Below are 72,089 nucleotides of genomic sequence, written 5' to 3'. Positions count from 1 at the left end.
GTGGCGTAGTATCTATCCCTCGGAGACCCACCTCATTATCAAGTATTCCAGTTTTCTGCTGGAGGAAGAATTCGGGAATATGTTGCTCATATTCGTCTGTCAGCCTCGATTCCCGTCGGTAAGCGCACCTACAGCTTCCACGGTGGTTACGGCGCTACTCCTGAGCGTGCCGTTCACCTTGCCGCAATGGCAGGAGTCACCGGTCTTCGTCATCAAGAGAGCATGGTGCAAGAGAATTGTGCTTATCAATACTATCCCACCATCATCGAGAATCCTAGGCGTATCCAATTTCCCTCCGTCAACCCTCAAGATGACCCAGCCATGTCTCGTTACATGACGGCCAATCTTCTTATTTCTGAGTTAGTCCGAGACGCCATTCGAGCCAAGAGATTGCTTGGTGTCGCTATACCTCAGTCTCCGCCAGCTTCTCCAACTCCTCCGCCTCGTCCATCCAGAGTTCCAGAGTTAGCGGTTCCACTTGCTACTCCCTTAGCTTCCTCGTCAGTTCGCGAGCGTTTTCTCAAGCGTAGGATGTAATCCTTCGTGTAGTGCATGTGCATCTGATGTATTATCATGCTTGTGTGTGCCTGTGTGGAGCAGCTTTGTAGTTTGTTTGTTGTGTGCTTTGTTGCAATAAATCGTTTTCTCGTGCTTATTTGTTTTGAATCCTCAGTGTTACCCCCTTGTGGAAATTATTCCTCAGCCGACACCGGATCAAAAGAAGCCGTAAGCAGTACAGATATAAACCAAGAAATTCAGTTAAAAGCAATGAGGTTTTCAGCCGACATCATTGTATTGCAGACATCCGTCCGGATACAAACTGTATTAATCAGGCTTTCAGCAACAAGTACCTGTCAGAGATACACTTTATCACAGCAAAGCTTAAATCAGAAAGGGGACAAAATTGGATCAATAGTGCATTTCAAGTCAAAGGAATGGGCTACGCACAATGATTGAATCTGCCGTAAGGCAAAATTAAAACCTTGCGACACCCAGAGGTCATTCCAAATGCACGGTGAAATCAGTAAGGCACAATGATTTTTTACTGACCGAAAGAAGTATCGTGCAAGATATCGGAGTCCGGAGGGTACACGAGGTGCCCACGAGGCAGGGGGCGCGCCCAGGGGGTAGGGCGCGCCCTCCACCCTCGTGAACGCCTCGTGTCCTTCCCGGACTACTTCTTATTTTCCTATTTTCTTAAATATTCCAAAACGGAGAAAAATTGCTATTAGAACTGTTTTGGAGTCGGTTTACTTACCATACCACATATCTCTTCCTTTTCGGAGTCTGAAATGTTTTGGAAATTGTCCCTTATGTATTCCTCTAGGGTTATGGTTTTAATAACATTAGTTTCAACATTTATGGGATTACCTGAGATATAATGTTTGATTCTTTGATTGTTCACCACCCTCAGATTTGTGCCTTTGAAGTTGTTGATTTTTATGGCACCGAACGATAGACCTCCTCGATGACGTAAGGTACTTCCCATTTAGAGAGGAGTTTTCCTGTAAAAAATCTTAAACGAGAGTTGTATAACAATACATAATCACCTACATTAAACTCACGTTTTTGTATCCTTTTATCATGCCATCTTTTAACTTTTTCTTTAAACAGTTTGGCATTCTCATAAGCCTGGGTTCTCCATTCATCAAGTGAGCTAATCTCAAAAAGCCTCTTCTCACCGGCAAGTTTGAAATCATAATTGAGCTCTTTAATGGCCTAGTATGCCTTATGTTCTAGTTCAAGAGGTAAGTGACATGCTTTACCATAAACCATCTTATACGGAGACATACCCATAGGATTTTTATATGCAGTTCTATAAGCCCATAATGCATCATCAAGTTTCTTGGACCAATTCTTTCTAGATCTATTAACAGTCTTTTGCAAAATTAATTTAAGCTCTCTATTACTCAGTTCTACTTGACCACTAGACTGTGGATGATATGGAGATGCAATTCTATGATTAACATCATACTTAGCAAGGATTTTACGGAAAGCACCATGAATAAAATGTGAACCACCATCAGTCATTAAATATCTAGGGACTCCAAATCTCGGAAAAATAACTTCTTTAAGCATCTTAATAGAGGTGTTATGATCAGCACTACTAGTTGGAATAGCTTCTACCCACTTAGTAACGTAATCAACAACAACTAAAATAGGTGTATATCCATTAGAGGAAGGAAACGGTCCCATATAAGCAAAGCCCCAAACATCAAATGGTTCAATAACAAGTGAATAATTCATAGGCATTTATTGATGTCTACTAAAATTACCAATTCTTTCACATTCATCACAAGACAAAACAAACTTACGGGCTTCCTTGAAGAGAGTAGGCCAATAAAAACCGGATTGCAATACCTTATGTGCAGTTCTATCGCCAGCATGGTGTCCTCCATAAGCCTCAGAGTGACACTTGCATAGGATCTGTTCCAGTTCATGCTCAGGTACACAACGTCTAATAACACCATCTACTCCTTCTTTATAAAGGTGTGGGTCATCCAAAAAGTAATGTCTTAAATCATAGAAGAACTTTTTCTTTTCTTGGTATGTGAAACTAGGTGGTATAAATTTAGCAACAATATAATTAGCATAATCAGCATACCATGGAGCAGTACGAGAAGCATTTATGACAGCTAATTGTTCATCAGGAAAGCTATCATCAATAGGTAGTGGGTCATCAAGAACATTCTCTAACCTAGACAAGTTGTCTACAACGGGGTTCTCAACTCCCTTTCTATCAAGTATCAATAATATGCAAATCAAATTCTTGTAGCAAGAGAACCCATCTAATAAGTCTAGGTTTAGCATCTTTCTTTTCCATAAGATATTTAATAGCAGCATGATCAGTGTGAACAGTTACTTTAGAATCAACAATATAAGGTCTGAACTTATCACAAGCACATACATCTGCTAAAAATTCCTTCTCAGTAGTAGCATAATTTCTCTGGGCACTCTCCAGAGTCTTACTAGCATATTGGATAACATTTAATTTCTTATCAACTCTTTGTCCTAGAACAGTCCCTACAGCATAATCACTAGCATCACACATAATTTCAAAGGGTAAATTCCAATTAGGTGGCTGAACAATAGGTGCAGAAATCAAAGCTTTCTTAAGTACTTCAAATGCTTCTACACAATCCTCATCAAAGACAAAAGGAACATCTTTTTGTAAGAGATTAGTTAGAGGCCTGGAAATTTTAGAGAAGTCCTTAATGAACCTCCTATAAAAACCGGCATGACCAAGGAAACTTCTTATACCTTTGATGTCCTTAGGACACGACATCTTTTCAATAGCATCAACCTTAGCTTTATCAACTTCAATACCTCTTTCAGAAATTTTATGCCCCAAGACAATACCTTCATTAACCATAAAGTGGCACTTCTCCCAATTCAAGACAAGATTAGTTTCTTCACATCTCTGCAAAACTCGATCAAGGTTTCTTAAGCAATCACCAAAAGAAGTTCCATATACAGAAAAATCATCCATGAATACCTCAACAATCTTTTCAAAAAAGTCCGAGAATATAGTAGTCATACATCTTTGGAAGGTAGCAGGTGCATTGCATAAACCAAAAGGCATACGTCTATAAGAAAAGGTACCGAAAGGGCAGGTAAAAGTTGTCTTTTCTTGATCCTCTTTTGACACAGGTATTTGAGAGAAACCAGAATAACCATCTAGAAAGCAAAAATGTGTATGTTTGGATAATCTTTCTAGCATTTGATCAATAAAAGGTAAAGGGTAATGATCCTTTTTAGTAGCTTTATTTAATTTGCGAAAATCAATTACCATTCTATAACCTGTAACAATTCTTTGTGGGATCAGTTCATCTTTATCATTAGGAACAACAGTAATACCTCCCTTCTTAGGGACACAATGGACAGGACTTACCCATTGACTATCAGCAATGGGATAAATTATACCTGCCTCCAGAAGCTTTAGTATTTCTTTTCTTACCACTTCTTTCATCTTAGGATTTAACCATCGTTGGTGATCAACAACCGGTTTCGCGTCTTTCTCCAATTTTATTTTGTGCTGGCATAGAGTGGGACTAATGCCCTTAAGATCATCAAGAGTATATCCAATAGCAGCACGGTGCTTCTTCAGAGTTTTCAATAATTTCTTTTCTTCATGCTCTGAAAGGTTAGCACTAATAATAACAGGATATATCTCTTTCTCATCAAGATAAGCATATTTAAGAGTATCAGGTAAAGGTTTAAGCTCAAACACGGGGTTACCCTTGGGTGGAGGAGGATCCCCTAGGATTTCAACAGGCAAGTTGTGTTTCAAAATTGGTCCCTGTTTAAAGAATACTTCATCTATTTCCCTTCTTTCATTCATAAACATATCATTTTCATGGTCTAGCAAATATTGTTCTAAAGAATCACTAGGAGGCACGGCAATAGAAGCGAGACCAATAATTTCATCTTTACTAGGCAATTCTTTATCATGGGGTGTCTACGAAATTTAGCAAAATTAAACTCATGAGACATATCCCCCAAACCAATAGTAACTACATCCTTTTTGCAGTCTATCTTAGCATTAACAGTATTCAAGAAGGGTCTACCAAATATAATGGGACAAAAGTCATCTTGGGGGGAACCAAGAACAAGAAAATCAGCAGGATATTTAACTTTCCCACACAAGACTTCAACATCTCTAACAATCCCAACTGGTGAAATAGTGTCTCTATTGGCAAGCTTAATAGTAACATCAATTTCCTCTATCTCAGCAGGTTCAATATCATGCATAAGTTCTTTATATAAGGAATGAGGTATTGCACTTGCACTAGCACCCATATCACATAAGCCATGATAGCAATGATCTTCTATTTTAACAGAAATAACAGGCATGCCTACAACAGGTCTATGTTTATTTTTAGTATCGGGTCTAGCAATTCTAGCAGCTTCATCACAGAAGTAAATAACGTGCCCATCAATATTATCGGCCAAGAGATCTTTAAACCATAGCAACACTAGGTTCAACTTTAATTTGCTCAGAGGGAGTAGGTGTTCTAGTATTACTCTTACGAACTACAGTTGAAGCTTTAGCATGATCCTTTATTCTAATTGGGAAAGGTGGTTTCTCAATATAAGCAGTAGGAACAATAGAATCATTATAAGTGATAGTATTTTCTTAAACTTTAATAGGATCAACTACTTTTACTTCAATGGGAGGATTATATTTAAACCACTTCTTAGGGAGATTAACATTAGTAGCAAAGGATTCACAGAAAGAAGCTATTATCTTAGAGTCAAGTCCATGTTTAGTGCTAAATTCACGGATAGCATCCGTATCCATAAAAGGTTTAACACAATCAAACTTAGGTGTTATACCTTACTCTTTACCTTCGTCGAGATCCCAATCTTCAGAGTTGCATTTAATTCTTTCCAAGCAATCCCATTTGAATTCAATAGTCTTCATCATAAAAGAACCAGTACAAGAAGTATCGAGCATGGAGCGATTAATGAGGGAAAGCCGAGCATACAATTTTTGAATAATAATTTCTCTTGAGAGCTCATAATTGGGGCATGAATATAACATTGACTTAAGCCTCCCCCAAGATTGAGAGATGCTTTCTCCTTCACGAGGCCAAAAATTATATATATAATTATGATCACGATTAACAAGATGCATAAGATAAAACTTCTGATGAAATTCCAATTTCAATCGGTTGTAGTTCCATGATCCCATATCATCACATAGCCTAAACCATGTCAATGCCTTTCCCTTCAAATATAAAGGGAAGACCTTCTTCTTGATAACATCCTCGGGCATACCTGCAAGCTTAAATAATCCACAAACTTCATCCACATAGATTAGGTGCAAATCAGGATGTAATGTTCCATCTCATGTAAAAGGATTAGCTAGCAGTTTCTTTATCATACCTGAAGGAATTTCAAAGTAAACATTTTCAGTAGGTTCAGTAGGTTGAGGAGCAACTCTTTGCTCTACTGGTCGGGGTGAAGATACCACGAACAAGCCCCTCAAAGGATTATGTTCCATAGTAACAAGTGACAGTAAATTTTAGCACACTATATAAATTTTTCCTTACCAAATTCCACCTACCAAAGGCGCTTCACTCCCCGGCAACAGCGCCAGAAAAGAGTCTTGATGACCCACAAGTATAGGGGATCTATCGTAGTCCTTTTGATAAGTAAGAGTGTCAAACCCAACGAGGAGCAGAAGGAAATGATAAGCAGTTTTCAGTAAGGTATTCTCTGCAAGCACTGAAATTATCGGTAACAGATAGTTTTGTGATAAGGTAATTTGTAACAAGTAATAAGTAATAAAAGTAAATAAGGTGCAGTAAGATGGCCCAATCCTTTTTGTATCAAAGGACAAGCCTGGACAAACTCTTATATGAAGGAAAACGCTCCCGAGGACACATGGGAATTATCTTCAAGCTAGTTTTCATCATGTTCATATGATTCGCGTTCGATACTTTGATAATTTGATATGTGGGTGGACCGGTGCTTGGGTACTGTCCTTCCTTGGACAAGCATCCCACTTATGATTAACCCCTATTGCAAGCATCCGCAACTACAAAAGAAGTATTAAGGTAAACCTAACCATAGCATGAAACATATGAATCCAAATTAGCCCCTTACGAAGCAACTCATAAACTAGGGTTTAAGCTTCTGTCACTCTAGCAACCCATCATCTACTTATTACTCCCCAATGCCTTCCTCTAGGCCCAAACAATGGTGAAGTGTCATGTAGTCGACGTTCACATGACACCACTAGAGGAAAGACAACATACATCTCATCAAAATATCGAACGAATACCAAATTCACATGACTACTTATAGCAAGACTTCTCCCATGTCCTTAGGAACAAACGTAACTACTCACAAATCATATTCATGTTCCTAATCAAAGGGGTATTAATATGCATAAAGGATCTGAACATATGATCTTCCACCAAATAAACCAACTAGCATCAACTACAAGGAGTAATCAACACTACTAGCAACCCATAGGTACCAATCTGAGATTTTAGGACAAAGATTGGATACAAGAGATGAACTAGGGTTTGGGATGAGATGGTGTTGGTGAATATTATGATGGAGATTGACCCTCTCCCGATGAGAGGATTGATGGTGATGCCGATGGTGATGATTTCCCCTCCCGGAGGAAAGTTTCCCTAGTAGAACAGCTCCGCCGGAGCACTAGATTGGTTCCGCCTCATGGCGGCAGAGTTTCATCCCGTCATCTTGCTTATGATTTTTTTCCAGGACGAAAGACTCCATATAGCCAAAGTTGGGCATCAAAGGGCTGCCAGGGGGCCCACGAGGCAGGGGACGCGCCCAGGGGGGTAGGGCGCCCCCCCACCCTCATGGAAGGTGGGTGGCCCCCTCTGGTACTTCTTCGCCCAATATTATTTATATATTCTAAAACGTGCTCTCGTGAAGTTTTAGGACTTTTGGACTTGAGCAGAATAGGTCTTTAATATTTGCTCCTTTTCCGGCCCAGAATTCCAGTTGCCGGCATTCTCCCTCTTCGTGTAAACCTTGTAAAATAAGAGAGAATAGGCATAAGTATTGTGACACAATGTGTAATAACAGCCCATAATGCAATAAATATAAATATAAAAGAATGATGCAAAATGGACGTATCAGCCGCCGCCCGGAGCTCCCGCCTCGTTGGACCGTGTTGGTTTCGACCTCCCACCTCATGTGGATCCTTCGTCCCGAGCACCTCTTCCCCTCAAGAAAAGCCACTCGTAGACGTTGACTCGGCCCACCAAGAGTGTCCGAGACCGGTGGAGCCCCGTGTCGCTCGTGTTGGGATAGGATGGTGTGGAGGACTTTTGGGTCTCATGCACAGGGGCTAGGAAGTAGATTCGATTGTGTACAATTTTTTCCAGAGAAAGTACGTGTGTGTGCTTTGTTTTTGGTTTATTTCATCCTACGTGCAACGTTTGGTTTCCTTCCTATGTGTAGCGTTCAGTTTCCATTTTCTTCTATCAAGAGGGAGTGCCAAGAAATCTTCCTTGGTTTCCTATTTTGATCTGTTAGAAGAGATCTACTTTTAAATCTCAATCGTTTATTAACACAAAATCGGATAGAAAAGGATGACGTATGGAGAACTATGAAAGGCTCCTCCCTTTAATATTAGGTGTAGATATAGATTGTGGAAATCCAACTCGGTGCCCAGGCTCATCTGCTCCTGCTTAGAAAAATCAAAACAAATACTACAAAAAAGTCAAAAAATCCAAAAAAATGTATGGTAGATAATTTGATGCGTGAGATCCGCTCCAAATTTCAACTCATTTGGACATCTGAGAGTTCTCGACAAAAAAGATAAATCGGGTTAGAAAAGTGTCTGAACATTTAACTTTTTTACAGACCCTAAATTTTCTTTATTGCCGAGAGCTGCTCAGATGTCCAAATGAGTTAAAATTTGGAGGGGACCTCGCGCATCAAATTATCTACCACACAAAAAATGGATTTTTTTTGAATTTTTCTAGTATTTGTTTTGATTTTTTTCTAAGCGCGGGTGCAGATGAGCCCGGGAGCAGAAACTCCGTGTCAGATAGATTGGGACTTTAATACTTCCTCCATTCCCTTATACAAGGCCACTATGAAAAATACATTTTGCATCTATACAAGGCCACTAACAATAATCAAGGAAAAAATTAATGATGCTTTCTCGTACTAGTAACTTGTTTAATACTTGCATGCATGTAGTCATAATGACACTACACTACTTCCTTCCAAATCCTTCCTTGCATGTATGTAGGCATAATACTGATTCCGGATAACGAAAAGAAAAATTAGCTTGCAAAGCAGTCATTAAATTTTACCTTGGTACTGAAGGAAATATGCCCTAGAGGCAATAATAAAGTCGTTATTTATATTTCCTTATATCATGATAAATGTTTATTATTCATGCTAGAATTGTATTAACTAGAAACTTAGTACATGTGTGAATACATATACAAACAGAGTGTCACTAGTATGCCTCTACTTGACTAGCTCATAAATCAAAGATGGTTAAGTTTCCTAGCCATGGACAAAGAGTTGTAATTTGATAAGCAGGATCACATCATTGGAGAATGATGTGATTGACTTGACCCATCCGTTAGCTTAGCACGATGATCGTTACAGTTTCATTGCTACTGCTTTCTTCATGACTTATACATGTTCCTTAGACTATGAGATTATGCAACTCCCAAATACCGGAGAAACACTTTGTGTGCTATCAAACGTCACAACATAATTGGGTGATTATAAAGATGCTCTACAGGTGTCTCCGATGGTGTTTGTTGAGTTGGAATAGATCAAGATTAGGATTTGTCACTCCGTGTATCGGAGAGGTATCTCTGGGCCCTCTCGGTAATGCACATCACTCTAAGCCTTGCAAGCATTGTGACTAATGAGTTAGTTGCGGGATGATGCATTACGGAACGAGTAAAGAGACTTGACAGTAACGAGATTGAACTAGGTATGAGGATACCGACGATCGAATCCCGGGCAAGTAACATACCGATGACAAAGGGAACAACATATATCGTTATGCGGTTTGACCAATAAAGATCTTCGTAGAATATGTGGGAGCCAATATGAACATCCAGGTTCCGCTATTGGTTATTGACTTGAGGCGTGTCTCGGTTATGTCTACATAGTTCTTAAACCCGTAGGGTCCACATGCTTAACATTTGGTGACGATCGGTATTATGAGTTTATGTGTTTTGATGTACCGAAATTTGTTCAGAGTCTCGAATGAGATCGGGGACATGACGAGGAGTCTCAAAATGGTCGAGACATAAAGATCGATATATTGGAAGGCTATATTCAGACATCGTAAAGGTTCCGAGTGATTCGGGTATTTCTCGGAGTACTGGAGAGTTATGGGAATTTGTATTGGGCCTTAATGGGCCATACGGGAAAGGAGATAAAGGCCTCAAGGGTGGATGTGCCCCTTCCCCATGGACTAGTCCGAATTGGACCAGGGAAAGGAGGCGCCTCCTTCCTTCCTTCTCCTTCTCCCTTCCCTTTTTCCTATTCCATGTGGGAGGTGGAATCCTACTAGGACTAGGGAGTCCTAGTAGGACTCCACACTTTGGGCGCGCCCTATGATGGCCGGCCTCCTCCTCCATCCATCCTTTATATACGTGGCCAAGGGGCACCCCATAGACACACAAGTTGTTTTTTACAGCCGTGTGCGGTGCCCCCTCCACCATAATCCACGTCGGGCATATTTGTAGCCGTGCTTAGGTGAAGCCCTGTTCCGGTAGCATCATCATCACCGTCATCACGCCGTCGTGCTGATGAAGCTCTCCCTCGACACTTTGTTGGATCGTGAGTTTGTGGGACGTCACCGAGCCAAACGTGTGCAGATCGCGGAGGTGTTGTACTTTCCGTACTAGGATCGGTCGATCGTGAAGACGTACGACTACATTAACCGCGTTGTCATAATGCTTCTGCTTACGGTCTACGAGGGTACATAGAAAACACTCTCCCCTCTTGTTGTTATGCATCACCATGATCTTGCGTGTGCGTAGGTAATTTTTTGAAATTACTGCGTTCCCCAACAGTGGCATCCAAGCCAGGTCTATGCGTAGATGTTATATGCACGAGTAGAACACAAAGGAGTTGTGGGCATGGGTATGTACGTATTGCTTGCCGTCACTAGTTGATTCTTGATTCAGCAGTATTGTTGGATGTAGTGGCTCAGACCGACATTACGCGTACGCTTACGCGAGACTGGTTCTACCGACGTGCTTCACACATAGGTGGCTAGTGGGTGTATGTTTCTCCAACTTTAGTTGAATTGGATTCAATGAACAGGGTTCTTTCTGAACATCAAAAAGCAATCACTATACCGCGTTGTGGTTTTTGATGCGTAGGTAAGAACGGTTCTTGCTCAGCCCGTAGCAGCCACGTAAAACTTGCAACAACAAAGTAGAGGACGTCTAACTTGTTTTTGCAGGGTATGTTGTGATGTGATATGGTCAAGACGTGATGAGATATAAATTGTTGTATGAGATGATCATGTTTTGTTGAAGTTATCGGCAACTGGCAGGAGCCTTATGGTTATCTCTTTATTGCATAAGATGCAAGCGCCATATAATTGCTTTACTTTATCGCTATGCGATAGAAATAGTTGCAAAAGAAATAGTTGGTGAGACGACCATGTGACGACACATTGATAGAGATCAATATGATGGAGATCATGGTGTCATGCCGGTGACGATAGAGATCATGATGGTGTTTTGGAGATGGAGATCAAAGGCACAAGATGATGATGGCCATATCCTGTCACATATTTTGATTGCATGTGATGTTTATCCTTTATGTATCTTATTTTGCTTAGTTTGGCGGTAGCATTATAAGATGATCTCTCACTAAATTTCAAGGTATAAGGGTTCTCCTTGAGTATGCACCGTTGCGACAGTTCGTCGTGCCGAGGCACCACGTGATGATCGGGTGTGATAAGCTCTATGTTCACATACAACGGGTGCAAGCCAGTTTTGCACACGTGGAATACTCGGGTTAAACTTGATGAGCCTAGCATATGCAGATGTGGCCTCGGAACACTGGAGACCGAAAGGTCGAGCGTGAATCATATAGTAGATATGATCAACATAGTGATGTTCACCATTGAAAACTACTCCATCTCACGTGATGATCGGACATGGTTTAGTTGATTTGGATCACGTGATCATTTAGATGACTAGAGGGATGTCTATCTAAGTGGGAGTTCTTAAATAATATGATTAATTGAACTTTAATTTATCATGAACTTAGTCCTAATAGTATTTGCATATCTATGTTGTAGATCAATAGCTTGCGATGTAGCTCCCCGTTTATTTTTTGATATGTTCCTAGAGAAAAATAAGTTGAAAGATGATAGTAGCAATGATGCGGACTGGGTCCGTGATCTAAGGATTATCCTCATTGCTGCACAGAAGAATTATGTCCTTGATGCATCTCTAGGTGACAGACCTATTGCAGGAGCAGATGCACACGTTATGAACGTTTGACAAAGCTCGATATGATGACTACTTAATAGTTTAGTGCACCATGCTTTACGGTTTAGAACCGGGACTTCAAAAAAACGTTTTGAATGCCACGGAACATATAAGATGTTCTAAGAGTTGAAATTGGTATTTCATACTCATGCCCGTGTCGAGAGGTATGAGACCTCTGACAGTACTTTGCCTACAAGGTGGAGGAGAATAGCTCAACCAGTGAGCATGTGCTCAGATTGTCTGGGTACTACAATTGCTTGAATCAAGTGGGAGTTAATCTTCCAGATAATATAGTAATTGATAAAGTTCTCTAGTCACTATCACCAAGTTACTAGAACTTAGTGATGAACTATAATATGAAAGGGATGAAGAAGGTAATTCCCAAGCTCTTTGCGATGCTGAAATCGATGAAGGTAGAAATCAAGAAATAGCATCAAGTGTTTATGGTTAACAAGACCACTAGTTTCAAGAAAAGGGCAAAGGGAAAGAAAGAGGAACTTCAAAGAAGAAAGGCAAGCAAGTTGCCACTCCCATGAAGAAGCTCAAAGCTAGACCCAAGCCTGGAACTAAAGCATAAAGGGACAAAGGGAAGAAAGGGGAACTTCAAGAATAATGGCAAGCAAGTTGCTGCTCAAGTGAAAAAACCCAAGTCTGGACCTAAGCCTGAAACTGAGTGCTTCTACTGCAAAGGGACTGGTCACTGGAAGCGGAACTACCCAAGTAATTGGCAGATAAGAAGGATGGCAAAGTGAACATAGGTATATTTGATATAAATGTTATTGATGTGTACTTTACTAGTGTTTATAGCAACCCCTTGATATTTGATACTAGTTCAGTTACTAAGAATAGTAACTCGAAACGGGAGTTGCAGAATGAACAGAGACTAGTTAAGGGTGAAGTGACAATGTGTATTGGAAATGGTTCCAAAATTGATATGATCATCATCGCACACTCCCTATACTTTCGGGATTAGTGTTAAACCTAAAATAAATGTTATTTATTGTTTGCGTTGAGCATGAATATGATTGGATCATGTTTATTGCAATATAGTTATTCATGTAAGTTAGAGAATAATTGTTGTTTTGTTTACATGAATAAAACCTTCTATGGTCATACACCCAATGAAAATGGTTTGTTGGATCTTGATCGTGGTGATACACATTTTCATAATATTGAAGCCTGAAGATGCAAAGTTAATAATGATAGTGCAACTTATTTGTGGCATTGCCTTTTAGGTCATATTGGTGTAAAGCGCATGAAGAAAATCCATGCCGATGGGCTTTTGGAATCACTTGATTATGAATCAGTTGATGCTTGCGAACCATGCCTCATGGGCAAGATGACTAAGACTCTGTTGTCCGGAACAATGGAGCGAGCAATAGATTTGTTGGAAATCATACATACTGATGTATGTGGTCCAATGAATATTGAGGCTCGCGGCAGGTATCATTATTTTTCTGATCTTCACAGATGATTTGAGCAGATATGAGTATATCTAATTGATGAAACACAAGTCTGAAACATTTGAAAAGTTCAAAGAATTTCAGAGTGAAGTGGAGAATCATCGTAAGAAAAATAGAAGTTTCTACGATATGATTGCAGAAGTAAAATATTTGAGTTATGAGTTTGGCTTCAGTTAAAACAATGTGAAATAGTTTCACTACTCACGCCACCTGGAACACCACAGTGTAATGGTGTGTCCGAACGCCGTAACCGTACTTTATTAGATATGGTGTGATCTATGATGTCTCTTACCGATTTACCACTATCGTTTTGGGGTTATGCATTAGAGACAGCTACATTCACGTTAAATAGGGCACCATCTAAATCCGTTGAGACGACACCGTATGAACTATGGTTTGGCAAGAAACCTAAGCTATCGTTTCTTAAAGTTTGAGGTTGCAATGCTTATGTGAAAAAGTTTCAACCTGATAAGCTCAAACCCAAATCGGAGAAGTGTGTCTTCATGGGATACCCAAAAGAAAATGTTGGGTACACCTTCTATCATAGATCCGAAGGCAAGTTATTCATTGCTGAGAATGGATCCTTTCTAGAGAAGGAGTTTCTCTCGAAAAAAGTGAGTGGGAGGAAAGTAGAACTTGATGAGGTAACTGTACCTGCTCCCTTATTGGAAAGTAGTTCATCACAGAAATCTATTCCTGTGACTACTACACCAATTAGTGAGGAAGCTAATGATGATGATCATGTAACTTCAGATCAAGTTACTACCGAACCTCATAGGTAAACCAAAGTGAGATTCGCACCAGCATGGTACGGTAATCTTGTTCTGGAGGTCATGTTACTTGACCATGATGAACCTACGAACTATGAGGAAGCGATGATGAGCTCAGATTCCGCGAAATGGCTTGAGGCCATGAAATCCGAGATGAGATCCATGTATGAGAACAAAGTATGGACTTTGATTGACTTGCCCATTGATCGGCGAGCCATTGAGATTAAATGGATCTTCAAGAGGAATACGAACGCTGATAATAGTGTTACTATCTACAAAGCTAGAATTGTCGCAAAAGGTTTTCGACAAGTTCAAGGTGTTGACTACGATGAGAGTTTCTCACTCGTATCTATGTTTAAGTCTGTCCGAATCATGTTAGCAATTGCCGCATTTTATGAAATCTGGCAAATGGATAAACAAAATTGCATTCCTTAATGGATTTATTAAAGAAGAGTTGTATATGATGCAACCAGAAGGTTTTGTCAATCCTAAAGGTGCTAACAAAATATGCAAGCTCCAGCGATCCATCTATGGACTAGTGCAAGTATCTCGGAGTTGGAATCTTTGCTTTGATAAGTTGATCAAAGCATATAGTTTTATACAGACTTACGGTGAAGCCTGTATTTACAAGAAAGTAAGTGAGAGCACTACAACATTTCTGATAAGTATATGTCAATGACATATTGTTGATCGGAGATAATGTAGAATTATTCTGCAAAGCATAAAGGAGTGTTTGAAAGGAGTTTTTCAAAGAAAGGCCTCAGTGAAGCTGCTTACATATTGAGCATCAAGATCTATAGATATAGATCAAGACGCTTGATAAGTTTTTCAATGAGTACATACCTTGACAAGATTTTGAAGTAGTTCAAAATGGAACAAGTCAAAGAAAGAGTTCTTGCCTGTGTTACAAGGTGTGAAACTGAGTAAGACTCAAAGCCCGACCACGGCAGAAGATAGAAAGAGAATGAAAGTCATTCCCTATGCCTTGGCCATAGGTTCTATAAAATATGTTGTCGGTGTCAAAACCGGCGGATCTCGGGTAGGGGGTCCCGAACTGTGCGTCTAGGCCGGATGGTAACAGGAGGCAAGGGACACGAAGTTTTACCCAGGTTCGGGCCCTCTTGATGGAGGTAAAACCCTATGTCCTGCTTGATTAATATTGATGATATGGGTAGTACAAGAGTAGATCTACCACGAGATCGGAGAGGCTAAACCCTAGAAGCTAGCCTATGGTATGATTGTTGTTCTGTATGTTGTCCTACGGACTAAAACCCTCCGGTTTATATAGACACCAGAGAGGGTTAGGGTTACACAAAGTCGGTTACAATGGTAGGAGATCTATATATCCGTATCGCCAAGCTTGCCTTCCACGCCAAGGAAAGTCCCTTCCGGACACGGGACGAAGTTTTCAATCTTGTATCTTCATAGTCCAGGAGTCCGGCTGAAGGTATAGTCCGGCCATCTGGACACCCCCTAATCCAGGACTCCCTCAGTAGCCCCTAAACCAGGCTTCAATGATGATGAGTCCGGCGTGCAGATTGTCTTCGGCATTGCAAGGCGGGTTCCTCCTCCAAGTACTTCATAGAAGATTTTGAACACAAAGATAGTGTCCGGCTCTGCAAAATAAGTTTCCACATATTGTCATAGAAAGAATAATATTTACACAAATCTAATCTGCTGACGTATTCCGTAGTGCGACGCACCACGGCCAAGCCTTTATTCAAATCATTTTATTATCCCACCTCAGCGTGTCACGCGAGGCGGTTTCCTTGGCACGTCTTGTTAAAGCAGAGATCGTGTCCCCTTATTCCAGGATTCTCATCAATACGGGCATGGGTAACCCAACCGCGCCATTGATTACGGCGCTTGGAGATAAGCGAATTTTACCACGCTGGTGAGGACACGTAGTTGCGTCCACCCATATAAGGGGATAAGGATCCACCTTTTCACCTACGCCTTCTTCCTCCTTTGCCTATCCATTTTCGCGCACTCGAGCTCCAGCGCCAAAATCCGCACTCCCCACCTCAACCTTCTCCAGCCATGTCCGGAGCGGGAGGCAAGTGGATGGTCTCCTCCGTCACGGAGGGACACATCAAAAAACTGAGGAAGGCCGGATACTTGTCTAACGACATCGCGCACCGGCTTCCCGAAGAGGGGCAGCTCCTCCCCACCCCAAGGCCCCATGAGAGGGTAGTGTTCCTTCCCCACTTCCTCCGTGGACTGGGCTTTCCTATCCACCCATTCGTCCGGGGACTCATGTTCTACTACGGCCTGGATTTCCATGATCTAGCCTCGAACTTTATCCTCAACATCTCGGCGTTTATCATCGTGTGCGAGGCTTTCCTCTGCATCCGCCCCCATTTCGGCCTATGGGTCAAGACTTTTAATGTCAAGCCGAAGGTGGTGCGCGGCAACCAGTTGGAGTGCGGAGGCGCCATGGTGGGTAAGATGCCCAATGTCTTATGGCTCGAGGGATCCTTTGTGGAGACCCTGAAGGGGTGGCAATCGGGGTGGTTTTACATCACCGAGCTGCGCGACCCTGAGTGGGTCGCAGCCCCCGAGTTCCGGTCCGGACCCCCAACGCGGCTCACGTCCTGGAAAGAGACGGGCCTATCGTGGGGCAGCAAAGGAGAGGTGACTGGACTGCAAACATGCATCCAAACCCTGGTGGACAAGCAGCTCAAGCTTGTCAACGTAGTCCAGGTCATGCTCATCCACCGGATCCTCCCGTGTCAACAACGGGCCTTCAATCTGTGGGAGTTCAACCCGGCGCAGCATCGAACTCTGAGCAGGCTCTTCGACACGACATACAAACATGTATGGAAGGTGCTTTTCAAGGGTGCCGAGGCTCCCGCATATGCTACCGAGGATCGCGGATTCAGCGCGCAGCATCACACCAGCGCGGTAAGTTGTTTGTGCCTTTTACAGGGTATTAGTTTTTCATAGTTTAACTCTATGCGGGATCTAAGCTCCCTTACCTCTGACAGGTTTGGCAGGCGAAGTCCGGACAGATCCATTGTCTGGCTCCTTTGCCCGAAGACCCAGCCGATGCCCGCTTGGCAAAGTTGCTGGTTTCGGCACCCTATGTGGTGCCGGAGAAGAAGGCCACGAAGAGGGCCACGGGGACTCGAAAAAGTGCCCGGCACCAGGAGGTGTCGGGTTCATCATCCGACGGCTCCAAGGCACAGTCCTCCCGTGAAGACGAGGAGGAGGAAGAAGAGACCTCTTCCCCTCCAGCGGGGGGAGAGAAGAAAAGGAAGGCCGCCCTTACTGAGGAGGCCGAAGGGTCCAAGAAGGGGAAACCCTTCCTCTGGACTACTCCACCGACGCCGACGACGGCGGAGAGGAGTGGCCGCTCAGGGCCAAGCCCCTGGCGAAATTGTAAGTATCCAGATACGAGAGTAATTCATAACATTCCTTTATTGCATAGCTTTCCCTTATGTCGAATATGTTTATGCAGCCCACCCAAAGACCGGCTCGATGCGTCGTCGAGCGGTTCACTGGACTCATCGGATGTGAATTCGCTTCCGACGGCTTCCTCCCCCCGCCCACCGGACGACGCCGAAGTGTTGTCCCAATAGGTTCCAAGCCAGGAGGAGGTGGTCCTGGAGGCGCCGCAAGGCGACCTCCCGGACTCCAAGAGTAAAGGGAATAAAACCCCCCAGGGCTCCAAGTCCGGCTCTAGGCCGGACACCGCTCCGGAACCTTCAAAGGTTCCAGAGTCCGGCGGGCGACCTCCTTCCAAGAGGAGCAAGCCCACCGTGCTGGTGACCCCCGTCCAACCAGAGGCGCCAGACAATCTGTTGGAGGTGCTCAAAGGCGCCTCCATCGACGAGGAGCACCGCACTATTATGAGTGCGGTGGTCTAGAAGGTTCAGTCCGCCAAGAGCAGACTGACTGAAGCTTGTGCTAGCCTTTTAATAGGCTTTGAGGTAAGTAAAGAATGTGTAAATAATATTACTGCATAGACAGTATCCCCTGATGCTCTATTTGGCGTTTGGGAAGAAAAGCCGAATAGAGGATCAAATTAAATTCGCAGGAGTCTAACAAAAAAGAGTCAATATGCGTATGCAGGCTTCTCTGCTGGCGTCCGCCGTACTGACTGCGGAAGTGGACACGCTAAAGCAGAACCTCGAGCAGTCCGAGCAAGAGCTCGGGCGTGCCAAGAAGCAGCTCGAGGACAAGGAAGGTAAGAAATACCTTGTTTAAATATATATAAAAAAGGTGCAATTGCAAAAAATGACAGGACTATCGTGGCTATTGTAGGGGCCACGTCTGAGGTGGCGACCCTTAAGCAAGCGCTGGTCGAGGCCGAGAAGAGGGCGGCCACGGAGCGCACCGAGCGGGAGAAGTATGAGGCCTAGGTTGGCAAGGTGCATCAAGAGCTCCATGTTCTCATGAAAAAACATGAGAGTTTGGAGCTTGACTCAAAGACGCGAGCGTCCGAGCTCGCGACGGCTATTGAAAATGCCAAGTCTGCCAAGGCCGAATCCCAGAAGACCCTCCAGAAGTTGGATGCGGTGAAAAAGATAGCAGCAGGTGAGGCATTCTTTATGCAAAGCAAACACATAAACGTGAGTTACTTGTTACTTACCCGAATCCGGAGCTCTCCAGGAGCGTTCGCAGATCTTCCCCGTAGCGTGTCTGATGCCGCCGCATTCTATCAAGCCGAGGAGGGTAGCTCGATAGAGAAGGTGTTCTGGTCTCAGTATGCTGAGGACGGACACCCCGTGCCCCTGAGCGACCAGCTGAAGCAACTGGTCGAGCTCCACAAGGCGGCCGAACAGGCCATGAAGGGCCTCATAGTTCGGCTGTGGCCTGGAGAGGCTCTGCCTGGGAGCTATTTCGGGCTGGTGCGGCGGCTGGTGGGGGCCTTTCCCAGGCTCGAAGTCATCAAGCGCTCCGTCTGCATTGAAGGTGCCCGTAGGGCCCTTGCCCGTGCTAAGGTGCACTATGGCAAGCTGGATGCTGAGAAGCTTGTGAAGGACGGGCCACCGCCGGGGAAAGAGCATCGCAAGCCCGAGAATTATTATAAGGATGTTCTGAAGGGTGCCTGCCTTATGGCGGATGAATGTTCCAGGGATGTAATTTTTGAGTAAAACTCGCTCGTTTTGTCCTGTGCGCTGAAAACTTGTTCATATGCGCTAAGCAATGCTGTTGGAATTTAAAATATTACCTTCTGTGCGGCCATTTATCAATTCTGAGAGATGGTGAGTCGTCGGCTTCTGCCCCCGTGCCGCTAGTGCTGGGGTGTTCGGGGATAAACCTGAGCGCTCTTTTTCCCATGTTTGGATCCTTCGAGGGAGGCGCTCAGCACAACGAACAAGGCAATCGGACTATAATGCGTGAACACTCTCACTTAGCCATAGAATTCTATAATTTTAAATTTCGGCGAAGCCCCTGGTATTCGGAAGACCAAGTTCGGGGCGCTATCCACGCCTTGGCCGGACAGAGCCGACTCCTCGCTCTAAGCGGCATAAGTCTTTAGGGACTCGAAAAACCTCTCGAACAGCGACCAGCTCTTGCTTCATCATGACAGTCAGTTTTAGCTTTCTCTACTGAGGTGCTCGACCCAGCTCAACTGGGGCACAATCGCAGTAGTTCTCCTAGTGCTACCTTAGCCGATATAGCGGAACGTAAGGCACCAAACATAGGAGCCAGGCAAACCCAACTATTGACCCAAGACATGATTCGGAGCCGATGCATATAATGCTATAAGTTCGGGGTGCTACACTTGTTAAAGTGTTCGGACTTCTCACACCATATTGAGGGGTACTAAAGCCCCTGGCGTATTTTGGCCGTACCAAAGTGTACGGGTGCAACATGTCGTTAAGGAACATATATTTGTAAAAAAAGAGTAATGCAAAAATAGACAAAAGCTATGCATTGTTTATTAAAAAGGGCTGCGATCAAAGCAGAACGATACAAAATAATGCGATAAGCAAAAGGTTGGACTATTTAACATGTCTGTTCCAGGGGCAGGCTGTGGAATGGTATGCGAAACAGGTATACTTCTCGTGATAGAGACCACCTGGGAGTTCCATAATGCGGCATGGCTTGTCTGTTTCCCTGGGTCTTGCATCGTTTGTGCGGCAATTGAACTGCCGAACAGGCCTTCCGAAGAATGGAGTCCTGAAAGTAAGAGAAAAATAAAAAATCGGCAGCCCCTGGTGCGGTTTAAGCCGTGTTTCGGGCGTGCCGTGATGGTGCCCCTCCCCCTATACCCATGGTATTTCTAGGGCGTAGTTATGTACGCGAAGCACTAGTGTCGCATTTTTGCGAGGGCTGGGGTTGGGGCCGCATTGCTACGCCTGCTCGGAACGTGCCAGGCGGTCTTGTTGTAGGTTACTCCAAGCGCGCTTGACGGTGTCCGAACGTTTAATGGCCGAACTAGAGAACTGCCTGGAGAGGCTGCTTTGTACTTCCGCTGCAAGGGCCGCCGTGTGCTCCTCCGTTCGGAGGGAGTGTTCAGTGTTTCCATTGACCGTAATTACTCCTCGAGGGCCTGGCATCTTGAGCTTAAGGTATGCGTAGTGCGATACCGCATTGAACTTGGCGAATGCGGTTCGCCCGAGCAGTGCGTGATAGCCACTGCGGAATGGGACTATGTCGAAGATTAACTCCTCGCTTCGGAAATTATCCGGAGATCCGAAGACCACTTCAAGTGTGACTGAGCATGTACAGTTGGCCTCTACACCTGGTATTACACCTTTAAAGGTCGTTTTGGTGGGCTTAATCCTCGAGGGATCTATGCCCATTTTCCACACTGTATCCTGGTAAAGCAGGTTCAGGCTGCTGCCGCCGTCCATAAGGACTCTAGTGAGATGAAATCCGTCAATGATTGGGTCTAGAACCAATGCGGCGAATCCACCATGACGGGTGCTAGTGGGATGGTCCCTTCGATCAAAGGTGATCGGGCAGGAGGACCATGGGTTGAACTTTGGGGCGACTGGCTCTACCGCGTATACGTCCCTTAACGCGCGCTTCCGCTCCCTCTTGGGGATGTGGGTTGCGTATATCATGTTCACCGTCCGCACTTGTGGGGGAAAACCCTTCTGTCCACTGTTGTTCGGCGGCCGGGGCTCTTCGTTGTCATAGCTATGCAGCCCCGTGTCTTTATTTTCGGCATTTAACTTGCCTGCTTGCTTAAACACCCAACAATCCCTGTTGGTGTGATTGGCCGGCTTTTCGGGGGTGCCATGTATCTGGCACAAGCGGTCGAGTATTCGGTCCAAACTGGACGAGCCCCTAGGATTTTTTTGAATGGCTTTTTCTGCTGACTGGATTTATAGCCTCTGAATCCGGCATTAACTGTCGTATCCTCAGCATTGTCGTCGTTAATGCAGCGCTTCTGCTTGTTGCGACGCGACCTGCCACTACTGTCCCTGGTATCCGAATTACCAGGGTTCTTGGTCATATTGTTGCTACGAGCAAGCCAGCTGTCTTATCCCGCGCAAAAGTGGGTCATGAGTGTCGTGAGTGCTGCCATAGATTTCGGCTTTTCCTGTCCAAGGTGCCGGGCAAGCCACTCGTCACGGATATTGTGCTTGAAGGCTGCTAGGGCCTCTGCGTCCGGACAGTCGACTATTTGATTTTTCTTTGTTAGGAACCGTGTCTAGAATTGCCTGGCCGATTCCTCTAGCTGCTGAATTACGTGGCTTAGGTCATCGGCGTCTGGTGGTCGCACATAGGTGCCCTGGAAATTGTCGAGGAATGCGGCTTCCAGGTCCTCCCAACAACCGATTGATCCTGCTGGCAAGCTGTTAAGCCAATGCCGAGCTGGTCCTTTAAGCTTGAGTGGGAGGTATTTGATGGCGTGGAGATCATCGCCGCGGGCCATGTGGATATGAAGGAGATAATCCTCGATCCATACCGCAGGATCTGTTGTGCCATCATATGATTCGATGTTTACGGGTTTGAAACCCTCGGGGATTTGATGATCCATTTCTTCGTTTGTGAAGCATAGTGGGTGTGCGGCGCCTCTGTACTGGGCTATATCCCGACGTAGCTCCAATGAGCTTTGTCTACTGTGTTCGGCCCTATCGGATTTGTGTCCGGCGTGACGGTTACTGTCTCGAGTCATGGGGTGCCCACGCGATCCATAGATCGATCTTGTTTGCCTTACCTTGTCCTCCAACATATCTCACAGGTCTGGCGCATTTTCCCGTGCCTTGGTACGGGGTGTGGCTTGAGTGGAGGGCCAAGAGGCCTCTCTGTCGTGGCCACGAGGTGGCCGATCGGCCGTATCAAGTGTTGGTGATGTAGGTTTAAGTGCTTCCTCCTCTAATCGGGGTAGCACCCTGCGCTTTGGGTAGCTCTTGGAGGGGCGTTCGAGTTTATGCTCTTCGACCGCAAGGACTTCAGTCCATCTGTCGACTAGCAAATCTTGATCAGCTCTAAGATGTTGTTGTTTTTTCTTGAGGCTTCTTGCCGTGGCCATAAGCCTGCGTTGAAAACGCTCTTGCTCGACGGGATCCTCTGGCACGACGAATTCGTCGTCGTCGAGGCTTGCCTCGTCTTCGGAGGGAGGCATACAATTATCGTCCTCGACCTCTCTGTCTGCCACTCTCTCATGAGGGTTGGCTTCTCCATCCTCCTGTGCTGAATCTTGTTGGAGGTGGTTTTCTTCGGCACTCTCCGGAGTATTATTATCTCCCATGCTGGAATCACCGTATTTGCTTTGGCGGGATTTTGAGTGGCGCCGCTGATGCTGGCGCTTAGGCTATTTCTTGGAGGGGTCATCCTTCGTTGTTCCATCGCCATCTCCTTCTTTTGGGGTGTCCACCATGTATATGTCATATGACGAGGTGGCTTTCCAGGGCCCAATAGGCGCTGGTTCTTCATCGTCTCCTGCATCGGCGTCCATACCGTCGATGTCTTCAGAGTCGAAGTCGAGCATGTCGGTTAAATCATCGACAATGGCTACAAAGTGGGTGGTGGGTGGGCTTTGAATTTCTTCATCGTCCGTATCCCAACCTTGCTGACCGTAGTCCGGCCAGGTCTCTCCTGATAAAGAGAGAGACTTTAGTGTTTTCAAAATATCGCCGAAAGGCGAGTGCTGAAAGATGTTCGCGGCAGTAAACTCCATGATCGGCACCCAATCGGATTCGATCGGCAGGGGCGCCGAGGGTTCGGAGTCCGGAGAGGAATCACGAGTCTCGCGGAGTGTGGGGTTGGTGTTCGGCTTGATCGCCGTTGGGATCGCAGCCCCCGAGGCGGCATCCAACCACCCATCCTCAATCGGCGCAGTTGGCTCCGAATTAGGGGTCGGCGCTGATGCAGGTGCGGCCTCCAGGGCACTGTTCGATGGCAGAGCTAGATCATGCTCGTCGTGACAGTGCGGCGCGCTCGACAGTGGCTCGAATCCGTCGAAGATCAAGTCCCCGCGGATGTCAGCCGTGTAGTTTAAACTTCCAAATCTGACCTGACGGCCAGGGGCATAGCTTTCGATCTGCTCCAGATGGCCAAGTGAATTGGTCCGCAGTGCGAAGCCGCCGAAGACGAAGATCTGTCCGGGGAGGAAGGTCTCACCCTGGACTGCATGGCTATTAATGATTGTAGGAGCCATCAAGCCTGACGGCGACGACACAGAGGAACTCTCAATGAAAGCACCAATGTCGGTGTCAAAACCGGCGGATCTCGGGTAGGGGGTCCCGAACTGTGCGTCTAGGCCGGATGGTAACAGGAGGCAAGGGACACGAAGTTTTACCCAGGTTCGGGCCCTCTTGATGGAGGTAAAACCCTACGTCCTGCTTGATTAATATTGATGATATGGGTAGTACAAGAGTAGATCTACCACAAGATCGGAGAGGCTAAACCCTAGAAGCTAGCCTATGGTATGATTGTTGTTCTGTATGTTATCCTACGGACTAAAACCCTCCGGTTTATATAGACACCGGAGAGGGTTAGGGTTACACAAAGTCGGTTACAATGGTAGGAGATCTATATATCCGTATCGCCAAGCTTGCCTTCCACACCAAGGAAAGTCCCTTCCGGACACGGGACGAAGTCTTCAATCTTGTATCTTCATAGTCCAGGAGTCCGGTTGAAGGTATAGTCCGGCCATCCGGACACCCCCTAATCCAGGACTCCCTCATATGTCATGCTGTGTACCAGATCTATTGTATACCCTACACTGTTTTTGGCAAGGGAGTACAATAGTGATCTAGGAGTAGATCACTGGACAGCAGTCAAAATTATCCTTAGTGAAATAAGGATATGTTTCTCGATTATGTAAGTGACAAAAAGGTTCGTCATAAAGGGTTACGTCGATGCAAATTTTGACATAGATCCAGATGACTCTAAGTCTCAATCTGGATACATATTGAAAGTGGGAGCAATTAGCTAGAGTAGCTCCGTGCAGAGCATTGTTGACATAGAAATTTGCAAAATACATACGGATCTGAATGTTGCAGACCCGTTGACTAAACTTCTCTCACAAGCAAAACATGATCACGCCTTAGTACTCTTTGGGTGTTAATCACATAGCAATGTGAACTAGATTATTGACTCTAGTAAATCCTTTGGGTGTTGGTCACATGACGATGTGAACTATGGGTGTTAATCACATGGTGATGTGAACTATTGATGATAAATCACATGGCGATGTGATCTAGATTATTGACTCTAGTGCAAGTGGGAGACTGAAGGAAATATGCCCTAGAGGCAATAATAAAGTTATTATTTATTTCCTTATTTCATGGTAAATGTTTATTATTCATGCTAGACTTGTATTAACCGGAAACATAATACATGTGTGAATACATAGACAAACAGAGTGTCACTAGTATGCCTCTACTTGACTAGCTCGTTGATCAAAGATGGTTAAGTTTCCTAACCATAGACATGAGTTGTCATTTGATTAACGGGATCACATCATTAGGAGAATGATGTGATTGACTTGACCCATTCCGTTAGCTTAGCACTTGATCGTTTAGTTTGTTGTTATTGCTTTCTTCATGACTTGTACATGTTCCTATGACTATGAGATTATGCAACTCCCGTTTACCGGAGGAACACTTTGTGTGCCACCAAACGTCACAACGTAACTGGGTGATTATAAAGGTGCTCTACATGTATCTCCGAAGGTACTTGTTGGGTTGGCGTATTTCGAGATTAGGATTTGTCACTCCGATTGTTGGAAAGGTATCTCTGGGCCCACTCGGTAATGCACATCACTATAAGCCTCGCAAGCATTACAACTAATGAGTTAGTTACGGGATGATGTATTATAGAACGAGTAAAGGGACTTTCCGGTAACGAGATTGAACTAGGTATTGAGATACCGACGATCGAATATCGGGCAAGTAACATACCGATGACAAAGGGAACAACGTATGTTGTTATGCGGTCTGGCCGATAAAGATCTTCGTAGAATACGTAGGAGCCAATATGGGCATCCAGGTCCCGCTATTGGTTATTGACCAGAGAGGTGTCTCGGTCATGTCTACATAGTTCTCGAACCCGTAGGGTCCGCATGCTTAACGCTCGTTGACGATATAGTACTATGAGTTATGTATGTTGGTGACCGAATGTTGTTCGGAGTTCCGGATAAGATCACGGACATGACGAGGAACCCCGGAATGGTCCGGAGATAAGGATTGATATATGGGATAATAGTGTTTGGACTCCAGAAGGGTTCCAGAATTCACCGGAAGGGGTTCCGGATGTTTACCGAAATGTTTGGGTACGAGAACACTTTATTTGGGCCAAAGGGGAAATCCCACAAGGTTTTTGGAAAGCGCAAAAGGAAGTTTTGCGGAGTACAGGGGCCAGACGCCAGGGTCCCTGGCGTCTGGGTCCAGACGCCGGGAACCCTGGCGTCTGGCCCTGGAGTCCGAGAAGGATTCTTGCCTTTCGGGTGAAACTGAATTTGTGGAGGCTTTTACTCCAAGTTTCGACCCCAAGGCTCAACATATAAATAGAGGGGTAGGGCTAGCACCCAAGACACATCAAGAAACACCAAGCCGTGTGCCGACAACCCCGTCCCCTCTAGTTTATCCTCCGTCATAGTTTTCGTAGTGCTTAGGCGAAGCCCTGCGGAGATTGTTCTTCACCAACACCGTCACCACGCCGTCGTGCTACCGGAACTCATCTACTACTTCACCCCTCTTGCTGGATCAAGAAGGCAAGGACGTCACCGAGCCGAACATGTGCAGAACTCGGAGGTGCCATGCTTTCGGTACTTGGGTCGGTCGGATCCTGAAGACGTACGACTACATCAACCGCGTTGATATAACGCTTCCGCAAACGATCTACGAGGGTACGTAGACAACACTCTCCCCTCTCGTTGCTATGCATCACCATGATCCTATGTGTGCGTAGGAATTTTTTTGAAATTACTATGTTCCCCAACAAAAACTGCATTCCTTAATGGATTTCTTAAAGAAGAGTTGTATATGATGCAACCAGAAGGTTTTGTCAATCCTAAAGGTGCTAACAAAGTGAGCAAGCTCCAGCGATCCATCTATGGACTGGTGCAAGCATGTCGGAGTTGGAATATATGCTTTGATAAAGTGATCAAAGCATATAATTTTATACAGACTTGCGGTGAAGCCTGTATTTACAAGAAAGTGAGTGGGAGCACTACAACATTTCTGATAAGTATATGTGAATGACATATTGTTGATCGGAAATACTGTAGAATTTCCTGGAAAGCATAAAGGAATGTTTGAAAGGAGTTTTTCAAAGAAAGACCTCAGTGAAGCTACTTACATATTAAGCATCAAGATCTATAGAGATAGGTCAAGATGCTTGATATATTTTCAATGAGTACATACCTTGACAAGATTTTGAAGTAGTTCAAAATGGAACAGTCAAAGAAGGAGTTCTTGCCTGTGTTGCAAGGTGTGAAGTTGAGTAAAGACTCAAAACCCGACCACGGCAGAAAAAAGAAAGAGAATGAAAAGTCATTCCCTATGCCTCAGTCATAGGTTCTACAAAGTATGCTATGTTGTGTACCAGACCTATTGTGTACCTCACCATAAGTTTGGCAAGATGGTACAATAGTGATCCAGGAGTGGATCACTAGACAGCGGTCAAAATATCATGAGTGGAATAAGGAAATGTTTCTCGGTTATGGAGGTGACAAAGAGTTTGTCTTAAAGAGTTACGTCGATGCAAGCTTTGAAACTGGTCTGGATGACTCTAAGTCTCGATCTAGATACATATTGAAAGTGGGTGCGATTAGCTAGAGTAGCTCTGTGCAAAGCATTGTAGACATAGAAAATTTGCAAAATACATACGGCTCTGAATGTGGCAGACCCGTTGACTAAATTTCTCTCACAAGAAAAACATGATCACTCTTTGGGTGTTAATCACATAGCGATGTGAACTAGATTATCGACTCTAGTAAACCCTTTGGGTGTTAGTCACATGGAGATGTGAAATAATCACATAAAGATGTGAACTATTAGTGTTAAATCACATGACGATGTGAACTAGATTATTGACTCTAGTGCAAGTGGGAGACTGAAGGAAATATGCCCTAGAGGCAATAATAAAGTTGTTATTTATATTTCCTTATATCATGATAAATGTTTATTATTCATGCTAGAATTGTATTAACTAGAAACTTAGTACATGTGTGAATACATAGACAAACAGAGTGTCACTAGTATGCCTCTACTTGACTAGCTCGTAAATCAAAGATGGTTAAGTTTCCTAGCCATGGACAAAGAGTTGTCATTTTATAAGCGGGGTCACATCATTAGAGAATGATGTGATTGACTTGACCCATCTGTTAGCTTAGCATGATGATTGTTACAGTTTCATTGCTATTGCTTTCTTCATGACTTATACATGTTCCTATGACTATGAGGTTATGCAACTCCCGAATACCGAAGGAACACCTTGTGTGCTATCAGACGTCACAACTTAACTGGATGATTATAAAGATGCTCTACAGGTGTCTCCGATGGTGTTTGTTGAGTTGGCATAGATCAAGATTAGGATTTGTCACTCCGTGTATCGGAGAGGTATCTCTGGGCCCTCTCGGTAATGCGCATCACTCTAAGCCTTGCAAGCATTGTGACTAATGAGTTAGTTGCGGGATGATGCATTACGGAACAAGTAAAGAGACTTGCCGGTAACGAGATTGAACTAGGTATGAGGATACCGACGATCGAATCTCGGGCAAGTAACATACCAATGACAAAGGGAACAACGTATGTCGTTATGTGGTTTGACCGATAAAGATCTTCGTAGAATATGTGGGAGCCAATATGAACATCCAGGTTCCACTATTGGTTATTGACCGGAGACGTGTCTCGGTCATGTCTACATAGTTCTCGAACCCGTAGGGTCCGCACGCTTAACGTTCGGTGACGATCGGTATTATGAGTTTATGTGTTTTGATGTACCTAAGTTTGCTCGGAGTATCGGATGAGATCAGGGACATGATGAGGGGTCTCGAAATGGTCGAGACGTAAAGATCGATATATTGGAAGGCTATATTCGGACATCGGAAAGGTTCCGAGTGAGTCGGGTATTTTTCGGAGTACCGAAGTGTTACGGGAATTCGTATTGGGCCTTAATGGGCCATACGGGAAAGGAGAAAGGCATCAAGGGTGGTCGCGCCCCTTCCCCGTGGACTGGTCCAAATTGGACTAGGGAAAGGGGGCGCCCCCTTCCTTCTCCTTCTCCCTTCTCTTTTTCCTATTCCATGTGGGAGGTGGAATCCTACTAGGACTAGGGAGTCCTAGTAGGACTCCACACTTTAGGCGCGCCCTATGAGGGCCGGCCTCCTCCTCCGTCCATCATTTATATACGTGGCCAAGGGGCACCCCATAGACACACAAGTTAATTGTTTCCAGCCGTGTGTGGTGCTCCCCTCTACCATAATCCACCTTGGTCATATCATAGCGGTGCTTAGGCGAAGCCCTGTTCCGGTAGCATCATCATCTCCGTCATCACGTCGTCGTGCTGACGAAGCTCTCCCTCGACACTTTGCTGGATCGTGAGTTCATGGGACATCACCGAGACGAACGTTTGCAGATCGCGGAGGTGCCGTACATTCGGTACTAGGATCGATCGTTCGTGAAGACATACGACTACATCAACCGCGTTGTCATAACGCTTCCGCTTACGGGCTATGAGGGTACGTAGACAACACTCTCCCCTCTCGTTGCTATGCATCACCATGATCTTGCGTGTACGTAGGAATTTTTTTGAAATTACTGCGTTCCCCAAGAGGTACCTATAATCTGAGTTTGTGGCCTTGTATAAGGGAATGGAGGGAGTATTAGGTATAGATTGGGGTGCCTTGGCCATCTGTAAGTTTAAGACTCTTACGGCTCCCTCACCTCGTGTATTCTCTTCCCGAGCGTAATGTTGCTGCCGAGCGAGTATTCTTGGTGAAGGATTGATGGGGATGTATAGTCGGGTGAAACTCCAATGTATTGTGTTCCTTCTTCTACCTCTAGTCCTGAGTGAGAGAGAGAGAGAGTTGCGCCAACATTTGGTATACAGAGCTCCGGTGTGATCCTGTCGGCGGCCATGGCGCTCGTTCCTCACGGCGGTGGTGGTGGGGCGATGGCATTGCAGCTGCCGCCGCTGACGACGACGAACTACATCGCCTGGGCGATCAAGGCGGAGGCTATCCTTGACGCCCATGGGCTGTGGAGTGTGGTGGCTCCGGCAGAGGGCAAGGCGCCGGGAAGAGCAAGACGACGCGGGCGGCGATGCTGGGCGCACTGCCGGAGGACTTGCTGATGCAGGTGGCGACGAAGCCAACCGCGAAGGAGGTATGGGACTCCCTCCGGGTTCGCTTCGTCGGCGCCGATCGGGTGCGAGCGGTGAGGCTCGGGACGTTGCGCGACGAGTTCGATTGCCTGCGGATGGACGACGGCGACGAGCTGGACGACTACGCCGGGAAGGTCAGCGGCATGGCGGCGAGGTACGCGATGCTCGGGTCGACGCTCGACGACAGCGCCATGGTGAAGAAGTTGCTCGACACCGTGCCGGACTGCCTGTATGCCGCGGTGGCCGGAATCGAGTAATTCTGCAACGTGGAGGAGATTGCGTTCAAGGAGGCGCTCGGGCGGCTCAAGGCGTTCGAGGAGAGGACGCGGCGGCGTGCACGGGTCGGCGGCGAGCGCGCGGACTGTCAGCTGATGATGACGGCGGCACAGTGGGCGGCTCGGGAGCGACGGCAAGGCGGACGCGACTTCGGCGACCACGGCAACGACGGCGCAGCGAGCACATCGTCGGGCAACGGAGGGAAGCACCGTGCACGCTGCTACAAATGCGGGGAGCACGGACACTTTCGGCGCGAGTGCCCGCAGCTGCGGAAAGGACCGGCGGCGGAGCAGGCTCTCCTGGTTGACGCCAACATCGACGACGACGGACTCCTCTAGGCCGTGGCTTACGGGGTGTTGAAATAAGCCATGACGTGTGGTGTGGTCGGGTGAGTCGGATGCGCGCGGGACGTGCGGGACGCATTGATACGGTCGAGTTCATCGGGCGGCGCAGGACGTGTGGGACGCAGTGGAAGTGTGGTGTATGTGTGTGTAGCGTGTGTGTACACTCGAGTCTGGCACGTAGAGCAGGGCGTTGGCAAGTGTTCCTGTCAAGTTTGCTTGATGCGTGTGAGTTAGTTAGCTGGTTGTTAGCAGTGACTGGTGAAGATGGCCACGTCGTGCGCGTAGCGCGTGGCCGGGCTGATGGATTGCATGCAGGGTAGCTAGCTAGGCGGCGGGCGTACGTGCGTACAAGGAAACGTGGGCGCTGCGTTGTTGTGCCACTACAAAGCCATGGCCACCAGTGTGTTTGTAAATGAGTTAGTGCTCTTGAAATAGTAACGGGGTTGTGTGTACAGCCGGATGAAACTCGTGCCACTACAAAGCCATGGCCACAAGTGTGTTTGTAGATGAGTTAGTGCTCTTGAAATAGTAACGGGGCTGTGTGTACAGCCGGATGAAACTTTAGTGTATTGTGCTCCTTCTTCTTTTACCTCTAGTCCTGAATGAGAGAGAGCTGCGCCAACAAGGGATGGGGATTCGGAGGAATTGGGTGAAGGGAAGGGGCTCACCTGATCCCTTTGAGGTTGGGAAAACTCCAAACAAGGCTTAGGAGGGCGGATTTGCCAAGTCCGGCGTACATAACCTATAGAACGCTCATTAAAGTGTGTGCCATGCCGGTCAGACTACATTGCCTCCCCGACAGGCATACCGTCAGCAGCCAATTGCAGCATCAGCGCATCACAATGTCAAGGATCATTAGAATCAACATAGAAGTTCCTGAAGTTAGATCACACATACAACATTCGGGAACTTGAATGAATAACATTGTTATAGACACAAAAGATGAAGAATAGTATGTTTGCTTATTTATCAAATATATAGGGAGCAAGGACCAGAAGAGGTATACAATATCCTTCCGATAGGGTCTCAGAAAATCAGTATAAAACAACTTACAATCCAGTAGCAACATAGGAGAAACAATTATTTCGCACTGCAAATGAACTTCAGTAGGTAACAGTGGATCACCGTTGCGATAGTCCTGAAACAAAAACTCCTAGCCACATTGAAAACAAAATAACAGCGCAACAGGAATTCACTCCTGTCGAGAATATATGTCGGTAGGTACTGGTTTTAGGCTCTTAGCCTATGAGCATCTTGTTATCTTCCAAGAAACTGTAGGTGGGCACCTCAAGGTTGTACGGGGCAGGGCCCTTGCGGATTCTGCCAGAGATGTCATAGTGGGAGCCATGGCACGGGCAGAACCAGCCACCAAAGTCTCCAGAGTTGGGAAGGGGAATGCAACCAAGATGAGTGCAGACCCCAATAACAACCAGCCACTCTGGGTTCTTCACACGCTCAGCGTCTTGCTCTGGGTGGCGCAAGGATGCAACATCCACGCTGTTGGCCAGCTTGATGTCATCATCTGTCCGTCGCCTGATGAAGACTGGCTTTCCACGCCACTTGACAGTCACTGTGCTGCCGGGTTCAATGCTGGATAGATCAACCTCAAGGGAAGCAAGTGCAAGCACATCCTTACTTGCTGACATGCTCAAGACAAACTTCAAGACAAGGAGACGCAGCAGTGATGCATATACGAATCTCCCACCACTCAGAACAAAGTAGGCAAAGGCACGCTTGCTGGGATCTCCAGGAGGATATCTTTCATGGTTGTACTGGTCATAAAGGATTTTTGAGTTGGGGTTCTTCAGTGCAGCAACAGTGGCTGGGAGTTCAGCCAACCCAGCATCTTGGTTCCGTGGAACAAGTGTTTCAGCCGAAGAAAAGCCTGCATCAGAATTACAAATAGTATAGTTTAAATAACAGTTAACTATTGCAGAGCCCATATTTAGGCATCAATAAACAGCAGAAACAGTATGACAGATTGCAAACTGCTAACACACAAAAAAAACTTATGTATTAATCCTCCAGCAAGAACAAAGGGTAAAACAACTTGCAGAAGTTGGCAATGATATGAATAAGATCACCATAGCAAGAATTTCATTGCACAAACTAAACAATGTTGAGTAGTAAATGGCTCTTCACATGTGGAATTCATAGAACTACAAGTACTGCTATTTGAGTAAACCGTTGGTTTGGTACAGATATCGTTCTTACTAACAATGGGAATATGCTATGGGCATTGGATTATAAAGCAATCAGATGATTACAGTTCTATGACCAAGTTTTGTCAACATCTTTGACAGCAGGTCCTGTAAAACAAAACATCTTTGCCAGCAGGTACAGTAGAAAAATGTCAATTAACTGTTACGATGCAATTTATGTTCCCACGCAGCATTGCAGCGTTAGCAATCCATTTCATTATGAACTAGACAGATTCAGCACACTGCCCATTCATCTGAAGGTGTTTGCGAGCAAACGTGTGGCTCAATTGTTAAGCCAGCAAACACATACAGGCACATAATCGCTCAGCACGGTTAGCAATCCATTTCGTTATGAACTATGAAAGTATAGCCCATTGGGCATTTTCGAAGGCGTTTGCAAGCACAAGTGACTCAAATTACCAAGCCAGCCAACTGATAAACATATGCACGTATTTAATCGCTCAGCTCCGCACGTAACTATGCATCCACAGATCTGATCCGCTAGAATGATCATACGACGTCATAGAAATCAATAGTCAACAGTTAGGCACACAGATCGAATGGAATTGCAGCACCCTAAGAGATCAATCAAAGACGATGTCAATCTAGCATCGCGGATCACTCAAATCCAGGCGAGCCAATTCAAAGCCCAATCGAAATCTACGGATGCGAGGGAGATCCGGGAGAGAACGAAGCCGAGGATGCGGGAGGTGGGGTGGGGGCAAGACCGCAGATACCTCTCGCGGCGGTGAAGAAGGGGGACTCGATGGCGAACCGCCGCTGGTAGGCCGAACCGTCGTCGTCGTCTCTCCCAGGGCCGCCGGCGCCGGCGAGCGGGCCCCTGGCTCCGACGGTCGCCACGGGGCGCCAGGAGAGCGAAGACGAGAGCCTCCTCCCCGCAACCCTCAGCATCTCGTCGGCGTCGTCCTCGTCCTCCTCCGCTAGATTGGGGATGGTAGTCTAATCTCGGCTAGGGTTCGCTCGGTGGCCACACGGAATGGAGAGGCTAGAGAGAGAGAGGGGGGGAGAGAACGAGAGGCGGAGCAAATATTGTGGGGGTGGTGGGCCTCTTCGGGATCGGCTTCTCCGGCCCTGTACGGTTTATTGGGCCCAGAACAATGTCATCTTTTACTCAAAAAGAAAATGGAAAACCGTATAGAAAGGCCCTGTTCGGTAATCATCCACTCCAAAAATCTACGGAGCGGGGAAGCTGTAACTCTGCCAATTTGAACTGCAGCTCCGCCATCTTTCGGAGCGGAGTTATGGAGTGGAGCATTACCGAACAGCCCCTAACTCTTTCAACCTTTCGAGGTTATTCTCGTTTGTGCACGTTATTCACTAGAGGTTGAAAACTTTAATGTAACTTCTAAAAAAATGATAACAACTCTAGCCTACCCCAACTTGTTTGGAACCGAAAAGCATTGTTGTTGTTTTGCGGGAAATATAGGGTACTTATTCTAAAATTACAGGGTTACCATTGGTTCGCGACAAGTTCAACAACAAAAGAGGGGGATTGGTTAAGCTAGCATGTAGTGTTATCCCACTACGACCATAGCTCACTAAGCAATGTGCAACCCTATTTTGTTCATGAGATATCTTAACCGTATTAAACTTCCTATTCTTCAACAATTCCTTCACCTCAACAATAATGTGACCATAAGCAGACATGTCCATGGATCTATCTTGGAGCGCCGCCGGTGCCACCACGCAATCGCCTTGAATCAACACTGGTCGGTCCGAGCACTAAATAGTAAGGCTAACACCCTCCATGGCCGCATGTAGCTCTCCTTCGAGTGCCTCATTGCAATGGAATATGCGACAATATGCAAAAAAATAGCACTCCCTTCGTCTCTTAGAATCATTCTCAAACCTGTCAACCCGTGCTTTGTTGTTGTCGATGATAAGTGATGACCCACAAGTATATGGGATCAATCGTAGTCCTTTTGATAAGTAAGAATATCTAACCCAGCCGGGAGTAGAAGGAATTGACAAGCGGTTTTCAGTAAGGTATTCTCTGCAAGTGTTGTAAATAGTAGTACCAGATAGTTTGATAGCAAGGTAATTCATAATAAGTAGCAAGTAACAAAAATAACAATGGTGCAACAAAGTGGCTCAACTTTTTTTATAACAAATGACAAGCCGAAAGTATTTCTTATAGTGAGTAAAGCGTTCTCGAGGACACATGGGAATATTATCTAGTTAACTTTCATCATGTTTAGTTGATTCACGTTAACTATTTTGATAATTTGATATGTGGGTGGACCGGTGCTAGGGTGTTCTTCTTACTTGAACAAGCAACCCACTTATGACTACCCCCTCTCGCAAGCATCCGCAAGTACAAAAGAAGAATTGCGATAAATCTAATCATAGCATGAAACATATGGATCCAAATCAACACCTTAAGGAATAACGCATAAACTAGGGTTTAAGCTTCTGTCACTCTCGCAGCCGATCATCTACTTACTACTCCCCAATTCCTTCCGTAGGCCCAAACATGGTGAAGTGTCATGTAGTCGACATTCACACGACATCACTAGAGGAAGAACAACATACATATCATCAAAATATTGAATGAATACCAACTTCACATAATTACAAATAACAAGACTTCTCTGATGTCCTCAAGAACAAACAAAGATACTCACAAATCATATTCATGTTCAAGATCAGAGGAGTATAATATATGATTAAGGATCTGAACATATGATCTTCCACCAATTAAACCAACTAGCATCAACTACAAGATGTAATCAACACTACTAGCAACCCACTGTTGGGGAATGTTGCATGGGAAACAAAAAAATTCCTACGCTCACCAAGATCAGTCTAAGAGATGAACATCTACGAGAGGAGAGATTATATCTACATACCCTTGGTGAAAGCGTTAAGAAACGCGGTTGATGTAGTCGAACGCCTTCGCGATCCAATCACGATCAGTCCCACGAACTCCCGATCAAGTGCCGAACGGACGGCATGCACCTCCGTGTTCAGCACACGTGCGGCTCGATGACGTCTCCTCCTTTTTGATCCAGCAAGAGAGGAAGGAGAAGTAGATGGGATCTCAACCAACACGACGACGTGGTGGAGATGATGGTGGAGCAATCCCAGCAGGGCTTCGCCAAGCGCTACCGTAGATGCGATCTGAGGAGAAAACGAAGTAATGGGAGAGGTAGGGCTGCCTCCAGGGCGTGGGAATTGGTGTGCCCAGCCCCCCACGCCCCTCCCCACTATATATAGGGGTGTGGGAGGCCTAGGGGCGCAGCCCTAGCCCCTCCCCCTAGGAGGGGAGGCGTCCAAGGGGGAGGAGTGCCCTCCAAGTCAAGTAGAGGGCCCTCCCCCTTAGGGTTTCCCTTCCCCTAGGCGCATGGGCCTCTTTGGGGCTGGTGCCCCTGCCCCAATAATACTAGGACACCCCCCTACAGCCCATGCGCACCCTAAGTGCTGGAGGACCCTTCCGGACTCCTCCAGAACCTTCTAGAACCTTTCAAAAGCTTCCCGATACAATATCGGTAAAACTCGAAACCTTTCTGGTAGCCAAAATATGACTTCCCATATATAAATCTTTACCTCCGGACCATTCCGGAGCTCCTCGTAATGTCCGGGATCTCATTCGGGACTCCGAACAACATTCGGCCACCAACGTGAATATCCCAATACTACTCTAGCGTCACCGAACATTAAGCGTGCGGACCCTACGCCTACGGGTTCGAGAATAATGTAGACATGACCGAGACACCTCTGGTCAATAAACAATAGCGGGACCTGGATGTCCATATTGGTTCCCACATATTATACGAAGATATTTATTGTTTGAACCTCAATGCCAAGGATTCAACTAATCCCGTATGCAGTTCCCTTTGTCTATCGGTATGTTACTTGCCCGAGATTCGATCGGCGGTATCTCCATGCCTAGTTCAATCTCGTTACCGGCAAGTCTCTTTACTCGTTCCATAATACAAGATCACATGGCTAACTCTTTAGTTAGATTGCTTGCAAGCTCATTGTGATGTATTACCGAGTGGGCCCTGAGATACCTCTTTGTCATACGGAGTAACAAATCCCAGTCTTGATCCATGCCAACTCAATAGACACCCTCGGAGATACATGTAGAGCATCATTATAGTCACCCAGTTACGTTGTGATGTTTGATACACACAAGGTACTCCTCCGGTGTCAGTGAGTTGTATGATCTCATGGTCATAGGAATAGATAGTTGACATGCAAAAAACAATAGCAATAAACTTGATACGATCATATGCTACGTTTATAGTTTGGGTCTTGTCCATCACATCATTCTCCTAATGATGTGATCCCATTATCAAATGACAACTCATATGGCTAGGAAACCATAACCATCTTTGATCAACGAGCTAGTCTTGTAGAGGCTCACTAGGGACATATTGTTGTCTATGTATCCACACATGTATTTGAGTTTCCAATCAATACAATTGTAGCATGGATAATAAGCGATTATCACTAACAAGGAAATATAATAATAACCACTTTATTATTGCCCCTAGGGCATATTTCTAACAGTCTCCCACTTGCACTAGAGTCAATAGTCTAGTATTACATGGTAATGAATCTAACACCCATAGAGTTCTGGTGTTGATCATGTTTTTCCTATGGAAGAGGTCTAGTCAACCATCTAAAACATTTAGATCTGTATGTACTTTGCAAATGTTATGTCCTCCTCCTTGACCGCATCACGGATGGAGTTGAAGCGTCGCTTTATGTGTCTGGTCCTCTTGTGAAACCTTGGTTCCTTGGCTAGAGCAATGGCACCAGTGTTGTCACAGAACAGAGTCATTGGGTTTAGTACACTTGGCATAACTCCAAGATCTGTCATGAACTGCTTCATCCAGACACCTTTCTTCGCTGCCTCCGAGGCAGCTATGTACTCCGCTTCGCATGTAGAATCAGCTACCACGCTTTGCTTGGAACTGCCCCAGCTTACCACTCCCCCATTTAGAATATATATGTGTCCGGTTTGAGACTTAGAGTCATCCGGATCAGTGTCAAAGCTTGCACCAACGTAACCCTTTACGACGAGCTCTTGATCACCTCCATAAACGAGAAACATTTCCTAAGTCCTTTTCAGGTACTTAAGGATAATCTTCACCGTTGTCCAGTGATCCATTCCTGGATTACTTTGAAACCTTCAGGCCATACTTATGGAAAGGCTGGCATCCGGTCTTGTGCACAGCATCGCATACATGATAGAGCCTATGGCAGAAGCATAGGGGATGACACTCATCTTCTCTGTCCTTTATAGTCGTTGGGCATTGAGTTTGACTCAACTTCACACCTTGCAAAACAGGCAAGAACCCCTTCTTGGACTGATCTATTTTGAACTTCTTCAAAATCTTATCAAGGTATGTGCTTTCTGGAAGTCCTATTAAGCGTCTCGATCTATCTCTATAGATCTTGATGCCTAATATGAAAGTAGCTTCTCCTAGGTCCTTCGTTGAAAAACTCTTTTTCAAATATTCCTTCATGTTTTCCAAAAGTTCTATATTGTTTCCAATCAGCAATATGTCATCCACATATAATATTAGGAACGTTATAGAGCTCCCACTCACTTTCTTGTAAATACAAGATTCTTTGAAAACTTGTATAAACCTAAATGCTTTTATCACCTCATCAAAGCGAAGGTTCCAACTCCGAGATGCTTGCACCAGCCCATAAATGGACTGTTGGAGTTTGCACACTTTGTCAGCATTCTCTGGATCGACAAAACCTTTTGGTTGCATCATATACAACTATTCCTTAAGGAAACCGTTAAGGAACGCTATTTTGACATCCATCCGCCAAATTTCATAATCAAAATATGCAGCTATTGCTAACATGATTCTGGCGGACTTAAGCATCGCTACGGGTGAGAAAGTCTCATCGTAGTCAACTCCTTGAACTTGTGAAAACCCCTTTGCCACAAGTCGAGCTTTATAGACGGTGATGTTACCGTCCGCGTCCGTCTTCTTCTTGAAGATCCATTTATTCTGAATGGCCTTTCGCCCTTCAGGTAATACTTCCAAAGTCCACACTTTTTTTTTCATACACGGATCCCATCTCGGATTTCATGGCCTCTAACCATTTGTCTAGGCCCACCATCGCTTCTCCATAGCTTGTAGGTTCACCGTTGTCCAACAACATGACCTCTAAGATAGGGTTACCGTACCACTCAGGAGCTGTACGTACCCTCGTCGACCTACAAGGTTCGATAGTAACTTGATCCGAGGCTTCATGATCATCATCATTAACTTCCTCTTCAACTGACGTCGGTGCCACAGAAACATCTTTCTGTGCTGCGCTACTCTCTAGTTGAAGTAAAGGTTCAACAACCTCATCAAGTTCTATCTTCCTCCTACTCAATTCTTTCGAGAGAAACTCTTTCTCGAGAAAGGACCCGTTCTTAGCGACAAACACTTTGCCTTCGGATCTAATATAGAAGGTATACCCAACCGTCTCTTTTGGGTATCCTATGAAGACGCATTTGTTCGGTTTGGGTTCAAGCTTTTCCGGCTGAAGCCTTTTGACATAAGCATCGCAGCCCCAAACCTTAAGAAACGACAACTTAGGTTTCTTGCCAAACCACAGTTCATACGGTGTCGTCTCCACAGACTTAGATGGTGCCCTATTTAAAGTGAATGCAGCTGTCTCTAGCGCATAACCCCAAAACGATAGTGGCAGATCGGCAAGAGACATCATAGAATGCACCTTATCCAATAAGGTACGATTACGGCGTTCAGACACACCATTACGCTGTGATGTTCCAGGTGGGTCAACTGTGAAACAATTCCACATTGTCTTAAGTGATAGCCAAACTCATAACTCATATACTCTCCTCCTCGATCAGATCATAGGAATTTGATCTTCTTGTTATGATGATTCTCAACTTCACTCTGAAATTGCTTGAACTTTTCAAATGTCTCAGACTTGTGCTTCATTGAGTAAATATACCCATATCTACTCAAATCATTGGTGAAGGTGAGAAAATAACGATATCCACCGCGCGCGTCAACGCTCATCGGACAGCACACATCAGTATGTATGATTTCCAACAAGTCACTTGCCCGTTCCGTTGTTCCAGAAAATGGGGTCTTAGTCATCTTGCCCATGAGTCATGGTTCACATGTGTCAAGGGATTCAAAATCAAGTGACTCCAGAAGTCCGTCAGCATGGAGTTTCTTCCTGCGCTTTACACCAATATGACCTAAGCGATAGTGCCACAAGAAAGTGGTACTATCATTATCAACTCTACTTCTTTTGGCATCAATGTTATTAACATGTGTATCATCACTATCGAGATTCAATAAGAATAAACCCCTCATAATGGGTGCATGACCATGAAAGATATTACCCATATAAATAGAACAACCATTATTCTCTGATTTAAATGAGTAACCATCTCGCATTAAACAAGATCTAGATATAATGTTCATGCTCAACGTAGGCACTAAATAAAAATTATTCAGGTTCATCACTAATCCCGATGGTAATCGAAGAGCGAGCATGCTGACGGCGGTCACATCAACCTTGCAACCATTTCCCACGCGCATCGTCACTTCGTCCTTCGCCAACCTCCATCTATTCCGTAGTTCCTGCTTTGAGTTGCAAATGTGAGAAACCGAACCGGTGTCAAATACCCGGGCACTACAATGAGAGTTGGTAAGGTACACATCAATAACATGTACATCATATATACCTTTGTTCATGTTGGACCCCTTCTTGTCGGCCAGATACTTGGGTCAGTACCGCTTCCAATGGCCAGTTCCCTTGCAATAGAAGCACTTAGTCTCCGGCTTGGGTCCAGCCTTGGGTTTCTTCACGGGAGGAGCAACTGCTTTGCCACTTTTCTTGAAGTTTCCCTTCTTTCCCTTGCCTTTCTTGAAACTAGTGGTTTTATTCACCATCAACAATTGATGCTCCTTCTAGACGTCCGACTCAGCGACTTTCAGCATCATGAACAGCTCGAAGACTGACTTGTTCATCCCTTGCATGTTATAGTTCAACACAAAGCTCTTGTAGCTAGGTGGTAGCGATTGAAGAACTCTGTTAGTGATAGCCTCTGGCAGGAGCTCAACTCCCAACTCAGCCAGACGGTTGTAGTACCCATGCATTCTGAGTATGTGCTCACTGACAGACCCGTTCTCCTCCATCTCGCAGGCATAGAACTTATCAGAGGTCTCATACCTCTCGATTCGGGCATTCTTCTCGAAGATAAACTTCAACTCTTGAAACATCTCATATGCTCCATGACGTTCAAAATGCCTTTGAAGTCCCGGCTCTAAGCTATACAACATGGCGCACTGAACTATTGAGTAGTCATCAACTCGCGACTGCCAGGCGTTCACAACATCCGTAGTTGCTGGAGGGGGTGGCGCACCAAGCGGTGCATCAAGGACATAAGCCTTTTGGGCAGCCGTGAGGATAATCCTCAGATTACGGGCCCAATCCACAAAGTTACTTCCATCATCTTTCAGCTTAACTTTCTCTAGGAACGCATTGAAATTCAGGGGAGCTGCTGCGCGAGCCATTGATCTACAACATAATTTTGCAAAGGCAACTTTAGACTACTGTTCATGATAAATGAGTTGAGTTAATCATATTTCCTAAGAACTCCCACTCAAATTAACATCCCTTTGGTTGTCCGAGTGTAACACGATCCAAATTCACCAACCTAAGTCCGATCATCATGTGAGATGAGGTGGTTTCAATGGTGAACATCTCTATGTTGATCATATCTACTATATGACTCCTGTTCGACCTTTCGGTCTCTTGTGTTCCGAGGCCATGTCTGTACATGCTAGGGTTGTCAAGTTTAACCAGGATGCTGCTAACGCGACACTACGATCAGAGACCCTTTGACGAAACTATGTGCGATGCATTAATCACAAACGGTGATGTAAAAAACCATCAAAACAAATGCAAAATGTTTGGGATGAAGGATTCATCAAACACAGTTCATATTTTAGTTGCGTGTGCAATGCGGGGCGTACGGTTCAGTTCAATTAACTGTTGCGATGAGAAAGAACAAAATAGACGGGCAGCCAGATGAAGGCGTGTGCGATATACGACATACAGTTCACTCGGATAAACTGTTTGTGATAAGGCGGAACAACAGAAATGGGCAGCCAAATGAAGGTGTGTGTGATATACGACATACAGTTCACTCGGATGAATTATTTGTGATTAGGCAACACAAAAGAAATGGTCAGCCAGATCAAGGTGTGTGCTATATACGACATACGGTTCACTCGGATGAACTATTTTCAATTAGGCAACGCAACGGAAACGGTTCAGCCAGATCAAGGTGTGTGCAATGGATGGCATATAGTTCATTTCGATAAACTATTTGTGTTGAGCCAAGAGAACAGAAACGTTTCACATAAACAAGATGTGTGTAATACACAACAAACATCCAATTACATACGTGGCTAGTACACACATGACATTTCCACACACCAAAGTAAACTATTACATGCATAATTAACTAGGATAAACGATCATCTGATCGTCATCTACTTCTTGTGCTAGCTCGATGTTCCTTATATGCTAAGTTTCCATTAATTGATGGCATTTTATGAACACGCCACCGTTTCCCGCCATTTCCTCACCGGTTTCCCGCCACCCAGCGATATTGTGCATAAACCTAGGCGACGCGCGACGCACAGAGCCAACAAGCGTAGCCTGTATCACATCCACCTTTTCCAAGCATGCCAATGCGCCAAAGCGCCGCCTCTACCATCAACCTCGTCGACGAACGAGAAGGCACCACGGCCCGTTGAGGCCGAGGCGCTCACCGACAAAGTGATGGACGACGCCGTGATGCGCGTCATCGCCAGGGTTGAGCAGACCCTTGGCGCATGGCGCTTCAGCGCCGCGAATCAAGATAGGCATGTCAGCACCGAGAGGCTGCAGCTTGCCACACAACATGATCGATGGCGCATCCGCACCGATAGGCTGCGGCTCGCCGCATGGCGAGACCGTTGGAGCACCGCAGAGCGAGAGGCACGACACGCCGCACAGCAAGAGCGGATCATCGGCGCTTGCCTGCTATCGACAGGGCATCGCAACTGGGTACACGTCCCGTCAGTACCCCCATTCCTCGCCAGGAGTGGGCAGAGGCCCTCTGTGCCATACTTGCACCAGAGGTCGGGCGCGTCGTACTTGCACCGGACGCCCGCTGCATCGTTTGCATGGGTCGCGCCATTCGCCTTGTTCGCGGCCCGCTTGATGCCAATGCACTGGTCGCTAGGCTCGACCGCCTCCTTGTCCCAGGTGTCCACCTGGGGGCAGTAGAGGAACATGGCTATCGCATCCTTGAGCTCGTGATCTCCGATGAAATAGCTGTTGGGTTCTACGGTAGGGTGCGTCGACTGCAAATTAAAATTTCCTATGCGCGGAACAACCAGGAACATGCTACGGGAATGGATCACAAATCATTACCACTAGACACGCAGTGTCGTGCAGCGGAAGAAGAGTTGGGGCAGCGCGTCCGCGTGGTTCGTCTTCTCCTTGTTCAATCTCCCTCGAACAACTGGTCGTTGGATCCCTCATACAGGTTCACCAGAGCGGCGCAGGTGCACCGCCTCTAACGGTATCTATGTGTGCAGGAGGAACGTTGTGCGGCGGACTGCTAGGTCCGATCACACAACTGGCGGTGGGTGGAGGTGTCTATTCGCAACACATGCAAACCCTAGTGACAGCGCCGAAGCGATCAATCAAATGAGTGTGCTGCACCCCCACTTTATATAGGTGCCCGTCGCGGGCTCAACACTTGGGCCTCACACGGACCCAATAGCCCAAAATCTATTCGGCCAGGATCCGAGTCCGAGTAGGATCACATCTAACTCGTGGAGTCGGATCGGGCCTCACAGGTTCCTTCCCTTAAGCGTGCGACCCCTTAGGTGCATGTCGGCTTGGTCGCAGGTCGAATCACCTATGACCCGCTCGGCTGGTAGCAACCTCTAGAAAGGCGTGCTGACCACCAAGTAGACAATGAAGCCAGTTGGCGAACATGTACAACATGTCACACTTCTGTTCCCTTTGCCACACGATATATGTTGTCGGGCTCAAGGTGAGTTTGTCATCCTTGTGCTAGCCCGACCTCTTTCTCATTCCAGTGATGTCGACCACTATTCGGATTATCTCATAATCCCTATCGCATGGCCATGCTTATCTTGGTTGGATCACATGAGGGGAGTAGAGTATATCTCTCCTGATCGGAGGGGCAAATCCCATCTTGCTCGACCATGTCTCGCAGCATGGGTCTGGACAAGCCCGAAACCTACCTTTGTAACTACCCAGTCATCAAGTAGCGTTTGGTTGGCCCAACGCAAGTATGTCACCATCCTGAGTATATGCGCCAGCTCAGGTCTTAGGACATAGAACATATGTTGTACTAGGGACTCACAGATGACATATCGTTGCGTCTCATAGTTGGGTCTGTCCGACTCAGACCTTATCTCAACTCGGATCCAACTATGTCGAATCCGACCATATCCTTCCGAGTCCATGTTATCCGGTTAGCATCCAATGCTCCATGGCTAGTGAGACCAAGCCATCGACCGTGTCATATGCTAGTATAGTCGGTTGTGCATCCACACAGCCCTTTCGACTAGGGACCTTTTAGGACAGTCATCATAGAATGCATAGTCCCACAAACAAGTCACGTACTTGTTGATACACATTATTGATAATGTCCAAGGACTATCTTTATTCATAAACACATAGGAAATATCATCATACATGATTGCCTCTAGGGCATATCTCCAACAATAGCCAACTTGGAGCTCGAGATCGAGCTCCAGATGTACCGCGAGCATGTCGACCGCTTGGACGAATGCCTGCACGAGTCCAGGCAGAGCCAAGAGCTACCGTATGCAAGGGCTGTTGGTCATGATCTCATGGACGCGTTTTATTTTGTTGAGTCATTTCGACGTGGATCTCTATGTATTCACAACAATCATAATATTGCTCTGTTTCAATATGTGTACTCTATTTTCCGTTCTTATATGTTCTGTTTCAATGTGTGTATATATGCTTTCCATTCTGTATATGTGGATGATAACAACTAGGTACAAATTAGTATACAAAAACAAATAGAAAATGTAATTCATAATACATATTAATTGTTCATGAGTTCATCACAATATATATATAATATCATCACATATACGTGATGATACTTAACTACTAGGTACAATGCATAAAATTGAAAACGAACAATACTAAAACTAATAATACCTCCTGGGGCCAGTATTCCGGCAGCCCCTCGCCAGCAGCTCCCTGGTGCCCGGCGTCTTCCCAACACGGAGACAGTACTCCGCCTCCTCCGCCTCGCAGCGCTTGACGTACCGATCTGCCTCTTGCTGGCGGACGAGCGTGAACGATCTTGCCAATTCATTGTGCGCCCACCGGAGCTCCTCGTCGGTGGCACGCTAGAGCTTATCGGTCCACCTCCATGCAGTGATGAGGCGCCTAGCGCCTTTGACCTTCCTCGCGAAGTACCCATCTTCGTACACCTCCTCCGCACGACGACGCGCCCACCCCCAAAGCTCCACCACCTCCTTTTTCCAGGTGGCATCATGGGCTTCACAGGCCGCCTGGTACCCGGCTTCCTCGTTCGCCATCTCCTTCTTGAATGCCACTTGCTTGGCTTTCTCAGCCGGCGGCAGCGACTTCCACAGGCATTGATTTTACTAGCCCCAAAACCACTCCAAAGTTGGGGGGTCCAGCGCAACCTCGTCCGGCTGCGCGTAGGGGCCCTCCTCATCGTTACTCTTCGATTGAGCATCCTCGGGGGCGATCAGTTAACTAGAAGCTACGCTAGACCCATGGAGGCGATGAGCGCGAGCATCAGCCAGCTGTGCCAGATGGTCCACGACGCCGGCCTGTGGCCCGACACCGAGGAATGTCTCCAGGTAGTATTGCTTGAGGCCGCCAAGGCGAGGGGCCGCTTGGACGACAACTTCGTCTCCTTGTTCGACGAGGTCCTCGTTGGTTTCCTCGACAAGTTCACCGTCATCAAGAAGCTTGCGGACGACTTTGACGTAAGCCTCCAGCCGACGCGCCCAGGCTCTGCGATGCCCGCCACCCTCAAAGGCCACTATGGTAACAACCTCTTCGACGCACTGGTGGCCCTGCGACTGCCCGCCGTCGCGCCGGAGAATGTCCACCTCAAGGTCGCGCTCGCCGCGCAACGCCTGGCGCAGCAAGACACCATCGACATAATCACCCACATCTATGCACAAATCGTCCACAAGGACTACTACATGCAAGAGGAGGACGATAGGACACTGGCCTTCTTGGAGCGCAGGGCAACCTTGGACGGCACTGTTCAGAAGCACGTTGAACTCGCCGCCAACGCCGCTGCTCCTCACACGTCGGTTGGTGACCCGGCGCACTAGGGCGTGAGGATGTCGTTGAACGTTGATGGATCCGTATGTATTTTTATCTTTCTATCAAATCCATGTAGTAGTATATGATACTACATTAATTATCTTACCTTTCGCATCAACTTCATAATTTTCGTACGTACTCCATGCATGAACGATGCCAGAACCAAACTTCACATTACTCTAGGCAAAATCGTTATTTTCTATCTATCGGTCGCGCCATGGAGCAGAACCAAATTTTACAAGTTACGAGTTCAAAAGGAAAAGCCTGCCGTGTTCGCGTCGCACCCCACACGGTTGGTTCGGCACGCCGCTCAAGCGGGAATGCGTGCGGTGTTGCATTTTCACTTACAAGTGGGACCGCAGTTGAGCAAACCGACTATCGGCAAACCCCACCCCGCCCACCGCGCGATGGCTGAGAAAACAGGAGGGAGAAGAGATGGCTGTAGCATGGACTCCAAGAAAATTGGTGTCGGATGGGACTCATGTGGGTGGCGTGTGCCATACTGCTAGACGTGAATGCTAGTTATGGCCCATGCCACCCCACTATATCGAGCCTATATCGAGGTACGTAGAACAAATTTCCTGCAGTCCGTGCTCAGCCCTCCTCTATCTCTCTTCTCAGCCAGCCAGCGGACGCGCGGAGCCCATCGTCTGTTTGCTCACATGCGGCCCCACATGTCAGTGAAAACGCAAGAGGACCCACTGAACCTGCACATCTTTCACCTCGACGTGCTGGTGATGAAAAACAAATCCAATAAAGATCTTCGGTGGCCGCTTTTGGAGTTACTCAAGAGTAGTAAGATTCTATTTACAGTTTAACCCAAGATGCACATCTCGTGGCTTCAACTACCACTCTATTTTCTTTCATGACACGACCTGGATGCTGGATGTCCCACGTGTCGGCAAAAGGAGGAAGAACCCGACCAAATCTTCGGTTCTGCTCTCGGATTAGACTAGTTGTGCTAACTTAAAAATTTTATTGTGTACTCCCTCCGTTCCAAAATACTTGACTTCCATTTGTCCAAAAATGGATGTACCTATATACTAAGACATGTCTAGATACATATATATTTTGACAAATAGAAGGCATGTATTGTGCAACGGAGGGAGTAGAATGGATGCAAGTTTTTGTATTGGGAAGAAGAGTACATCCATATATTGATAGAGCGCAATTTAGTAGATGTTATATCACTTTTAGCTAGCACAGACGCAAGATCGAGCCTCCACAGATCAACAATGAATGCATCGAGAAGGCACTAATCCAACTTACAGGAGTAGTAAAATGTATTCTTGTGGTTCTTGTTTTCTTTGGTCTTGCTTTTCTAGTCAAAATTATCATTGGAGTTCGTGCAAAACGGAGGTGCGTTTGGGGTCGTGCGTTGGAGTTGGCCTTACAAGTGGGACCGCAGTTAAGGAAACCGACTATCGGCAAACCCCCACCTCGCCCGCCGTGCGATGGCTGAAGTTAGAGAAACGACGAGGTTGAAGAGATTGCTCTAGCACGGACTCCAAGAAATAATATGGTGTCAGATGGATGTCGTGGTGGTGGCGTGTGCCGTACTCCTGGACGTGAATGCTTGTTCTGGCCCATGCCACCCTACTACTCCTACTACTTACTCCTACTATATAGTACTAGTATCGAGGATTCGAGGTGCTGGTTACGTACAGCGAACACATTAACATATGGCTACAGTAAAAACACCTGCCCGACGCGCGAAGCATGTGAAGCTAGTACAAATAGTGTACTACTATTGTTGATTGGCCTCATCCGATAACCTGTTGCAATGCACATACAATTATGTATTCGGAAAATATTTTTTTGCCTCGTCGCACCACTCACTCAGAGAAGCGACTCGAAAGCCATTCATAAATTTAGTAAGTTTATCACAGGCATATCATTTTATTACATACAACAGGTCATCAACCCACATCGACAACGAGGATACATTATAAATACTAAAGTTTTCACCACACAACAAATAACAAGCAATGAAATGAACTTCAACTCAACCATTCCTCGGCGTTGGAAACGCTTGCTTTGAACCACAAGTGATTCTCTGGGACGGGCCATCGATTGTCGATCTGGAAACCAACGCAGGACTGATCATCCAGGCTGAAGCGGCCTACTATATCAGTACCAGGGTAGGGAACCACCCAAATGTCCGAGGTATAGACACAGTTGCTTCTCATAAATGGTACTGTTAACATTGTGTCAACAGCAGTTGGATCGCCTTTCACCATCATCGGATAGTTTTGTCCAAGGAAGAGCGAGTTTTCTCCAAGACTATCAATTCTGTACCAGGGAGAAGGAGTTGGCGCTAGCACACTAGTATCCATCCCGAATACCATGCAACGGGTGTTGGAATAGGTCCGGAGAGTGCGACCATGGGAGACTACACCTGCTTCCTTAGTAGTAACATCATCAGTGGGCTGTATACACACAAGAAGAGGTGATCCATCGGAATTAGTTGCCAGGCGCCACTGAGTATATGGGTTCTGCTCGTCCTCATGCTCGTGATCATCACCATCGTCATCTCCCCCTTGGTTATAAAATTTTCAAGTATAGGTGGTGGGATGTTCACAGGACCTTGGAAACACAAGAAGAAGGTTAATTAGTAAAGGGAAACTTGCTAACCCGCATGCATGTGGATGAAACAATTATAATTACGGTGGAAGACAAACGTACCGAAACTACGAGGATCCCATGCAAAAACAGTGCCACGAGTGGTGGCAGCAAACACAAGGCCCTCGTATTGAATTGCATCACAGTACTCATCCGTGTACAGAAACTGATTTTTGAGCAATATCCATCGAGTCGAACCACGAAGGACGGCAACAAGCTTGTCGAAGATAGCAACAACTTGATAGTTGTTGTAATTCCAAGAGCGGTTGGGAACTCGACAAATTGCTATCTTCCGTAGAAGACAGTCACCATGATCGTATTTGAACGTGCGTACAATACCGGTGTGCTCAACCTCTGGGCAGTCTGCTGAGATTTTTGGAAGTGGAACCCGGTCACGAGTGTACACATTCACAAGTTCCCACTCGCAGTTGGACCCAATGTAAACAACCCAATCTCCATTTGCGCCCGCCCAAGCCTTGCCCTCAAGCGATGGCATCTTAACATCATACGTATCATTATCAAGCGGCATCAACTGGCACAGGGCGAGGCCTCCGTCGTGCCGGCGCCAGTCATCAGGGTCACGGCGAAGAAGATAGGGGAGATCAAACCGCTCCTTGACTCTTGGGTTCTTTGTAATGATGTTATTAGTTGAGTCGAGAATGGGCTTGAACGAACCTGCCATGCTAGCCGAGGTGATGACGTCGCACCGATCAATGAGTTCCTCCACCACGTCATCTTTTAGATCGGGGCAAGAATAACGGGGTCGTTTCCGGCCTGTTCCCTCCATGGAGAAGACGATCGAACAATGGCAGAAGAAAGGGTGAAGGGCTGAAGGAAAATGGAGGAGGGAGAGGAAGAGCGTGCGACAGCAGTTCCAAATCGAGAGGGAAAGGCGAAGAGTCGGTGGACGGTTGCGAGTTTGCCACGGTTCACGAAGAGGCGCCCCGGCCTACACGTCCGTTCGGAAATACTCCTACTACTCGCCGTCGTCTCACTGATATGTTGGAACGGGACCACATGTCAACGAAACATGGTGTGTAATTTCTCGTGCAAAATGCGATCTGGCCGCGTTGGCCCGAGGTGCCGCATTAGTTATCGACCTTTATTTTTTTAATGGCGTGCCGATCAGTTTTGAAGCACGACTAACTGGTACTGTACGCAGAGAAAATATAAACTACTCTACCACTACTCCACCTCCAGTACTAGTAGTATAAAAAAGATATATAGGCTGGAGCTTGAGCGCTTTCTTGCTAAGGGCTGCCCACTTGCTTCTCACACTACCACCCTCTCTCCAGATCTAAAAAAGACGGCCCCTCTCTCCCTCCTCACCGGTGGTCACAGATCCGCCGGGGAAGAAAAGGACGTGCAGCGTTGACGCACTCGTCGTCGGCGAGCGAGGTCACGCACTGACGACAAGGCCGTCCTCTCAGACCTAGCGCCCGCGCGGGATGGCCTCCGTCCCCAAGCTTGTTGCCGTAGTGTGTGCGGAGGACGACGACCACGAGCGAAGCCACTTCCCGCCGACCCTCAGGTATGCTACCTCTTTTCGAACCATAACCTTGTTCTATTGCCCCATCTGCCACGTCGTTGCATGTGGATCTTTTTCCACTCCACCATCTTCCCAATTTGCTATCCTCTGCTCTGCTGGCCACGCAGACGAAAACCATAATTTGCACTATTAAAGGAAACCCTACTTCATGCAGACTAATCCATGTCTGGGTTGAATAAGGAAAGGAAGGGAGACTGTACTGTCCAAGAGAGTAGGCATCGAACCCGCATCTAGGTTGAAAAGGGGAAAATCAGTAGCTAAGGAACGAGTCTCGTGTCTCTTGGTTGAAGAAGGGTAGAAAGGCATGACAACGCAATAGAGAATGACCAGGTCGATCGGTTTGTTGTCCTCGCATAGGAAAAAGGTGGCTAAAGAGAACAAAAATGGGACGTAATCCACATATGCTGCCTGGATATTTGTTGCTCTGGGCAACCATACCTCCCTCACCACTCTGCGTCCGTGGAGGTACATCGTACTGGTGCGCCCACTGTCCGAATGGGCCTCCCATGCTCTTATTGCCACTTTTTTGCTGTTAGTATAACGCCAGCAGTCAAGTCAAGCAATGCTACTGCTAAAGTGATGCCACATTTAACTAATGCCGCTCTCAGTCTAATGCCACCCATAAATTTAAGCAATGCCATTTAATGTCACTGGATTATTTCAGGGTTAGCTGTTGATTGTGGATGTATTAAAGATTTTTCAGCTAAGGCATTCTAATGCTGTTGCACAGCCAGTATACCAACGATGAAACTTGTTACTACCTTCAGATTTTTGCACTGTTAATGCTTATAGATTACATACCTCACTTTCATGAGATAAGTTAATTTTTTTGTACAGTGTCACCAAAATGCCAAGGCGCTGATGTCATTTTATTTTGGTTAAACTGCACAGACAATTATGAAGACAAGAGGAAAGGTCAAGAGTGGGCACCTCCTCCGGCTGTTCTCTTGAGGAGGTCTGTATGTTTGTCTCTAATGCCTGTCGACTACATACCTGACATCATGATGTAATGTTAAGTCATTTCCTTTTGTACAGTGTCACTGAATTGTCAAGGCGGTGATGGCATTTTATTTTAGTAGAACTGCACAAAATTTGCTTAAAAGAAGAGGAAAGGTCAGGAATGGCTCACTTTTCCAGAAAAAACTATGTATGCCTTCCTGACATCAGCCGTTGTTGCTTTATTTATTCCTTCAAACAGGTGGTTAGAAACAGTCTTGCTACCTTTTCCCATTAAGAAATTGGAATGCTTATATTTGTGAGTCTATGCTTCAACTAGTGCCACTTTTAGAGTAATCACACTTTCAATATCTATGCAAACAGGGATGCTCGATTTTAGTGGAACTGCACAAAAAGTCCAACTGGTTCAACATTAGGAGCATGTTTTTTTCCAAACCTTTATATCCAATTGGTGGCACTATGAGCTGTTCATTACGAAGGTACATGGTTTGCTACTATCTTGCTACTCTTTTTGTACTGTCATTAGATAGTAATACTAGTGGTTTGCATGTGAATTTATTGGCAGGGTGGACCTACATTGGAGGTGTAGGACAGGATTCAATGATTGGATGCTCAATTTCGGTTGTATCGATTTCACCTCTTCCATCACTGCGAACATGGATATCCTTGGTCTGATGAAGAATAGGCGCTATATTTCTGCTCTGAACCAGCAAATCAATTCAGTATGAAATTGTCCAGGGCAAAACATAACTGTATCAGATTGTCCAGTGCAGAACATGACAGATGCTAAGCGGAAGAGACATGTTTAAACTGAAAATACAAGGTGTGGTATATGTTTACTAGCTGCTTGATATTTGTGCAGACAGAGATGTCTGCCCGTTGCTATTTGGCAAACAAACAAAGTGCCCGCAATTTTGGTTGAACTGCACAAGAGAATAGTATAGTCACTGCATGCAGTGCCATTTGAAAATAGACACAGAAAGATTGGATAGTCACTTCATGGACTGCAGAAAAGTAGTATTGTACTATTTATTGGCCAACACTAGGTGCTTCATTGCTTTGGTCTGATTATACAATGGGCATCATTTTGCCTAAGTTAAAGTTTGTATTCCGAAAATAGTCTCGCCGTGTGATCGAGAGAAGACCAAATCATATTGCAGTGGATGTTCCTCCATCATGTGTGGTTCATTCTCATGGTTCCAGCTGTTGGTGAAACCACTTACGTTTGCAAGAGGAATTGTAGACTTCACAAACAAATTTGTCTTTCAGTCTGTACTGAATGTTGGCCAAGAGAAGCATCCATGTTAGTAGGAAGAACAGATGTTTTTTCTAGATCTTTGCTTTTGGAGCTACATATTTGTATATGATCTGTGAATCATTGAGATGCATTAACATGTTGATCTTATGTATGGGAATCGTACTAGTTAGTTTTAGTTGCGACGCAAGATCCGAAGTGGCTGATCTTTGCTTTTGGAGCTACATATTTGTATATGATCTGTGAATCATTGAGATGCATTAACAGTTACTTATTTCTGTTCGCTCAGTGTTTACAAGTTACTGATCGATCACTAGCTAGCCTACAAATGCGCTCCTGGCAGTTTTATTTGCGACGCAAGATGCGAAGTGGCAGTTTTTTGAATAAAAATGCCTACCTCTGAAGAAACTGACAGGCTACACTATCGATCCTACACGGATAAAAATGCCTACCTCTGAAGAAACTGACAAGCTACACTATCGATCCTACACGGATAAATAGCGGATCACGCACGTACTACCTCCTTTCCGGTTTGCAGGGCTCAATTCAAGAAACGACCTACTCGATCCTACACGAATAAATAGCGGATCACGCACGTACTAGTACCTCCTTTCCGGTTTGCAGGGCTTAATTCAAACCTCTCACCAACCAAGGTACTCCCTCCATCTGGGATTTATTAGTCCCGTGAGCAAAGCAGCAAGACCAAGGCATGGCAATAATTAACGGCATGCAGAAGTTTAAGCCTAATTAATTCCAGCGATTTAAATGGCTGCATGCGTGCCCTCGGCTGCGACTCATTGCATGCTGCTTCGCGTACTGCCTGCGAGTGATTCTGAGTGCCTGCATGCAGCCGGCCGTAATTAAGGCAGCTAACTGATGCGAAAAAAGATACGCTTTAAATCCGTGGAATCATTATTGACAAGGAGGGAGATGATTCGAGTGCACTCGTTTGACCACCATGCCGGCCTGCGACCCAGACGGGACGGGACGACATAGTCATAATTTCAGTTTCTCTAGTTTTCCACGGCAAGCTAGCGCTAAGCCATTATGCATTGAATTCTGATGACCGTCGCACTACCTTTCGCCTATAAGTACTGTTTCCCGGCCTTCTCAGGTGCCACCGTGACCCAACTCGCCATATCCTCATAAGCCCCCACCGGCCCGACGTTGCTCACCACGTCCGCCATGCCCCCGCCCGTCCGTGGTAGGCGACACCGGAGGCGGTCACCGCCGGAACTAGTGTTCGGGTTTTCACCGGAAGGCAGACGAAGGGAGGAGGCATTCTATCTGTCTTTAGATGGCAATGCGGAGATCGAGGAGTTGTTGGAGCGCGACCGCATGGCGGAGGAGCAGGAGTTGTTGGAGCGCGACCGCCTGGCGGAGGAGCAGCGTATCGCTGATTTGCGCCGCCAGCGGGACATGGAGCAGCAGCGCACCGACGCTCTGAGTCGCGAGCAGAGCGCCCGCAACTGGGCCGACTACATGGAGGCCGGCGCCCGGCAAATAGCCCTGGAGGCTGTCGGGCACGCACGCGTTCGCGACGCTGATTTTTACTACCAGCTCGTCAAGTGGGTTTCTCGCTTGGAAGCCGAAGCTTCGGTGGACCACGCCGGCATGGAAAGGGCCAACGCGCGCGAGCAACGCGCCCTATCGCACCTCTAGCAAGTCCGAGGCGAGGCGGAGGACGCCGGTGCCGGCGTTTAGCATGGACAACAGATGGCGGCCGGCATCGTCTAGTTAGCTAAGAGTAAGTTAGTACTTGTACGCTACTAGAGTATTAGTGGGAGTATATAGTTAACTTGGCTATGATGGTTGTCAACGTGGAAGTTCAGTATTCTATATGTGGATCAGACCTGTTACTTTGCTCTGAATGTTGAACTTTCCGTTTGAACGTATGGAATGGGCTGTTATTTTTTTAAATGGGTTGTATTTGTCCTCCACGGTTTAGAGGCTGACTTGTGGGCCTAGCAAGTTGACGCGTACACAATCAGGAGATGATTGTACGTGGAGAGGATGACAGCAGGGACCCGCCAAGGTCATGGCAGTACGCAAGCAAGTGCCTCCTTATTTCAAGCCAATAAAAAATGGCTCCTCCTAGTGGATTTCTGACATCTGGGTCCCATGCCATTGTCAACGTAGTCAATAAACGAGAGAATTGCACAACGAGCGGCTGACACCAGGGACCCAGCAGCTCGCCCAGTTATTTTTGTTTTGGGTTAATTTGATAAATGCCACTCCAAATCTGGTGTATCCGAGAAATGCCACTGCAATTTCCAAACTTTGAAAAATGCCATTTCATGCCATTTCTAGTGGCATTTTTCGAAGTCTGGAGTGGCGTTTTTCAAAGTTTGCAAACTGCAGTGGCGTTTTTCAAAGTTTGCAAAAATTGCAGTGGCATTTTTCAAAGTTTGGAAATTGCAGTGGCATTTTTATGAATCGCCATAATTGGAGTGGCATTTATCTAATTTGTTTTTGAGACGGAAGCAGGGTGTCAACTGGGCTGTGCGGGACACTCTGGCCTGTCTAGACAGCCTTTTCTTTTATGTTTACCACAGACCAGCCCAGTAGTTTTTTTTCTTTCTGAAAATGGCTAGCCCAGTTCTTTTGTGATTTGTCAAGTAAGTCGCTTTATCAGGCCTGTTGGGCTGCAAATCTTTCAAGACGAGGAGAGCTTCATTCGGCTGGCCGAGAAAATGGCCTATCAGTAATGAGAAATGGGCTGTACATTTTTAAAACACATCAAACCGGCAATTATTTTCAAATATCTTTTTTTCATTTCGAGATTTTAAATTGCATTGATTTTTATGCGTGGACAATTTATTGGATTTTATATTGATATACATTTATTTTTAAAATCAGTCTGAATGTGACTCGAAATTTCGGGATTAAAAACAGTTCAGACCGCACCGACATATGCAAAATTTCGTATAATTTTTTAACCGTGGCCACAATATGGGCTGTAATGCTAACATAAAGAATATGGGCTCCAAAAAACCCGTAAGAATTAGCAAATGGGCTGTAAATTATTTGAAATAATGGCAGATGGGTTGTATGCTGTTTTCCACAGATTTGAGGCTTTCCACAGATGGCATGTATACTGTTGGATGTCCATCCAACGGTCGTCGTGCTTCTTCAATCTCTGCTCTTCCTGCTCTAGCCGCTCAAACAAGCGCCGGCGGGACTGCCTGCTCCCTCCTTCCCGCGGCCGGCTGTGCTGCCGCGCAGGCCTCACCGCCCACCGTACTCCCATCGCTGGCCTAGCCATCCCTCTACTCACCCACACCTGCTGTTATTCTCCGGCGATGACAGACGAACCAGTAAACCCTCATACAGTCGTACTCCCCTCCGCGTGGGAAACAAAAACAACGGCCGAATCTTCCCTGCCTCCGTGTCGTTCCCTTCCTAGGCCTCGCCGTCGTCCACCGCCCTGGTGCTCTTGGCATGGCGTGGTTAGTGTGGTCAATGACCAACATGCATCTGAAGTGGACTGTACATGGAGAGGCTGACAGCTGGGTCCACGGTCGCATGCAAGGAAATGCCTCCTTATTATGCGCAAAATAATGATTTCCTCCACCTAACATCTGGGACCCACCGAAATGGCCTCTATATTTCGCGAAAAAAACGTTACCGCCGTTGACAGCTCGGACCCACCAGCTATATTTTCGCACGCAAGGAAGCGCCTCCTTATTACGCACAAAAGAATGAATACTCCCCCTGCTAGTTGGGACCCAGTATAGTGGGCCTACTAAGTTGACGGGGATGAAGGGCTTTGTCAACTTAGTCAATGTGCACGATTCTAGATCGACTGACCGTACGATGTCCATCCAACGGCCGTAGTGCTTCTTCAACCTCTGGTCTTCTTGCTCCAGCCGCCCAAAGCAGCGCCGGTCGTGCCGCCTGCTCCTGCCTCCCGTGGCTGGCTGTTCTGCCGTGGAGGCCTCACCGCCCCCATACTACTCCCACCGCTGGCCAGGCCATCCCTCCACTCCACTCACCCACACCCCCTGTTATTCTGCGGTGACGGCAACGCAGCCGAACCAGTGAACCCTCATACTCCTCTCCGCGTGGGCATCCACTGTCGCGTCTTCCCCGGCTCCGTGCCGTCCCCTTCCTAGGCCTCGCCGTCATCCACCGCTGTGGTGCTGTCAGCGCGGCATGGTCAATGTGGTCAATGACCGAATTCCATCGGAAGAATACCGTACGTGGAGAGGCTGACAACTGGGTCCACGGCAGCCGCAAGGAAGTGCCTCCTTATTACGCGGAAAATAATTATTCCTCCACTTGACAGCAGGGACCCACCGGACGCCCACTAGTATATCACGAAAAAAACGTTTGCCCCTGACTGCTGGGACCCACCCGACGGGCCACCGTATTTCACGAAAAAAGCGTTCCCCCTGCTATCAGCTCGGACCCACCGAAAGTGCCTCCTTATTACGCACAAAAAATGAATACCCCATGCTAGCTGGGACCCACCTTAGTGCGAGGCTGACTTGTGGGCCTACTAAGTTGACAGGGACGGAGGGCTTTGTCAACTTAGTCAATATGCATGATTCTAGCTCCAGTGACCGTACGATGTCCATCCAACGGCCATAGTGCTTCTTCAACCTCTGGTCTTCTTGCTCCAGCCGCCCAAACCAGCGTTGGTCGTGCCTCGTGCTCCTGCCTACCGTGGCCGGCTGCGATGCGGCGGAGGCCTCACCGCCCCCTACTACTCCCACCGCTGGCCAGGCCATCCCTATACTCACCCACACCCCCTGTTATTCTGCGGCAACGGCAGCCTCACACCATAGCGAACCAGTGAACCCTCGTACTCCTCTACGCGTGGGCATCCACTGCCGCGTCTTCCCCGGCTCCGCGTCGTCCCCTTCCTAGGCCTCGCCGTCGTCCACCCCCCTGGTGCTCTCGGCGCGGCGTGGTCAACATGGTCAAGGAACGGCTTCCATCGGACGTGGATTGTACGTGGAGAGGCTGACAGCTGGGTCCACGGCCACAGCAAGGAAGTGCCTCCTTATTACGTGCAAAATAATTATTCCTCCACCTGACAGCAGGGACCCACCGGACGGGCCACCGTATTTCGCGAAAAAACGTTTACCCCTAACTGCTGGGACCCACCAACTACATCTTCGCACGCAAGGAAGTGCCTGACAGTCGGGACCCGCCTGGTCGAAGCGGACGTAGCGTGGTCATTCTGGTCGCGAACATGTACGTACATATATACTGGTGGATGTAGAGGCGCGCATGTGTCGTAGTAGAGGCGCGCATGTAGCATGTACACGTACGTACATCGGCCAGGGTGCAAGAAAATACGGCCACGTATGTGTACATACGGGCGGGGTCTCGAACGCCTACTCGCGCATACATACGGCTAGGGCTCGTGTACATGGCTGGGTCGGAACGGAGAAACAGCGTCGTTGTGTTCATGGGGAGGCAACGGAATGCGTCATGTTCATGGGGAGGCAACAGAATGTGTCGTGTTCATCGGGAGGGTTTGGATGGAACAGGCGATGGAAACGAGGCCTGGCGTACCGCAGAATGGAGGAAACGGCCTTGTGTTCGGCCGACCACGTTTGAAACGGGATCCTGTTGATCAGGAGGGGTCTGGCGTACCGCAAAACGGAGGAAACGGACCTCCTACGGTCGAAACGGGGGTCCTGTTCATCGGGAGGAGTGTGGCGTACCGCAAAACGGAGGAAACTGACTTGTGTTGGAGCGCTACAGTCGAAACGGGGGTCTTGTTCATCGGGAGGGGTGTGGCGTACTGCAAAACGGGACTCCACGGGTGAGGGAGTCCTGGATTAGGGGGTGTCCAGATAGCCGGGCTATACCTTCGGCCGGACTCCTGGACTATGAAGATACAAGATTGAAGACTTCGTCCCATGTCCGGAAGGGACTTTCCTTGGCGTGGAAGGAAAGCTTGGCGATACGGATATGTAGATCTCCTACCATTGTAATCGACTCTGTGTAACCCTAGCCCTCTCCGGTGTCTATATAAACCGGAGGGTTTTAGTCCATAGGACGAACAACAATCATACCATAGGCTAGCTTCTAGGGTTTAGCCTCTCCGATCTCGTGGTAGATCTACTCTTGTACTACCCATATCATCAATATTAATCACGCAAGACGTAGGGTTTTACCTCCATCAAGAGGGCCCGAACCTGGGTAAAACATCGTGTCCCCTGCCTCCTGTTACCATCCGGCCTAGACGCACAGTTCAGGACACCCCCCCCCCCCGAGATCCGCCGGTTTTGACACCGACATTGGTGCTTTCATTGAGAGTTCCTCTGTGTCGTCACTTTTAGGCCCGATGGCTTCTCCGATCATCAACAGCGATGCGATCCAGGGTGAGACTTTTCTCCCCGGACAGATCTTCGTATTCGGCGGCTTTGCACTGCGGGCCAATTCGCTTGGTCATCTGGAGCAGATCGAAAGCTACGCCCCTGGCCATCAGGTCAGATTTGGAAGTTTGAACTACACGGCCGGCATCCGCGGAGACTTGATCTTCGACGGATTCGAGCCACAGCCGAGCGCGCCGCACTGTCACGATGGGCATGATTTAGCTCTGCCACCGAACAGTGCCATGGAGGCCACATCTGTGTCCGCTTCGACCCCTAGCTCGGAGCCGATCACACCAATCAAGGATGGGCGGTTAGACACCGCCTCGGGGGCTGCAATCTCTACAGCAATCAAGCCGAACACCAGCCTTGTCCTCTGCGAAGCCCGTGACTCCAAGGTGCCGGACTCCTCTCCGGACTCCGAGCCCTCCGCGCCCCTACCGATCGAATCCGATTGGGCGCCGATCATGGAGTTCACCGCCGCAGACATCTTTCAAGACTTGCTTTTCGGTGACATTCTGAATTCACTCAGGTCTCTCTCTTTGTCAGGAGAGCCCTGGCCGGACTATGACCGGCAGGATTGGGATGCGGACGACGAAGAAATTTGATGCCCACCCACCACCCACTTCGTAGCCACTGTCGATAATTTAAATGACGTGCTCAACTTCGACTCCGAAGACATCGACGGTATGGATGACGATGTAGGAGGTGAACATGAACCAACGCCTATAAGGCACTGGACAGCCACCTCATCTCATGATGTATACATGGTGGACACACCCAAAGGAAGTGACAACGAGGAACACAGGGATGCAACAAGGGATCGTTCACTTGAAAAGCAATCAAAGCGGCGATGTAAGCGCTGCTCCAAGCCCCGCCTCGACAGAGACAACAACCATACAGACCCAGCCATAGAGAAGGACGAGCCGGCGGACGACGAACATGCCTTCGAGCAAGCGTCCGAACAGGGCAACTTGGATAAACAAACCGAACACCCCGTCCCCGGCGAAAACAACAGTCCGGACGACCTTACGCCGGATAAACTCATGGAGCAGAAGAACCTCCACAAAAGGCTCGTCGCCACTGCGCATAGCCTGAAAAAGCAGAAGCGGAAGCTCAAAACTGCGAAAGATGCACTCAGAATCAGATGGAGCAAAGTACGCAACACCGCAGACAAATATGGCGGCAGTCGCCGCACAAAAAGCTATCCAAAGCGAAAGCTACTGCCTGAATTTGACGAGGAGGCCTTAGAGCCCCCGCAGTCAAAAAGTAGGAAAGCCATCTGGTCGGATAGACGACCGCATGGCCAGTATGGAGCGGCAAGCGGCGCCACACACAAGCCGACACTCGATCCACCAAAGGATCCGCATCAAAAAGACGGCCCAGCCAGATCTATCTACGGGCCAAGAAAGCAAGCTCTAGTAGCAATGCAACAAAATAAATATCCGAACATCATGGCACACCCAAATACAGGGGTGCCGCACACCCCCTATGTTTCACCGATGAGGTGCTGGACCATGAATTTCCAGCGGGATTCAAGCCCGTAAACATAGAGGCGTACGACGGAACAACAGACCCTGGGGTCTGGATCGAGGATTATATCCTCCACATACACATGGCCAGAGGAGATGACCTCCACGCCATAAAATACTTACCCCTCAAGCTTAAAGGGCCAGCCCGGCATTGGCTCAAAAGCCTTCCCGAAAATACCAATGGAAGTTGGGAAGAGCTTGAGGATGCTTTCTGGGCAAATTTTCAAGGGACCTATGTCCGCCCTCCGGATGCAGACGATCTCAGTCACATAACTCAATAGCTCGGAGAGTCAGCTCGGAAATTCTGGAACAGATTTCTTACTAAAAAGAATCAGATAGTCGACTATCCGGACGCCGAAGCCCTAGCAGCTTTTAAGCATAACGTTCGAGACGAATGGCTCGCCAGACACCTCGGCCAAGAAAAGCCAAGAACAATGGCCGCATTAACAAGCCTCATGACCTGCTTTTGCGCAGGAGAGGATAGCTGGTTGGCAAGATGTAGCACCAGCAACCCAAGTACATCCGAAGTTAGGGATGGAAACGGAAAACTCCGACGCAGCAAGGACCAGCGCCGGAATAAGGGAAACGGCCCAAAGAGCACGGCGGTCAACGCCGGATTCAAAAGCTCGCGGCAGAATCAGAGAAAGCCGCCCCTCAAGGATAATAGGGACGAGCTATCCAACTTAAACAAAATCTTGGACAAGATATGTCAAATACACAGTACTCCCGGGAAGCCTGCGAACCATACCCACAGAGATTGTTGGGTTTTCAAGCAAGCCGGCAAACTCAACGCCGAACACAAGGGGCTCGACACACCAAGTGAGGACGACGACGAACCCCACAAGCAGAGCACTAGGAAACAAAAGGATTTCCCACAAGAAGTCAAAATGGTAAACTTATTTCACGTGACGAACAGAACGACGCCACCAGAGATACGCGCCATACGGCCTATCCTAAAGGAGTCTCGCCAATGGTTGTTAAAACTGATCACCTTCGACCATCAGGATTACTCTAGAAGTATCCGAAACGCAGGCTGGACTGCCCTGGTATTAGATCCAGTAATCGACGGACTCCACTTTACAAATGTCCTGATGGACGGCGGCAGTGGTCTAAACCTGTTATACCAGGACACAATTCGCAACATGGGGATAGACCCAACAAAAGTTTGCCATAGCAAAACCTCCTTTCAAGGGGTAACGCCAGGCCCGGATGCCTGCTGTATGGGTTCTCTCCGGCTAGAAGTTATGTTCGGCTCCCCTGATAACTTCCGTCGCGAACAGCTAACTTTCCACATTGCCCCATTCTCAAGTAGCTATCAAGCACTGCTGGGACGCGAAGCTTTCGCCCGCTTTAACAAAATACTGCATTATGCATCTCTTACGCTTAAGATGCCCGGTCCACGAGGCATCATCTCATTAAAGGGAAAACATTGAGTGTTCCTCTCGCGCGGAAGACAGTCGGCTGCCTTGACAGCCCCACAATAAAGCGGCTTCACCAGCCAAAGCACCTAAACAGGTCGTCAAGACCACAGACACGGCTAGACGAGTCCGGCATAAACATACAATTGATAAAGGCTTAATAGCTGTATACCCCTGTACTAGGGGCTCCGCGCATATGAAACAAGAGATAATAAAGCTCAATTTTACCCATTTCGATTTATACTTTGTTTATTTAGTATAACTTATGTTCGGCACGATCTTTCTTCAACTAAGTTCCTCTCTTTTTATAGATGAACACCGTGCTACGCCCGTCCAGGATATGGCACAACGGAGACGCAGGCGCAGACGTGCAGCAGGGACCCGTTCCAAGGATTCTTTTCAGATTAAGACCCTGCGTAATCCTTTTTTACTGTCGCTTGTTGATACACATCCCCTGGTTCCTTGGTATAACCAAGGAGGAGACTGGCGTTTTGGCATATGGCCACGTCAGAGTTTTGCGCGTACCTGGACACTAGGGGCTTATTACTAAGGGCGTTATCCCGCCCGCCCTCATAAAGATCGAATACCTTAGGGAGTGTTCGGCGTTGCGAGTTTGGCCTTATATGCATAAGCTCTGAATCATGTCTTTGGTCAAATGTTGGGTTTGCCCGGCTCCTGTGTTTTGCTACCTTACGTTCCGCTCTATCGGCTAAGGCAGCACCAGGAGAACTACTGCGATTGTGCCCCGGTTCGGCCAGGCGAGCACCTCAGTAGAGAAAGACGAAAACTGACTGTCATGATATAGCGTGAGACTGGTCAACCACTCGATGACTTACCGGAATCTTTAGGATTCCTCCGCATTAACGAAGGGCCGTTTCCCGGCCAGACACATACACGCCCCGAATTCGGGCGAGCGCAGGCGCCACTAGGGGCTATATAAGTAGCCTCACTGTCAAACTCCTATGGCTAAGTGAAAGTGATAAAGCATCATAGTCCGATTGCCTAGTTCGCTGCGCTATCACCTCCTTTGTAGGACCAAGACGTTGGATCAAGTGTGAAAATGCGCCTTCTGCGAACACCCCCGCATTATGTGCGTGGGGGCTGAAGCCGACGACTGCCATCTTTCAGATTATATATACATATATGTTAAACGGCCGCACAGGAGGTATCATAATACTTGCAGGCACAAGTATAAAAAGCTTCTACAATTTATCAAAATATTGTTTTACAATAATATATGCTATTCGAATATAGTATCCTTCGAGCACTACGTCTCTATTAAATGAGCGCCTTGCAGAACTTCCTGAAAATAGTGCTCGGCAGGTACTCGGCTTCCATCTGAGTCTGGGGATGCAACAGCGGTGGCTTCCATTTCCGCCCAGTATGTCTTGACACGGGCAAGAGCCATCCGCGCACCCTCTATGCACGCTGACCTCTTCATCGCATTGATATGCGGCGCCGCACCAAGGAACTGCTGCACCAAGTTGAAATAACTTTTCGGCTCTGGCCTCTCTGGCCACAGATGACTCATGACATACTTCATGGCGAGTCGGACAACCTATTTAGCTCGGCCCATTCGGCCGAACGATCGGCCAATTACAGTGGACGCTCTGGATTGTGGAACTGCGACCAGAAGAGCTTTTCCACTTCGCGATCTTCTTGATCTCGGAAGTGTTCGGCGGCATCTGCGGCACTCGCTGCTAAATCCAGATAGGTGTCCGCCGTACTCCACATCTGGTCTAACGGAGCATGTTTAGGATCACAGAACTTCCTCCACAGCATAAAGGGCTTTCCAGCCGCGATCTCTCCGGCCTAACGCAGCTCCTCCTTCATAGCTCTCATCGCAGAGCGAGCATCCTTGGCATCGGCAACGGCCTTCTTCAGGTCCGTCTGTTCCGCCCGATCTTCTTTTTCAAGAAGCTTGCAACGGTCAGCGGCGTTCTTCAGCTTCACGGCCATTTCCTTCTTGCTTCGGCAGCGAGCAGCATGTTCGGCTTTCAGCTCTTCAATTGCCTTTCCGGTAGCCACATCACTTTTCCTGGCTTGCTCCTTGGCTCGGGCAAGTTCCGCCTGAAGATTCTCCATGGCAGTGGCACCATCTGCATCAAGTGCACACATTGTAAGATACTGGCATAAAGCTCCTCTTACCAGGTGCCGCCGGTGGAATTAGATACCTTGTGCCTCGTCAAGCCGCTTGTTGACAAGCGCAATGTCAGCATCTGCCACGTCAAGTTGCCGCTTTAGCTCAGCAGATTCATCAGTCCGGCTGGCCACCGGACACTTCACCACCTACGTATAAAGGCGGCATGTTAGACCTGGGATTATGATCCTCTACGCGCTGTCACTTTTGACAACGCACAGAGTCTCATGGGCTACTATCTACACAGGGCGCATCTTATTTATGCGCAACTGTCCAAAAAGGGTACATTATTTCGCGTACCTCAAAACCTGTCAGTAAACTCCTGACGGCCTCGTGCAATCCGCTCTCCGCAGATGGAATCCTCTCAATCACCGTACCCATCAATGCACGGTGCTCCTCTAAGATAGATGCTCGCCCTAGCAGATCCTTCAGCTCCTCCGACCATGCACCAGACGATGCCGAACTCGTCCGATGGCCCTTTTCGAAGCCCGGACGCGGAGGGCTTTGGGGGGCCATATGACTACCTTCCGGCCCTGCCGGATTCGGAGAAACTCTCCGCGACGATACCTCAGGGTCGCCCGCCTCGCAAGGCGGTACGGCAGGGGGAGGTGTTTCGCTCTCCATCATTTTTGGAAGAAGATCCCCCGAAGACGAGCTCTGCTGAGAAGGGCTAAGGTCCGAGCTAAAAGGTAAATTTTCGATTACTTTTCTCAGATATAAAGCAAGGATTTCTCTCATCTCTTAAAAAGAAAAAACTCCTCTCTACTTACGGCTCGGTGGAGGGTTGATCCCCTTGAGGGCATAATTCGGCCGAAGCATCCCCCAACACAGGACCCTCTGGCGAAGATTTCTTCCCCCGCTTTGAGGCCATGGTCTCCGGGTCTTCAGAGGCAGTCCTCTTCTTCCCCTGAGGAGAGGAATTTTCGATTCCTCCCTTCCAAACAGCCTCCTTCGAGGAGGCCGTAGCTTCCTTGTCCCCTCCCTCACTTTCCTCCGAAGGCACAACCTCCAACATCCTGACTAGCACGGGACCCGGCGTGGTCTCGGGGAGGGGGGGCGGACACCTGATTAGCTTTGCTTTCGCTATCCACTCCTGTTTAAAGGACAACTCTTTTTAAGGGCAATTTTATGATAAATATGCGGATTGCGAGTCCGGGCACGGGGCTACTTACTTGAGTATCCGGGCGGTTGCAACTCAGACCTGCGTCCTCGGTCAAGTCCGGACACATTGCTTGTGATCCAAAGAACAATTTGTACATCTCCACGGGCGTCGCGCCCATAAAATGTTGGAGAGCTCGTGGTCCCTCCGGATTGAACTCCCACAGGCGGAGGGGGTGACGTTTGCAGGGCAGAGCTCGGCGAATCAGCATAACCTGTGTCGCCACGACCAGACTGATATCTCTTTGTAGGAGATCTCGAATGCGGCCCTGCAACAAGGGCATGTCCTTGGACGGCCCCCAGTCCAGTCCTTTATTAACCCATGACGCTAGCTGTGGTGGGGGACCCGGGCGAAAGGCAGGTGGCGCCACCCACTTGGGGCCCCTGGGAGTGGTAATATAAAACCACTCTTGTTGCCATAAGCTGGACTCCTCTTGAAAAGAGCCCTTGGGCCATGGAGCACCAGCATTCTTGCTTATAAAAGCACCTCCGCACTCCACGTGCCGTCCCTCGATCATCTTAGGCTCTACTTTGAAGGTCTTGAGCCATAGTCCGAAGTGAGGAGTAATACGGAGGAAGGCTTCACACACGACGATGAATGAGGAAATATGGAGGATGGACTCCGGGGCTAAGTCGTGAAATTCCAGCCCATAATAATACATGAGCCCCCTCACGAAGGGATCCGTCGGGAAGCCTAGCCCCCGAAGGAAGTGAGACATGAACACCACACTCTCACTGGGCTTGGGAGTGGGAATGACCTGCCCTTGAGCAGGTAGCCTATGCCATATTTCGCCGGTCAAGAACCTGGCCTCTCTCAACTTCAGCACATCCTCCTCCGTTACGGAGGAGGGCATCCATCGGCCTCGAAGGTCGGAACCGGACATTGTCGAAGGTCTGAAGCGCCTGAAATCTGGAGCCTTGGGTGTTGGAACTCGAGGCAAAGGGCGAACTCGTTTGAGATTGAAAGAAAGGAGTAAGGCCTTGGTCTCTTTATAAGAGGTTGAATACCACGGGCCCTCCCCGTGACCGTTTGGGACTCGCCTTTGATCGAGAAAACATACCAACGGGTACGACTGGGTTACCCACGCCCGTATTGATGAGAATCCCGGAATAAGGGGACACGATCTCTGCTTTAACAAGACGTGCCAAGGAAACCGCCTCGCTAAACGTGCTGAGGTGGGACAGTAAAATGATTCGAATAAAGACTTGGCCGTAGTGTGATGTCACGCTATGGAATACGTCAGCAGATTAGATTTGTGTAAATACTATTCTCTCTATGGAAATATGTGGAAACTTATTTTGCAGAGCCGGACACTACCTTTGTGTTCAAAATCTTCTATGAAGTACTTGGAGGAGGAACCCGCCTTGCAATGCCGAAGACAATCTGCGCGCCGGACTCGTCATCATTGAAGCCTGGTTCAGGGGCTACTGAGGGAGTCCTGGATTAGGGGGTGTTCGGATAGCTGGACTATACCTTCGGCCGGACTCCTGGATTATGAAGATACAAGATTGAAGACTTCGTCCGTGTCCGGAAGGGACTTTCCTTGGCGTGGAAGGCAAGCTTGGCGATACGGATATGTAGATCTCCTACCATTGTAACCGACTCTGTGTAACCCTAGCCCTCTCCGGTGTCTATATAAACCGGAGGGTTTTAGTCCATAGGATGAACAACAATCATACCATAGGCTAGCTTCTAGGGTTTAGCTTCTCCGATCTCATGGTAGATCTACTCTTGTACTACCCATATCATCAATATTAATCAAGCAGGATGTAGGGTTTTACCTCCATCAAGAGGGCCCGAACCTGGGTAAAACATCGTGTCCCCTGCCTCCTGTTACCATCCGGCCTAGACGCACAGTTCGGGACCCCCTACCCGAGATCCGCCGGTTTTGACACCGACAACGGGATACTGTTCATTTCCACCATCGACTCCCTCTAGCCTCCACGAGCTACTGTTCATCCACCGTCGACCTCCTCTAGCCTCCACGTACGACTGTTCATCCACGGGCTCCTGTTCATCCAGCCTCCACCGTGCGCTACTCCACCGACTACTGTTCAACTAGCCCTCTCCACGGGCTCCTATTCAACCACCCCTCCACGGGCTACTGTTCATCCTGCCCTCCACCGTCTACTGTTCACCCTGCCCTCCACAGGGTGGCCCTATTCATCCAGCCCTCCATGGGGTCCTGTTCATCCAGCCCCAACCGGCTCGATCAATCGGGGTCCTATTCATCCACCCCCACCGGAACTGTTCATCCAAACCCCCCCACAACGCTCACTGTTCATCCAGAGGCAGCATCGATTGCCTTTAGTTAGCAGCAGTAGCGAAGGAATCGCTCGATCGGGTTCAGTTAACAGCCATCGATCGATCGCTCGGGTTTAGTAATGCGTAGCCTGTAGTGCAATCGCTCGGGTTCAGTTAGAGCCCAACGCCTCGCTCGGGTTCAGTTAGAGCCAATGCCTCGCACACACGCGCGTACGTGTACGAGAGAAGCGCGCATCGCTCGGCCCCGACCTCCCACCGTAGCCGGAAACTCCCCAAAATTTTCCTCCCCCTCGCTTCTACCACAGTTTTTTCTGTCATGGACGGCCCAAAGAATGTCATGCAGCTATGCCTCCGGCCCGCCCAAGACGAAAAGCTCATTTTCTGTCTTGATTTTTTGTCATAGAAGTAGGAGCCCACCACATCTATGATGATACCAGGTTTTGTCACAATTATCGTCATAGAAGTGTCATATGTATGATAGAAAAAAAATTCGTTCTGCCCAAAATGTCACAGATGTGTCTTTTTTTGTAGTGATACCAATTTAGTATATGAATTTGATCCCATAATAGTTCCACTTTTTGTGTCAAGAGGTAATCCCTAAAGTATTCATGTTGATCCAATATTACTCCCATTACATAATTGAATGGGGTTTTCTCAGGATTATTAAAGTAGTACATAATATCTTTCACATAACCAGTATCGAGGGTATTAGGAGGTTCCCCATCTCCATGAGTAGCAAGTACACCTAATTTTTTTTGGTATTTCGTGTTCCATATCCATAACTAAAGATAAAGAACAACTAGGAACAACAAATAAAAATTACTTAGTGATAAAGCAAACAAGCACACACGAGAATATTCACCCCATGCTATTGCTCCCCAGCAATGGCGCCAGAAAAAGGTCTTGATAACCTACAAGTATAGGGGATCGCAATAGTTTTCGATAAGTAAGAGTGTCGAACCTAACAAGGAGCTAAAGGCAGAACAAATATTCCCTCAAGTTCTATCGACCACCGATACAACTCTACGCACGCTTGACGTTCGCTTTACCTAGAACAAGTATGAAACTAGAAGTACTTTGTAGGTGTTGTTGGATAGGTATGCAAGATAATAAAGAGCAAGTAAATAAAAAGTAGGGGCTGTTTAGATAAAGACACAACTAAGTTAAGTTTAGTAGAGAGTTTGTTGTTACGAGAAAGTTATTTGTCCCTAGGCAATCGATAACTAGACCGGTAATCATTATTACAATTTTATTTGAGGGAGAGGCATAAGCTAACATACTTTCTCTACTTGGATCATATGCACTTATGATTGGAACTCTAGCAAGCATCCGCAACTACTAAAGACCATTAAAGTAAAACCCAACCATAGCATTAAAGCATCAAGTCCTCTTTATCCCATACACAAACAACCTACTTACTCGGGTCTGTGCTTCTATTCACTCACGCCACCCACCATAAGCAAATCATAAACATATTGCAACACCCTACAGCGGGGATCCCTCACGCTTGCGCGACCCGGAGAGCACCATAGGACAACACTAATAACAAAACATGCAACTCAAACCAATCTTGATCATCAAATAGCCATTAGGACAAAACGGATCTACTCAAACATCATAGGATAGCCATAGATCATAGGGAAATAATATATAGCGTTGAACACCATGTTTAAGTAGAGATTACAACGGGTAAGAGAGAGGTTACACCGCTGCATAGAGGGGGGAAGAGTTGGTGGTGAAGGCGGTGAAGTTGTTGGTGAAGATGACGGTGATGATGATGCCCCCCGGTGGCACTCCGGCGCCACCGGAAGCATGGGGGAGAGGGCCCCCCTTCTTCTTCTTCCTTGACCTCCTCCCTAGATGGGAGAAGAGTTTCCCCTCTGGTCCTTGGCCTCCATGGCGTGGGAGGGGCGAGAGCCCCTCCGAGATTGGATCTGTTTCTCCGTCTCTCTCTGTTTCCGCGTTCTCCCTGGCTCTGTTTCACCATTTCGTTTATATATGGAGATCCGTAACTCCGATTGGCCTGAAACCTTCGGTGTGATTTTTTCCCGAAAATTAGCTTTCTTGCGGCAAAAGAAGAGCGTCAACCGCCTTACGGGTGGCTCACGAGGGTAGGGGCGCGCCCCCTGCCTCATGACCACCTCAGGCACCGTCTCGCATGGATTTTTCTTCCAGAATTTTCCAAATATTCCAAAAAGTATATCCATCCGTTTTTATCCCATTTGGACTCTGTTTGATATGGATATTTTGCAAAACCAAAAACATGCAACAGACAGGAACTGGCACTAGGCACTGGATCAATATGTTAGTCCCAAAAATAGTATAAAAAGTTGCCAAAAGTATATGAAAGTTGTAGAATATTGGCATGGAACAATCAAAAATTATAGATACGACGGAGACGTATCATTATGTGATCCAATTATGTTATTATCATTGAGAGGACTTGCACTAGTGAAAGTATGAACCCTAGGCCTTGTTTCAATGCATTGCAATACCGTTTTAGCTCACTTTTATCATTAGTTACCTTGCTGTTTTTATATTTTCAGATTACAAAAACCATTATCTACTATCCATATTGCACTTGTATCACCATCTCTTCGCCGAACTAGTGCACCTAGACAATTTACTATTGTATTGGGTGTGTTGGGGACACAAGAGACTCTTTGTTATTTGGTTGCAGGGTTGCTTGAGAGAGACCATCTTCATCCTACGCCTCCTACGGATTGATAAACCTTAGGTCATCCACTTGAGGGAAATTTGCTAATGTCCTACAAACCTCTGCACTTGGAGGCCCAACAGCGTCTACAAGAAGAAGGTTGTGTAGTAGACATCAAGCTCTTTTCTGGCGCCGTTGCCGGGGAGGTGAGTGCTTGAAGGTATATCTTTAGATCTTGCAATCGAGTCTTTTAGTTTCTTGTTTTATCACTAGTTTAGTTTATAAAAGAAAACTATAAAAATGGAATTGAGTTTGTCTCATACGCTTCACCTTTTTAATATCTTCCATAAGTATGATGGGAAGGAAAATTGTGCTCAAGTGCTAGAAGAAGAAATCTATAAAATGTTTGGCACTAAATCTTTGAATGATGAGCATGATTGCAATGTTTTAGTACGAATTCTTTGAATATCCATGATACTAATGATGATTGCACTAGTTATGATGTCTCCTATAAACATGTCAATTTTTGTGGAGTACATTGGGTTTGTACGAACACACCAAATAGGGAAGATAGATATTGCAAGGGCATAAGCATTTATAAACTAAATGGTTGCAAGAAAGGCTAGATGATTGTGCTGAAAATTTATATTTTCTTAGCCGTACTTGTGAACTTTGCAGTGAGCATGATCATTTCAATACCCAATGCAAATTGTTTCATTATCGTATCGTGTCCAAAAATTGTGATGACTTGATTTCCCTTGCACATCATAATGAACTTAGTTTGCTCTTGGGTTATGAAGAAATGAAACGTATAACTAAGGACATTCCAAAATTTGCCCTTGATAGAGTTCTTCATTTTGATCAAGAGGAAATTTATATGTATTGTGTGGTGAATTGCATTGAAAATCCTTATATTGCCAACTACATAAAGAAAAGAAAACAAATAGAAGATGAAGAGAATACTAATGAAAGGGAAGAGACTTCCCAATATCATCCTATTATTTCTTATGATGAATCAGGTAACGAGGAGGAGCCTCCTATTCAACCAATCTCATTAATAAGGAGCTCCAAAAAGAGTATTGAACCCACACATGATGTGGTGAAGAAGAAAAGAAAAAGGAAGAGAGGTAAAAAGGTACCCCTCCCAAATAATGGTGCTCCCATTACTATTGTGCCTCATGAAAATATAATTGTGGAAGATAATTATACTTCTTATGATCTTGAAAATCTTTTTGGCACTTGCTTGGAAGAATATGATAATTGCTATACTATTGGTGCTATCCATACTATTAATGATGAGAGTGATTATGCTTATGATATGAAAAGGCCCAAGCTTGGGGATGCTATGTTTGATGAAGATGATGTTTTTGAGAATATATTTGCTGCAATTAATGTTTGTCCCAAGCTTGGGGATGCTACGTTTAATGAAGATGGTATTTTTAGTCTCCCAAGTTTTGATATGCAAATTTATAATGATGATAGCATGCCTCCTACCTATGATGATTATTGTGATGATACTTATGCTATAAAAAGTAGTGATTATATTTATAAAACTTGTCATGATTATGATTACCCCTTCTATGAACATTACTCTTTTAATGTGGAAACAATTAATAGTATTCGAGTCTCTTATGATGCTCCCACTATTCTGAATGAGAAGAATTTTGCTTATGTGGAGAGTAATAAAATTTCTATGCTTGTAGATCATGAAAAGAATGCTTTAGGTGCTAGTTATATCGTTGAATTCATTCATGATGTTACTGAAAATTATTATGAGGGAGGAATATATGCTTGTAGGAATTGCAATAATATCAAGTTTCCTCTATACGTGCTTAATGTTTTGAAGTTATGCTTGTTTTACCTTCCTATGCAAGTTGATTCTTGTTCCCACAAGTTGTTTGCTCACAAAATCCCTATGCATAGGAAGTATGTTAGACTTAAATGTGCTAGTCATATTCTTCATGATGCTCTCTTTATGTTTCAATTCTTATCTTCTATGTGACCATCGTTGAAATCATCATGCC

The 72,089-nt window shown here is 46.7% G+C and overlaps 1 protein-coding gene across 1 annotated transcript; it reads right to left on the bottom strand.

Annotated features, from left to right (window-relative positions):
* Positions 1-31,518: 31,518 nt before the first annotated feature.
* Positions 31,519-33,820, bottom strand: LOC123189100 (cytochrome b-c1 complex subunit Rieske, mitochondrial). Its single transcript, XM_044601429.1, has 2 exons — positions 33,514-33,820; positions 31,519-32,460 (listed from the first exon to the last, which is right to left on the bottom strand). The coding sequence occupies exons 1-2, from the start codon at positions 33,686-33,688 to the stop codon at positions 31,814-31,816; spliced, it is 822 nt and encodes a 273-aa protein (XP_044457364.1). The 5' UTR covers positions 33,689-33,820; the 3' UTR covers positions 31,519-31,813.
* Between the last annotated feature and the right edge of the window lie 38,269 nt (positions 33,821-72,089).

The sequence above is a fragment of the Triticum aestivum genome, chromosome 2A (assembly GCF_018294505.1).
Source record: "Triticum aestivum cultivar Chinese Spring chromosome 2A, IWGSC CS RefSeq v2.1, whole genome shotgun sequence".
NCBI classification, from domain to species: domain Eukaryota; kingdom Viridiplantae; phylum Streptophyta; class Magnoliopsida; order Poales; family Poaceae; genus Triticum; species Triticum aestivum.
Note: the sequence above shows the minus strand (reverse complement) of the source record. Positions and strands in the feature narration are given on the sequence as shown.

Excerpts from the sequence above, each read along its gene's own strand:
- LOC123189100 (XM_044601429.1), bottom strand. The coding sequence starts at position 33,688 with ATGCTGAGGGTTGCGGGGAGGAGGCTCTCGTCTTCGCTCTCCTGGCGC. Across the intron at positions 32,461-33,513 it reads CTTCTTCACCGCCGCGAGAG|GCTTTTCTTCGGCTGAAACA; the intron begins GTATCTGCGGTC and ends ATTCTGATGCAG.